The sequence below is a fragment of the Arachis stenosperma genome, chromosome 4 (genome assembly GCF_014773155.1).
Source record: "Arachis stenosperma cultivar V10309 chromosome 4, arast.V10309.gnm1.PFL2, whole genome shotgun sequence".
In the NCBI taxonomy this organism is placed as follows: Eukaryota; Viridiplantae; Streptophyta; class Magnoliopsida; order Fabales; family Fabaceae; genus Arachis; species Arachis stenosperma.
Window position 1 is genome coordinate 122,807,584 of NC_080380.1, and position 72,089 is coordinate 122,879,672.

General features: G+C 36.1%; 2 protein-coding genes across 2 annotated transcripts; both read left to right on the plus strand.

Annotated features, from left to right (window-relative positions):
- The first annotated feature begins 8,258 nt into the window (after positions 1-8,258).
- On the plus strand, positions 8,259-11,625 carry LOC130975420 (glutathione S-transferase DHAR3, chloroplastic-like). The gene is made up of 4 exons (XM_057900220.1): positions 8,259-8,335; positions 10,304-10,447; positions 10,694-10,811; positions 11,545-11,625. Exons 1-4 carry the CDS (start codon positions 8,259-8,261, stop codon positions 11,623-11,625), a joined length of 420 nt encoding a protein of 139 aa, XP_057756203.1.
- Positions 11,626-27,198: 15,573 nt separating this feature from the next.
- Positions 27,199-30,281, plus strand: LOC130976253 (receptor-like protein 7). The gene has a single exon (XM_057901067.1). It carries the CDS (start codon positions 27,212-27,214, stop codon positions 30,146-30,148), a length of 2,937 nt encoding a protein of 978 aa, XP_057757050.1. The 5' UTR covers positions 27,199-27,211; the 3' UTR covers positions 30,149-30,281.
- Positions 30,282-72,089: the final 41,808 nt, after the last annotated feature.

The window sequence follows — 72,089 nt, forward strand, 5'->3', positions numbered from 1 at the left end:
CTTGAGATACCTCAAGTTTGGCGCCACACACTCACTCTCTAAGGAAAGCATGCTGGCTTGCTCAAGCCAAACTTGAGAAACCTCAAGTTTGGCGCCAAGCAAGTAGAATTGAAGAATGCTTCACATATCACTCCAAGCCAAACTTGAGACTACTCAAGTTTGGCACCAACAAGGACAATCCAAGGAATGCATCACGGGATACTCCAAGCCAAACTTAAGACTACTCAAGTTTGGCGCCAACCTCTGAGAACATTGTGGTCTCCATTCATCAAATTCAAGCTGCACGAAGGATTTAAATAATTTTGATTTAAACTTATTTTATTTTTAAATAGGAAAAGATATTATTTAGTTTTAGGAAATATATTTTACATTCATTAGGATTAGATATAAAAGGGAAAAGAATCAGCCATTCGGGCTCTTCTCCTCTCTCCTACCTCATTCCACAATTTCTCCTAAACTTCTAATTATCTGGACTTAACGGGATACGTGATATATAATCCTCTTATATTTGGGAAATTAGGGTTTCTGTGGCATATAAACTAGAATTGAACTTCACCCTCTAATTGGAATCAAGTGACCAAGGAATTGGCACTTGATGAAGGTTAGAGGAGACAAAAAAGGTCTAAGGAATTAGGGTTTAGTCACATATAGTTTGCCATAAATTAAATCTTGCATGATTAAAATAGTTAGTAAGAAAAATCAATCCGGAAAATAGATAACTCTGAAGCCTTAACTGTTTCTCCATATATTATTTACAACTTGTTTACTGCTTGCTTTATGATATTCTGAAATTACTGTTAATACTTTTGAACTCTCTAAACATCATTTTATATTTGTCTGACTAAGCTAATCACTCAATCATTGTTGCTTGATCCATCAATCCTCGTGGGATTGACCCTCATTCACTTGCGGTACTACTTGGTACAACCCGGTGCACTTGCCGGTTAGTTTGTGGGTTATAAATTTCGCACCAGCGACCAACCTCAGTAACAAAAATCAGAAGCTTCTTAGATTTGGCAGGATATTATCAGAGGTTTATCAAAGGTTGTTCACAAATTGCGTTGCCTTTGACTAAGCCAACCAGAAAGGATATACCGTTTATCTGGACGTCAGAATGCGAGGAGAGTTTTCAAGCATTGAAGTAAAAACTGACTACAGTACCTGTGCTTGTGTTACATGAGCCTAATGAGTTTTTAGAGGTATATTGTGATGCGTCATTGAAAGGTTTAGAGTGTGTGCTGATGCAGTACTGCATTGTCGTGACATATGCTTCCGATAGTTGAGATTGCACGAGGTAAACTATCCAACTCACGACCCAAAACTCAGTACGGTTGTGTTTGCTCTAAAAGTCTGGAGACCTTATCTTTATGGGGTTAAATTCTAAGTTTTCTCTGATCACAAGAGTTTGAGATATCGCTTTGATAAGAAAGAATTGAATATACGCCAGAGAAGGTGGATGGAGTTGCTGAAGAACTATGATTTCGAATTGACTTACCATCTAGAAAAAGACAATGTCGTGGTAGACGCTTTAAGTCAGAAATAGTTATATGTTGCGTGGATGATGATTAAAGAAGAAAGATTGCCGAAGCAGTTTGAAGACTAGAACTTGGGCGTCAGAGAAGTAGTAGGTAATTTGTGTTTCAATTAGTTGCACGTCTCTAGTGATTTTAAGGCTGAGATTCAGAAGGCTCCAATTGAATGATCAATATATACGGAAAATACTGCAAACAATTGAAAAAAAGAAACCAAGAGAAGTCACACAAGATAGAGAAGGAGTGTGGAGATATAAAGGCAGGATCTGTATACCAAATGTGAAAGATCTGAGGCAAGATGTGTTAACAGAAGCTCACTAGAGTAAGTTTTCGATCCATCAAGGAAGTACCAAGATATACTATGATCTGAGAGCAATGTTCTGGTGGCCGGGAATGAAGAACAATGTAGCATTGCACGTTTCTAAGTGTTTAATTTGTCAGAAGGTAAAAATTGAGCACTAGAGACCATCCGGGACCCTACAACCTTTGGAAATTCTGCAATGGAAGTGAAAAAGTATCGGAATGGATTTCGTGTCAGGATTGCTAAGAACTCGTGCAGGGTTTGATGCAGTTTTGGTTATTGTGGATTGATTGACAAAGTCAGCTTACTTCTTGCCCGTCAGGATGAATCATACTTTGGAGGAGTTAGCACGCTTATATATTAAGAAGATTGTAAGGCTGCATGGTTTGCCTACCACCATAATCTCTGACAAAGATCCTCATTTCACCTCGAGATTTTGGGGAGCATTCCAGAGAGCATTCGAAACCCAATTGAGCTTAAGCACAGCGTACCATCCTCAAACCGATGGCCAATCGGAGAGGATGATACAAACCCTAGAAGATATGTTGAGGGCTTGTGTAACACCCTATCATACAGAGTCTTATACTTAAGTCATAAAATATAGGTGACAAGGTATTATGACCTCTACAAGTAAAATTATATATATATATATATATATATAGATGGAAAAGGTCTTATCTAGGAGCTTTTGAAGAAAAGTTATTAAACAAAATACAAGTAGAACAATGCAACACTCATGATCGGATAAAAGTAGAAAGGTGGATAAGATTGAACAGAAAAGATAATATAAATATATAAGATCAGAGTTCCAAAAATGCAGTTAACAAGCTTTAGACTTGGCCTGCGAAGTAAAGACCGATCAGAGTATACATATACATATATATACATCCCAAAGTAACCCAAAATAGAAAACTGACAACATGCTTTTCCGAGTCAACCTCTAAGAGGGACAAACATAAAATACAAGGTGGAGAATATATATATATATATATATATATATATATATATATATATATATATATATAATACAACCATGAATCCCAAGAGTTCTTTGCTTTCTCAAAGTCTCCAGAATATATAGCATGGTGCTTCTCAACCTGCATTTGAAAAATAACAACACGTATGGAATGAGAACCGGAGGTTCTCAGCATGGTAGCAGTGCTCACATAACTAATATATAATATCCCGAAAAAGTCGAAGGTGATCCTAGAACTTCTGACAACAAATTCAAACTTAAAACTATTCTTTACAACCATAAATAAGCCATAAACAAAGTGGGGTAGTTAAGGGTTCAAAATTCTAACTCAACCTAACTTGATCCTTTAGCCTTTCACCTTCTTCCATTCCTCCAAAACTCCATAGCACAGATAACTAAAATACAGACAAAGTAAGCACAAGAATAATACAATTACAACAGGTAGCAAATTTAGCAAGTAGGCATAATAATCACATAGACAAGTCCAATTAATGCAAAATCAAACAAGACACAAATGCATATGATGCATGTCTGTCCTACAGCTGATGATATCATCTGTCGGTTATATAGCCAACCCGACACGTCTTGGTAGCTAACCATGGACAGAAACACCATTGCAGAGCAAGTGGATTTGAGCTACAACTCCCTTGCTACTACCCACTTAACCCAAAGCCAGTGGAATAACCACTACTGTGACTACTACCCCGGCAGGTGTTTAAAAGCTCAATCAGGAGCAAGCGAAATAATCCATTACTATTGCTACTACCCAGGTGTCACAATCACTGACCTAGAGCAAGCGGGACGAACCACAATCCTTGCTATTACCCAGGTATCTCAAACATGCATTCATTCATAATCAATCATCATTATTATCAAATCTCAAACATTGACTCAGAGCAAGCAGAACAAACTACAATCATTGCTATTACCCAGGTTTCTCGTTCAAAAATTCATTATCATGTCAATTCTTTCATAATCATTCAAAATTCCATAATTAAACTCAGTTTTCGTAATTCTCCTTCCTCATTTCATACCCAGAGCAAGTGAACAATGCCACCCCAGGGGTCTCATATCACAATTCATTACTCCAAACCTTTCTTTATCAACAAGTTATCTTCTTCACAGTTCCAATCATATTTCACTATCCAAAAATCCACCTACCAGACTTTAAACAAATGTTAAAAGGGTTTTGAAAGCTAGAGGAATACTTTAAAAATCAACATTTTATGTTTTGAAAGTAGAGGTCGCGTACGTATCACTATGCTCGCGTACACATCATTGAAAAATTTGGCCATCCTGCGTACGTGTCACTCAGCCGCATACGCAAAGGCACTGGACAGAGATCACCATCCGCATATAAAGGGGTCCGCGTATGTGGGCTTAGCAGCAGAAGCAAAAAGTTGCTAAGTCCAAAATTTCTGTTTTGCACACCGAACTTTGAACGCGCATAACTTTTTTTATTTTAAAACATTTTTTCTCCGTTTTTCAAACGGTATAAACCTCTCAGACCAAATTTTCTTTCAAGACAAGTTTGATAAAATTCGGAGGTCCAGAGACCAAGTTATGCTTCGAAAAAGTTGGTCAAAAATAATAGTTTTCATTAAAATTTACAAACCTCAACTTTCAAAACATACTAATTTCAAACCTATTAAAAACCGACCCAAACCTTACCAAATTAGCATCAAACATTCCCAACTCATAATTCCAACCTCCTCATTCATCCCATCATCTACCAATTCTCCACTTTCATCGATCTCAACTCAATATCTCAAATTCAAACAATTTTCAATATACATCATCAATTATTTATATCAATTACAATATCAACTTTACCACCAATATAGTACCAACAACAACTTCAAATTCATTAACCATTATACATATACCAAATTACACACACATCATCCATACAAGTCTCTATCACAACCTCCAAAACTATTAACCACACACATAATAATCAATATCAACCAACCACAACATCACAATTCAATTCCTATCTTAAGGCCGCTAGCCTATGTTTTCATGATACATTATATTTTAGATATGAGAAACCAAAATCATACCTTGACCAGTTCCTTCTCCGCTTGGAACACCACAAATTATCACTGTTCCGCAAATGCTCACAGCCCCAAATAGTGCGCCAAATAGAATTACCTCAACCCAAATTCAGCTTACTGACACCACCAATTACTTCAAACTTCCAACAACTAATCTAACAATATACAGTGTCATCATAATTTAACATAGGGTTTACTAAATTGAAGATTCACCAAGGGTTAAGAGCTCCTTACCTTACACATGAACTATTAGAACAACACCCAATTATTTTTCGCAAGCTAATTCGATCCTAAATCATCAAAACATCATAACTCTCAATTTCAACATTCATGAATTTCGAAACTGAAGAGGGAAAATCTGGGTGAGAAAAATTGAATTTCTTACTAAATTGGTTAGTGGACTTTGTAGAGAATTCTAGGACGAACGTGTGACCACTGACATCTCGTCAATCAGAGTTCCGGATAAAAAATTACGTTGGATTGAATATTGAAATTCAAATTGGAACCCTCCCTTCTCACCTCTCTTCCATTTCAGCGTGAATCACATATGGGGAGGGTTTATGGCTGAATTGCTTAGCTTTAGGTTTATATATATTGGGCTATTTGGCCCGTTTTGGACCCAGTCCAACCAATTCGATTTGTTCGGCCCAATCTTGGGCCAAATTCTTTAAAATTAGTGTCAAAATTCTTATTTTAATTTTTCTATCTCATTAAACTATAAAATTCTATTTTCTAATTTGTTAGAATAATAATTAATTTATTTGCTAATTATTTACTAATTTTACGTGCTTTACAGCTTGCGTGTCGAAACAACCGGCAAGCTAGGATCAGTATATGCCACTAGTGGAGTTTGCATACAACAACAGCTATCATTCAAGCATTGGGAAGGCTCCGTATGAGATTTTGTATGGAAAGAAGTGCCAATCTCTACTGTGTTGGTATGAACCTAGAGAATCAAGTTTATTGGGGCCTGATTTAGTAACTGAAACTACCAAACATATTAAGAAAATCTGAAATAAAATGCTTACTCCTCAAAGCCGACAGAAAAGTTATGCCGATCAGAGACAGAAACCTTTAGAATTTGATGAGGAAGATCATGTATTCCTAAAGGTTACTCCAACAACAAGAATAGGTAGAGCGATCAAAGCAAAAAAATTGAATCATCGTTACATCACTCTGTTTCAGATTCTGAAGAGAATTGGACCGGTGGCATATCGGATAGCTCTACCACCACATCTTTCGAACTTGCATGACGTATTTCACATCTCGCAGTTTCGGAAGTACATTTTTTATGCCAGCCACATTCTAGAACCAAAATCAGTTCAATTGAAAGAGGATTTGATGCTTCAAGTGACTCTGGTCAAAATTGATGATACCAATATTAAGAAACTGCATAAAAAAGAGTTTTCATTAGTTAAAGTTTCTTGGAGTCGGTTTGGAATTGAAAAACACACTTGAAAACTTGAATCCGAAATGAGAAAGGACTATTCACACCGCTTTTCGAGTAACTAAATTTGAATTTTAAGGGCAAAATTCTTATTTAGCTGGGTAGGATGTAAACCCCGTATAATTAATAAATAATTAGCTAATAAATTAACTATTAATCAAATAAATTAGGAAATTAAATAATTTTATTAATCCATAGAGGTAAAAATATTAAAAATTATGAATTTCAACACTAATTTTAAAGGTTTTAGCCCAAAAACAGGCTAACGAACCGAGCCGGATGGACCGGACCTAAGACCTACCATAAAAAAGTAAGAGCTCAGCTCTTCTTTCTCAAACTTAGAGGGAATCACGCTGAAACACAAAGGGAGGGAAGAACAAGAGAAATCAGACCCTAGTCTCAAATTCAATCTCCCATATCTTTCAATTTGGAGCTCCAATCGTCACACTGTTTGTGGCCACGCAACTACCGTATCGAACTCTATAAAACCCACTAAACAAAGTGGTATGTACCTTACTATTTCTTACTGAGCCTTCCCCCTTACAATTTCAAAAATTTAGGTTTTTTATTTTGAGAAATTATGTAATTTTAGTATTTTAGGATTGAATTAATTTTAAAAACTTACTAGATCTTGTCCCAAACGACTATGGGTCAGGTGAAAAACCACTAACACTTATAAATCATTGATAATTATGAATTCTATGTTAATTTTAAGTGATATTATTTGATATTAGATTAAATTATATGTATATTTTTATAACATTTACTAGTTTATCAAACATATTTATTATATATTTTGAAAAAAATGCAAAAAATATAGTTAAAGTCAAATTTTACATTCTCTCCCGCCGTGACTATCAATAATTTAATACGAAGGTGAAAGAATGTGACCAACACTTCAATATACATAGCCAACACACAAAAAAGAGTCATTTTTCCTGCTATAGGAAATTTCAATTAAAAAAATTTAAACAACCCCAAAATTCTACGTTCATATTCTACTTATGAAAATAACTTGGTCGAAAAGTCATCCATCCAAGCATGTGATTTTCCATTTCTCACTTGTTTTAAAGAGACCAGTTTGTTCCTATATGAAGCAAGGATATTTCATTGAATTATTGTGTTCATATATTAGATATATTTTGAATGTTATTTATTCGATATTTATCTCTTTTGTGTTTTAATAAAAATAAAAAATATATATTTTTAAACAATTTTATTGGATAATTAGCAAAAAGTTCAATCAATTTCGGTCCATTTTTATTGACCTAAATTCCAAGGTCCACTGAAACAAAAAAAAAAAACAAAATTTTACTCTATTATTTATCCTTTTAATCTTAATTTAAAAAAAAAACACCACAACTGTCTCACTCTTACTCTGCATGTCGTCACCTGCGTTGTCAGCCTCCGCCCCAGACCACATCCGCACCGCCGTCGCCTCCTCCAGTGTTGATGTGAACAAGCCCATTGCGTCATGTTGCTTTCGTTGCGGTGACGCCGTCCACCACGGTCAAGAAGTCACACCAAGTTGTATGTCTCTTCCGCTGTGCTACACAACCTTCCCATCCGTCGCCACCCCAATTATCACGCCGCGCCGTTTGCCTCTTCTGTTGCGTTGCATCGCGTCTCAACCGTCTCCGCCGTGAAGTCGTGATGCCGCGTCTCTTCCTACTCCTCCTTCATCATGTCTTGCCTCCTCCTCCTCTTCTGTCGAGTCACGTCCCATCCCTCAAAGGTTAGTGGATGTTTTTCTTCGATTTTCTGGATGTTTCATCTCTCTTTCGGGATTTAGAAACTTAGTAGACGGCTTCATATGAGATTAGATATTTCTTTTATTTGAGATTGAGTTGATGTTTCTTTTATTTAAAAGTGAATGTTTCTTTTATAAAGATTGAATGTTTTTAATCCCTATATCGACGACGTGAATGGCGTTCTACGAGGCACAATGCGGTGGCAGCAAGGCGGTAGTCTGCGCAACGAGAACATTCTGTTTGGCAAGAATGGTGGCACATTGCAGCGGCAGTGAAGCAGCGGTTTGCGTGAGGGAGAAGGCCGGCACGATGAGAGGAAAGGTTTGACAACACTGTATTTAGAGAGCGGTTAATTTACTAAATTCATATTATTCAAAAATGTTATTAATGTCAATTGATCATAATCTAATTTTAAAAAATAATTTAAAATTAATAAATATTAAATAAAATTAGTTAAAATTAGCTGATTTAGGTGTTGGTCTCTTATATTTTTTTTAAATATATTATACTCAAATATTATCACAAATCGAGATGTTTAATCTTAGTCTTGACTTATATGAAACCAAAAATTTTTTTAAATGTTTTATGCAATAAAAAATTAAAAAAATTAATTTACATTTTAAATATAAATAAAATATCAAAATAATTATAATTTATTAAAAATATATTTTATATTTTATATATATGATATTTCTGTCATGAAAACTAAAATTAGTGTCTATACATGTTTATCTCTATATTTCATAAGTTCCAACTCAAAATGCACCATCAGGCACTAAAGCCTTGTTAATAATGTTATATATCGATGTAAGTTAATTCTTATGCTTTTACCAGTAATTTTAGACAAACAATTTTTTTACGTCATTAAGTTCAGTCAAATTATGATACATATTCTTTTTTTTTCGTTCATTATCTTTTTTTTTTTCTTTTTTCTCTTACGTCTCGTTCTTTTTATTTTTTTCATTTGATTTTTATTTTTTTATTTTTCTCCATCATTATCATTATTATCATCATCATTATTTTTTTTATATATTTTCTTTTATTCTTGTTTTTCTTTTTTATTTGTTTATTTGTTTGTGTATTTTTTAAAATTTTATACAGGAGAAAAATAAAAAAATAACAAAAAAAAATGAAAAAAGAAGAAGAACGATATCAAAATCTTTTACATAAAACACAAAACTTATCACATACAGAATTTAAATTGGTCTTCATGCCATGTTGCAAAACAGTTTTTTTTTTTAGAATTTAAGAGTGTGCAATTCAAATTTAAAATAAATTTATTTATATAAAACTAAAATCTTCCGATCTATTTTAGAATAAAATATAATAAAATACAAAAAAATATGTTGGAAGAAAAAAAAAGATTTATTAAGAAAAATTTCGGTGTCACAGTTAAAAAAATTTGGTATTATTTTTAAAAAATTTTGGTGTTATTTTTTTGTATTCTTATTAAAAAATTATAATGTTAAAATTCAAAAATTTTTTGTGTCAAGTTTAAAAAGTTCGATATTATTTTTCTGATAAATTTTGTACAATTCAAAATTTTTTTTTTCTTCATCATTATTGTTATCATCTTCTTATTTTTCTTCTTTATGTTTTCATGTTGTGTCAACCTTTTATAATTTTTTTTGTTTTTAGCTTTTTAAAAAAATAAAATAAATAAAAAATAGAAAATGTTGCAATAACACTAGTAAGATCGAGGAGGAAGAGAAAAAGAAAAAGAAATAAAAAAATCACGCCGTAATAATAATAATAATAATAATAATAATAATAATAATAATAATAATAATTATTATTATTATAATAATAATAATAATAATAATAATAATAATAATAATAATAATAATAATAATAATAGAAAAACGACAAATAAGAGAAAACATAAAAAAAAAAGAAGACAAATAAATTTGTAATTGGGTGTCACTCAGATAAAGACGTCTAAAACGTCTTTTTTTAAAGATATTTTTTAGCAATTAAAATTTAAAACATATAATTGATTAAATTGTGTGTTATTTTTGTCAAAATTAATCCAGATAAATTAATTTGATCGAAAAAATAGTAAATCAAATTTTGAACGATTTAAATTAATATTATTTTTTATAAAAAATAAATACAATACCCTTATTATAAAAAATGACTAAAATATTCCTATTTTTTTAAGTTCTTCCATTGTACAAGAGTTATTAGTTTGTTGTTGTTGTTCTTGTTCCTTTTCTTATTGTTTGTGTTACTGGTTTAGGTTCCTTAAAATTAATGCTGAGGGTAAAGTTCCTGTAATAAAGTTTGATGAGAAGTGGGTTTCTGATTCGGATATCATCACACAAATTCTAGAAGAGAAGTATCCTATCCCACAATTGGTAACTCCACGCGAAAAAGCTACAGTGTATGCATCTATCTTCTAGATTTCCTGATCATTACTAGATATTTTTGTGCTATTATTATGTTTTTCTTGTGCTTGATTTACTTGGTTTGGAATATTTAGAGAGAAAAATGAAGCATAGTTGCTGCAAATTAGACAAGCCTAGCAACATTCGTTTTCTCCTCTGTCAGTTTTTTATTCTTAAATATTAAGATGAATATATTAGATGTCCTCCAATTAACTAATACATGCATGAAGTTTTGTATGTAGTGGGTTGAAGATCTTTTCTACATTTATTGGATTTCTCAAGAGCAAAGATCCCAATGATGGAACAGAGCAAGCATTGCTAAGTGAACTAAGCACTTTCAACGATTACTTTAATAAAAATGTACGACTTATTTTTGCTTTTCTCTTTCTTCTATTGTTTGCATTCTTTATTGGTCAGTAATTTGTTGATAAAGTCATAAACATATTTACCATCTTCTATGGTTCTCCTTGATGAACCAACGTTTGATCTTTGTGCCATTTTAGTGTATATTTCATGAAGTTATTATGAAAGCTCACATACCCATTCAAGATATGCCAAAATCTATTTTTATCTTTATTCTTGTAGATATTCGCTGTAAAATGTACCACTGATATTTTTACTCCCTTTGCTTAAGACATCAGGGATTTGAATTGAGTTGATTGTTGAATTGGAAGCAAGTAGTCCAGAACTTATTCCTGAACTAGGAATCTGTTGCTTTAATCAATCCTGGGAGGTAGAGACATAAGCTAGAATCTCTCAATTCTTTCTCGTGCTCGAGAGTAAACATTAATTTCATTTCCAGCACATTACTTAGACAAACATAGAGAAACAAGTTGTTTGACTAATCTAAGGGCCCTTTGTAGGCTTGTACTCCCATACAAGTCATTTAGGTTATCTGAGAGTGATTATGGAGAACTCAATTCATAATATTTATATAGCACCCTTTGTCATTAATGTGACATCTTGTGTGCTACTAATTCACCATGCTTAACTAACAATTACTTTGGTATAATTTAAAGTCTGTAAATTAAAACTTGTGCAGGAAATTTCTTATATTTTCATTTAACGGACGATTCTTGCAATTTTTATATAGGGTCCTTTTGTCAATAGAAAAGACATATCTGTAGCTGACTTATCTCTTGGACCAAAATTTTATCATTTGGAGATTGCATAAAATTAATAAATTTGTATATGCTTTATTATCTTTTAAGAGAAATTTATGTATAAATATTTTTGAATTTAATGAAATATTTTATTTTGTAGTAATTAATTTTAGTATATTTATATTATGTACAATAATAATAATTGTTGGTAAAAATAATTTGAAATTTTTGAAAAAAGATAAGTTGTTATTTCTAAAAGAGTGAGTATAATTAAAAGGGTATTAAGATTTTAGCAGCAATAGTAATAGCAACTAAAAGTGAATAATATTCTAATTCTAGGATTATTTTTAGTAGCCATATAAATTGCCGGTAAAATAATTTTTGGCGGCAATAGTAATGGTCACTGGAAGTGAATAACATTCCAATTTTAGAATCTTTTTTGGTAGCCATATAAATTGTCAAGAAAATGACCACCAAAAGTTATATATTTTTTGCGGTAATTAAAATGGTCTTTACCGGTAAATGTTATAATTGCCGCTAAAACCTTTTAGCGATAGAGCTTAACACAGCTAATGTCTAATTACCGGCAAATGTAATAGCGGCTATTTTTACTGCTGCTAAAAGTAATTTTTCTAGTAGTGAACCTCCATGACCGTGAGGCTTTTGACTCCAATTTTTTACGATCTGTAACTCTAATAAAAAAATCTAATTCGATAAATTTGTTCGTATCCCCCTCCTCTACATGTTGGCATTATTTTTGTCCGATAAAAATTGACGATGACTGGTGGACGAAATTGTGATCCATATTCTTTTGTATTTGTATGAAATCATTATTATGGCACCAGTTGAATTCACAAGTCCGTTCAACTAACCAGCAAGTGTACTGGGTCGTCCAAGTAATAAACCTTACGCGAGTAAGGGTCGATCCCACAGAGATTGTTGGTATGAAGCAAGCTATGGTCATCTTGTAAATCTCAGTTAGGCAGGATAAAATTATGGAATTTAGAAAATCAAATATAAAAAGAAAATAAAAGGGATAGAAATACTTATGTAAATTAATAGTGGGAATTTCAGATAGGCATATGGAGATGCTGTGCTCCTCTTGAAACTCTACTTCACTACTTGCTCTCCCTTCAATCCTTCTTACTCCTTTCCATGGCAAGCTGTATGTAGGGCATCACCGTTGTCAGTGGCTACATCCCATCCTCTCAGTGAAAACGTTCCTATGCTCTGTCACAGCACGGCTAATCATCTGTCGGTTCTCAATCAGGTTGGAATAGAATCCATTGATTCTTTTGCGCTTGTCATCACGCCCAGCCTTCAGGAGTTTGAAGCTCGTCACAGTCATTCAATCCCAGAATCCTACTCGGAATACCACAGACAAGGTTTAGACTTTCCGGATCCTCATGAATGCCGCCATCTATCTAGCTTATACCACGAAGATTCTGTTGGGGAATCTAAGAGATATGCGCCCGGCCTAAGGTAGAACGGAAGTGGTTGTCAGTCACGCGCGTTCATAGGTGAGAATGATGATGAGTGTCACGGATCATCACATTCATCAAAGTTGAGTGTAACGTATATCTTGGAATAAGAATAAAAGAGAATTGAATAGAAAATAATAGTAATTGTATTGAAACTTGAGGTACAACAGAGCTCCACACCCTTAATCTATGGTGTGCAGAAACTCCACCGTTAAAAATACATAAGTGAAAGGTTCAGGCATGGCCGAATGGCCAGCCCCCAAAGAGATCAAAAGACCGAATGGTCAAGAGATGTCAAATACATTAGTTAAATGTTCTATTTATAATAAACTAGCTCCTAGGGTTTACATGAGTAAGTAATTGATGCATAAATCCACCTCCGGGGCCCACTTGGTGTATGTTTGGGCTGAGCTTGATCTATCCACGAGCTGAGGCTTCTCTTGGAGTTGAACTCTGAGTTATGACGTGTTTTGGGCGTTCAACTCCGGATCATGACGTTTTTCTGGCGTTTAACTCCAGACAGCAGCATGTACTTGGCGTTCAACGCCAAGTTACGTCGTCAATTTCCGAATAAAGTATGGACTATTATATATTGCTGAAAAGCCCTGGATGTCTACTTTCCAACGCCGTTGAGAGCGCGCCATTTGGAGTTCTGTAGCTCCAGAAAATCCATTTTGAGTGCAGGGAGGTCAGATTCCAACAGCATCAGCAGTCCTTTTGTCAGCCTTTTTCAGAGTTTTGCTCAAATCCCTCAATTTCAGCCAGAAATTACCTGAAATCACAGAAAAACACACAAACTCATAGTAAAGTCCAGAAATGTGAATTTAACATAAAAACTAATGAAAACATCCCTAAAAGTAGCTTGAACTTACTAAAAACTACCTAAAAACAATGCCAAAAAGCGTATAAATTATCCGCTCATCACAACACTAAACTTAAATTGTTGCTTGTCCCCAAGCAACTGAAAATCAAATAGGATAAAAAGAAGAGAATATACTATAAATTTCAGAATATCAATGAATATTAATTATAATTAGATGAGCGGGACTTGTAGCTTTTTGCTTCTGAATAGTTTTGGCATCTTACTTTTTCCTTTGAAGTTTTGAATGATTGGCTTCTCTAGGAACTTAGAATTTCGGATAGTGTTATTGATTCTCCTAGTTAAGTATGTTGATTCTTGAACACAACTACTTATGAGTCTTGGCCGTGGCCCTAATCACTTTGTTTTCCAGTATTACCACCGGATACATAAATGCCACAGACACATAACTGGGTGAACCTTTTCAGATTGTGACTTAGCTTTGCTAAAGTCCCCAGTTAGTGGTGTCCAGAGCTCTTAAGCACACTCTTTTGCTTTGGATCACGACTTTAACCACTCAGTCTCAAGCTTTTCACTTGGACCTTCATGACACAAGCACATGGTTAGGGACAGCTTGATTTAGCCGCTTAGGCCTGGATTTTATTTCCTTAGGCCCACCTATCCATTGATGCTCAAAGCCTTGGATCCTTTTTACCCTTGCCTTTTGGTTTTAAGGGCTATTGGCTTTTTCTATTGCTCCTTCTTTTTTTTTTCGCAAGCTTTCTTTTTTTTTTTGCTGCTTTTTCTTGCTCCAAGAATCAATTTCATGATTTTTCAGATCCCCAATAACATTTCTCTTTGTTCATCATTCTTTCAAGAGCCAACAATTTTAACATTCATAAACAACAAGATCAAAAGACATATGCACTGTTCAAGCATACATTCAGAAAACAAAAAGTGTTGTCACCACATCAATATAATTAAATTAAATTCAAGGATAAATTCGAAATTCATGTACTTCTTGTTCTTTTGAATTAAAACATTTTTCTTTTAAGAGAGGTGAAGGATTAATGGAATTTATTCATAGCTTTAAGACATAGTTACTACATACTAATGATCATGAAATAAAGACACAAAACATAGATAAACACAACATTAAAAACCGAAAAGCAGAAAGAAATAAGAACAAGGAATGAATCTACCTGAGTGAGGGTGGCGCCTTCTTGAAGGTCCAATGGTGCTCTTTTGAGCTCTTCTATGTCTCTTCCTTGCTTCTGTTGAATGATTCCTAGTAATTTTGGTGTTTCTATCCTTAGTTGCTTCCAATATTTGTGTGAAGGACAACTTATCCCCTGAGGTATCTCAGGGATCTCTTGATTTGCAGCCACATGTTCTACCACTGAGCTATGACGGCTTTATATGAGTCTTTCCATCTCCCATGACTCAGAGGTGGAAGCTTTTGTCTTCCCCCCCTTTTTTTTTGGATGTCTTTGGCCTTAGGTGCCATTAATGGTTATGGAAAAGCAAAAAGCTATGTTTTTACCACACCAAACTTAGAAAATTGCTCGCCCTCGAGCAAGAGAAGAAAGAAAAGATGAAGAAGAAGAAGAAGATATGGAGGAGATGGAGGCATGTGTGTAGTCGGCTATATGGGTGGGTTTGGGTGGGAAAGAGTTTTAAATTTTGAGGGTGGGTGGGGTTTATGGAGAAGAGTGGATAGAAGTGAGTGGTGAATGAAAAACAGAAGGGATGACCATGAATGGAGAGAGAGAGGGCGAGGTAGGTGGATCCTGTGAGGTCCACAGATCCTGAGGTGTCAAGGAATTCCATCCCTGCACCAAATAGGCATGTAAAATGCCTTTGCACACCATTCTGGCGTTTAAACGCCCATTGGTACACATTCTGGGCGTTCAACGCCCATGTAAAGCATGTTTCTGGCGTTGAACGCCAGTTTCATGCTTGTTACTGGCGTTCAGCGCCAGCTTTTCTTCTCCAGGCCCATTCCTGGCGTTCAGCGCCAGAATGTTGCTTGTTTCTGGCGTTCAGCGCCCGAATGATGCTCTGTTCTGGCGTTGAACGCCGGTCAGATGCACCTTACTGGCGTTGAACACCAGCCTGTGCGTCCTCCAGGGTGCGAATTTTTTCTTCTGCTGTTTTTGATTCTGTTTTTAATTTTTATGATTTTTTCGTGACTCCTCATGATCATGTACCTAATAAAACACAAAATAGCAATAAAATATAATAAAATAAAAATTAGATAAAATTGGGTTGCCTCCCAACAAGCGCTTCTTTAATGTCAATAGCTTGACAGTGGCTCTCATGGAGCCACAAGGTGATCAGGTCAATGTTGTATAGTTGTCCACACCAAACTTAGAGTTTGGATATGGGATCTTAACACCAAACTTAGAGTTTGGTTGTGGCCTCCCAATACCAAACTTAAAGTTTGACTGTGGGGGCTCTTCTTGACTCTGAGCTGAGAGAAGCGCTTCATGCTTACTCTCTTTTGTCATAGAGGGATGGCCATGTGCCTTAAACACAAGGTAGTCCCCATTCAATTGAAGGACTAATTCACCTCTATTGACATCTATCACAGCTCCTGCTGTGGCTAGGAAAGGTCTTCCAAGGATGATGCATTCATCATCTTCCTTCCTAGTGTCTAAGATTATGAAATCAGCAGGGATGTAAAGGCCTTCAACCTTTACTAGCACGTCCTCTACTAACCCATAAGCTTATCTCAATGACTTGTCTGCCAATTGCAATGATAACAAGGCAGGTTGTACCTCAATGATCCCCAGCTTCTCCATTACAGAGAGTTGCATAAGATTTATCCCTGACCCCAGATCACACAGAGCTTTTGCAAAGTTCATGGTGCCTATGGTGCAAGGTATTAAGAACTTGCCAGGATCTTGTTTCTTTTGAGGTAGAGTTTTCTGAATCCAAGTATCTAGTTCACTAATGAGCAAGGGAGGTTCACTTTCCCAAGTTTCATTACCAAACAACTTGGCATTCAGCTTCATGATAGCTCCTAAGTATTGAGCAACTTGCTCTCCAGTCACATCTTCATCCTCTTCAGAGGAAGAATAGTCTTCAGAGCTCATGAATGGCAGAAGGAGATTTAATGGAATCTCTATGGTCTCTATATGAGCCTCAGATTCCTTTGGATCCTTAATAGGCAACTCCTTCTTGCTTGAGGGACGTCCCAGGAGGTCTTCCTCACTAGGATTTTCGTCCTCCTCCTCCCTTGTGCATTCGGCCATGTTGATCACATCAATGGCCTTGCACTCTCCTTTTGGATTCTCTTCTGTATTACTTGGGAGAATACTGGGAGGGGTTTCAATGACTTTCTTACTTAGCTGGCCCACTTGTGCCTCCAAATTTCTAATGGAGGATCTTGTTTCATTCATGAAACTGAAAGTGGCCTTTGACAGATCAAAGACTATGTTGGCTAAATTAGAAGTGTTTTGTTCAGAATTCTCTGTCTGTTGCTGAGAAGATGATGGATATGGCTTGCTATTGCCCAGCCTATTGCGTCCACCATTGTTAAAGCCTTGTTGAGGCTTTTGTTGATCCTTCCAGGAGAAATTTGGATGATTTCTCCATGATGAGTTATAGGTGTTTCCATAAGGTTCACCCATGTAATTAACCTCTGCCATGGCAGGGTTCTCAGGATCATAAGCTTCTTCAGAAGCTGCCTCTCTAGTACTGTTGGATGCATGTTGCCATCCATTCAGATTTTGAGAGATCATGTTGACCTGTTGAGTCAACACTTTGTTCTGAGCCAATATGGCATTCAGAGCATCAATTTCAAGAACTCCTTTCTTTTGGGGTATCCCATTATTAACGGAATTCCTCTCAGACGTGTACATGAACTGGTTGTTCGCAACCATGTCAATGAGTTCTTGAGCCTCTTCGGGCGTTTTCTTCAGGTGAATAGATCCACCTGCAGAATGGTCCAATGACATTTTCGAAAATTCAGAGAAGCCATAATAGAATATATCTAATATGGTCCATTCTGAAAACATGTCAGATGGACATCTTTTGGTCAGCTGCTTGTATCTTTCCCAAGCTTCATAGAGGGATTCACCATCTTTTTATTTAAAGGTTTGAACATCCACTCTCAGCTTGCTCAGCTTTTGAGGAGGAAAGAATTTATCCAAGAAAGCTGTGACCAGCTTATCCCAGGAGTCCAGGCTATCCTTAGGTTGTGAATCCAACCATATTCTAGCTCTGTCTCTTACAGCAAAAGGGAAAAGCATGAGTCTGTAGACTTCAGGATCAACTCCATTCGTCTTTACAGTCTCACAGATCTGCAAGAACTCAGTTAAAAACTGATAGGAATCTTCAGATGGAAGTCCATAAAACTTGCAGTTTTGTTGCATTAAGGCAACTAGTTGAGGCTTAAGCTCAAAGTTGTTGGCTCCAATGGCAGGAATGGAGATGCTTCTTCCATCAAATTTGGACGTTGGCTTTGTGAAGTCACCAAGCATTCTCCTTGCATTATTATTATTTTCGGCTGCCATCTCCTTCTCTTGTTCTAATGTTTCTGAAAGGTTACCTTTAGAATAATTTAATTTAGCTTCTCTTAATTTTCTCTTAAGAGTCCTTTCAGGTTCTGGATCAATTTCAACAAGAGTGCCTTTATCCTTGTTCCTGCTCATATGAAAGAGAAGAAAACAAGAAAAGAAGGGGAATCCTCTATGTCACAGTATAGAGATTCCTTTATGTTAGTAGAAGAAGAAATGAGAAGAAGAATGAAGAAGGAGATTCGGATTTTTGGATGAAGAGAGGTGAAGAGAAGTGTTAGTAATTAAATAATTAAATAGAAGAAGAAAAGAGAAGTGAAATTTCAAAAATAATTTTGAAAAGAGGTTAGTAATTTTCGAAAATTAGAAATAAAATGTAATTAAAATAATTAGTTAATTAAAAAGAATTTTTGAAAAAGGGGTGAGATATTTTTGAAAATTAGAGAGGGAAAAGTAGTTAGATGTTTTGAAAGAGATAAGAAACAAACAAAAAGTTAGTTAATTGATTGAAAAAGATTTTAAAATCAAATTTGAAAAAGATAAGAAGATAAGAAGTTAGATAAGATATTTTGAAATCAAATTTTGAAAAAGATAAAAATTTTTGAAAAAGATATAGTAAAAGATAAAAAGATTTAATTCAAAAATTTTGAAATTATTTACTTCACTAACAAGAAACTACAAGATAAGATTCTAGAACTTTAAAGATTGAACCTTTCTTAACAAGAAAGTAACAAACTTCAAATTTTTGAACCAATCACATTAATTATTAGTGAATTTTCGAAAATATGATATAAAGATAAGGAAAAGATTTTGAAAATAATTTGAAAAAGATTTTTGATATTTTTTCGAAAAATAAAAAAAATGAAAAAGATATGATTTTGAAAAAGATTTTGAAAAGATAAGATTTTTAAAATTTGAAATTTTGACTTGACTTGTAAGAAACAACTAATTTTAAAAATTTTTGACCAAGTCAACCCAAAATTTCGAAAATTTGGAGGGAAATAAGGAAAAGATATTTTTTTGATTTTTGAATTTTTAAAGATGAGAGAGAAAAACAACAAAAATACTCAATGCATGAAATTTTTAGATCAAAACAATGAATGCATGCAAGAATGCTATGAGTGTCAAGATGAACACCAAGAACACTTTGAAGATCATGATGAACATCAAGAACATAATTTGAAAAATTTTTTGATGCAAAGAAAACATGCAAGACACCAAACTTAGAAATCTTTAATGCATGGACTCTAACAAACAAAAAATGCATATGAAAAACAACAAACAACACAAAACAAGAAAACATCAAGATCAAACAAGAGGACTTATCAAGAACAACTTGAAGATCATGAAGAACACTATGAATGCATGGGATTTTCGAAAAATGCAAGAAAAATTTTTAAAGCATGCAATTGACACCAAACTTAAAAATTGACTCAAGACTCAAACAAGAAACACAAAATATTTTTGGTTTTTATGATTTTATGATTTTTTTTTTGTATTTTTATTATTTTTTTTTTCGAAAATAAGGTTAGGAAAAACGAAAAAGAAAAGAAAAATTTTTGAAAAAGATTTTTGAAAAGAAAATTACCTAATCTGAGCAACAAGATGAACCGTCAGTTGTCCATACTCGAACAATCCCCGGCAACGGCGCCAAAAACTTGGTGGACGAAATTGTGATCCATATTCTTTTGTATTTGTATGAAATCATTATTATGGCACCAGTTGAATTCACAACTCCGTCCAACTAACCAGCAAGTGTACTGGGTCGTCCAAGTAATAAACCTTACGCGAGTAAGGGTCGATCCCACAGAGATTGTTGGTATGAAGCAAGCTATGGTCATCTTGTAAATCTCAGTTAGGCAGGATAAAATTATGGAATTTAGAAAATCAAATATAAAAAGAAAATAAAAGGGATAGAAATACTTATGTAAATTAATAGTGGGAATTTCAGATAGGCATATGGAGATGCTGTGCTCCTCTTGAAACTCTACTTCACTACTCGCTCTCCCTTCAATCCTTCTTACTCCTTTCCATGGCAAGCTGTATGTAGGGCATCACCGTTGTCAGTGGCTACATCCCATCCTCTCAGTGAAAACGTTCCTATGCTCTGTCACAGCACGGCTAATCATCTGTCGGTTCTCAATCAGGTTGGAATAGAATCCATTGATTCTTTTGCGCTTGTCATCACGCCCAGCCTTCAGGAGTTTGAAGCTCGTCACAGTCATTCAATCCCAGAATCCTACTCGGAATACCACAGATAAGGTTTAGACTTTCCGGATCCTCATGAATGCCGCCATCTATCTAGCTTATACTACGAAGATTCTGTTGGGGAATCTAAGAGATATGCGCCCGGCCTAAGGTAGAACAGAAGTGGTTGTCAGTCACGCGCGTTCATAGGTGAGAATGATGATGAGTGTCACGGATCATCACATTCATCAAAGTTGAGTGTAACGTATATCTTGGAATAAGAATAAAAGAGAATTGAATAGAAAGTAATAGTAATTGTATTGAAACTTGAGGTACAGCAGAGCTCCACACCCTTAATCTATGGTGTGCAGAAACTCCACCGTTGAAAATACATAAGTGAAAGGTTCAGACATGGCCGAATGGCCAGCCCCCAAAGAGATCAAAAGACCGAATGGTCAAGAGATGTCAAATACATTAGTTAAATGTTCTATCTATAATAAACTAGCTCCTAGGGTTTACATGAGTAAGTAATTGATGCATAAATCCACTTCCGGGGCCCACTTGGTGTATGTTTGGGCTGAGCTTGATCTATCCACGAGCTGAGGCTTCTCTTGGAGTTGAACTCTGAGTTATGACGTGTTTTGGGCGTTCAACTCCGGATCATGACGTTTTTCTGGCGTTTAACTCCAGACAGCAGCATGTACTTAGCGTTCAACGCCAAGTTACGTCGTTAATTTCCGAATAAAGTATGGACTATTATATATTTCTGAAAAGCCCTGGATGTCTACTTTCCAACGCCGTTGAGAGCGCGCCATTTGGAGTTCTGTAGCTCCAGAAAATCCATTTTGAGTGCAGGGAGGTCAGATTCCAACAGCATCAGCAGTCCTTTTGTCAGCCTTTTTCAGAGTTTTGCTCAAATCTCTCAATTTCAGCCAGAAATTACCTGAAATCACAGAAAAATACACAAACTCATAGTAAAGTCCAGAAATGTGAATTTAACATAAAAACTAATGAAAACATCCCTAAAAGTAGCTTGAACTTACTAAAAACTACCTAAAAACAATGCCAAAAAGCGTATAAATTATCCGCTCATCAATGACGTATCTTTTCTTCCCCTCCTTGAGTTTGAACAATTGGAATTCTTGGAGACAGACGATTTCTGATGTTTTCCTCATCAGCAATTTGGTTAGAAAATTTCTCCAAATTTTCGTTGATTTTGATTCCGCATGGAGGTAGGGGTTTCGTTTTAAAATTAACAGTTTTTAATTTAAGAATGCCTAAAAATTTATTGAGTAATTACAAATAATTTATACGTATTTTATATGCCTAATTGATGAGAATTGGTTGTGTTGTGATTGTGAATGTTGATGAATTTGGTATTGCTTGTTAAATTGAAATATGAATTGAGATTGAATTAAGATTGTGATTGATGCTAGAATTTATGGTTGTGGAAGTGACTGATAATTGATTCTGGTGATGGTATGACGGTGATTAGGTGTGATGAAAGGTTGGTACACACACACACACACACATTAAGAAATGATCTTGTATTGAAAATTCGATTTACAAACTTATTTTGAGAAATGACTCTATATTCGAAAAAGATTTGGTTTACATATTTACTCATTGAGAAAAGGGTTTTTGTATGAAGAATTAGATTTATTGGAAGTGATCTTTGAGAATTGAAAATAGTTTGGTAGGGACTCTTGAAGGGTAGCAAAGTTCGAACTTTAAAAGAAATGCTGTAGAAATTTTTATAAAACTCTGAGACTTGTTCTAAAGCGCTATTTAAAAAGAAAATTTAATTTAAGAATCGCATTAATTGATTTTGATCTGTTAAAAAAAGATTCTGTTTTAAGTTAGGAATTGAGTTCGGTTTATTAAGAAAGTGCCTTTTATCTTGATTGAAAGTTATAGAAGTTTGGGTATTTAGAAATTAAATATTTTGATGTTGAGATTAAAAATATACTTATGAGGTGACGTGGAGGTAAGAGTGATTGATTATTTGATGATGCAGATGTATATGTAATTAAGCGGTGATATGGAGGTACGTTTAATAATATAGGCGATGCAGAGGTGTGTGTATGTAATTAGTGATGTGGAGGCATAATAAAGAAGAAGAAATGAGAAGCCGTGTATGAAAGAGATAACTAAAACGGATAATGAATCATGAAAAGTGCTAATGCAGAAGTGCCTGCCTGACTGATAGCCTAAGATTGCTAATGCGGGAATATCCGCCTAACTGATAGCATAATGTATGTTAAATGTGTTTCATGCCAAATTGCTAATGCGAAAGTATCCGCCTAACGGATAGCCTAAAGTTGCTAATGCGGGAATGTTAGCCTAACTGATAGCTTGTTTCTACTGTGATGCCAAGATATTCTAACTGATATACCCATGATGATAATTGTGCCTGATTGACACGGTAAAGAAGCCATATTCGGGGTTCGCCTCGAGTAACGTCGAGTTGCGGGTAGACAACCGACGCATGAACTCATGGCCTAATTAGGATAGACATGCATCATATTGTTTGCACACTTACATTTAATTATGGTTGCTTATTCAATTTTCTTGCGATTGTATTATTTGCCTTGGTGACTTACTTGTGTGCTTAATTGGATATTTTATTGATGTTACAAATTTAGTAATGTATTAATGAATGCTGCTTGTGATTGATGAACTGTTAGTATGATAGAGACTTTGTTTAAGTAGTGTGATTTAAAGAAAGGACTTTAAATAGTTTTAAGTAAGACCTAGGAAGAGATTTAACGATTTAAAAGAGAAAACTGTTTTTGGGACGCGAAATAACTATTTGTATTTTATTTTATATCCTTACGGCATTCACTTACCCTACTGAGAACATGCGAGGACGACGTTCTCACTCCCCTACAGATTTTTCTTTCAGCAACAGGTTCAAGAATCCTTGGTGCAGAGCCACGACTGAACATCAGAGCTTTATGTACATACGTATCCGTATCTTCTGTATTTGGTGTAGTCTTGGGTTTTCCTCTCACCATTTATTGTCCTTGAATTTTAGAAGGGCAGGGCTAGTATTTAAGAATCTTAGAATAAGTTTATGTATATATTGCTATATGAATAAACATATTTTGTGATTAAGAGGTTTAAGGTAAAAACTTTTCGTTTTTTTAATTAAAATTTCAACTCGTATTCGCGAAGGCTCAATATTAAATCAAGATAGTATAAAATAAAAAGGTTTAGAGGTAAGTAACGCCTAAACTTTTAGTACGATTATAAGGTGCAAACAGTTAGGGTGTTACAAATATTGTGAAGAATGACTCAAAAACATAATTAAAAATGAAATTTTTGCTAATTATTTTTTAATTATATTGTAAAAAAAAATTGTTGAAAAATTTGACACAAATTATATTATTAATAAATTTTATGATACGAAGAATTGACCACTTCGTTAGTAAAAAGTACACACATATTTTTTACACTTTAAAATATATTTTCTGTTGGTATATTTTAATACATCTTACATTATATAATTTTTAGTATAATTTTTTAATATTATATATGTTATTGGCCCCATAATAATATTTCTGGATCCGTTCCTGCCAGCAGATTTTGTGATTTGTAGCCATCAATTAGCTATTATTAATATTTTTAATGATGTGAGATTGCATCTAATAATGTAAGATTATTCACTTTTCTTTTGTTAGTTAAGTGGTAGCCAAATTTTAATAAAAATATTGGCTTCTTAGACTTTCTCATAAAGAAAAATAACAAATCCTAAATTTTAGTCGGTGACAAATCTAAAAAATTTAGATACTGGGATAAAAATTAAAATATATATAATATAATAAAAACTTTTATAATAAAAATATTATATATTTATAAAAACTAGTTATTAAATTATTCATTAATTATTATGTATTTATGTATAAATATATATGTTGTTTAACTCATTTTTAATGTGTATTTTATATGTCAATATGTATTTTATACGAAATTTTGTTACTTAAATAAATTTAAAAAAGAACAATGCTAGTGGTCATCAACTTTAGTATTTTGTAATCATCAATTGACCATCAATAGTATTTTTAATGGTGTGAGATTACATCCAATGATGAGAAATTACTCATTTTTTTTAATGATTAAGTGCTGGTCAAAAAACACAAAAATTATTGGTCCCTAAATTTTTTCTTTAAAAAAATTCAAAATTACCAGATTTTCCTAAGTGCTTTGAATGTAAATTATCTCGAAACAATTTACTCGCAATGAATTACACTAAAAAACCTGCCATGATTTATGTAGAAAATTTAATACACAAAGTCTTAGAATGATTTAGAATTTGGATCTTCTAAAGTTTGAATTTTATTTTAGAGAGTAAAGTGTGATCTTCTACTCTTGAATAGTTTCTTTTTCATATTTATTTTTTGTCCTATCTATGAAATAAATGGTGAGAGATTACACTTTACTCTCTTTAAAGTGAAATTCAAACTTTAAAAAATCAAAATCCAATGATTTATATAAAAACTTAAAGGCACAATGCATTCTTAAGAGTTATGTTTCATAGAGAGCCACCATTATAGCAGTGACAAAATTTTTTGAGATAAAAAAATAAAAAAATCAGTGAATCTATATATTTTTAATTATTTTATTTATATATATTTTTTATGGAATTTTTTGTTATTTTTTAATTTTCTATCATTTTTTATTTATACAATAGTAAACAAATTACATATTAATTCAAAAACATATAATAAAAATTATACAAGCCAAATAAAAAATAACAAAAAATTTATAAAATATATAGACTTTATTAAATTTTCTTCCTCATTTGTACTGTCTTCTTTTTCAATTTTTTTTGTCTTAAAAAATTTTGTTGCTGTTATAATTTTAGCTCTGTGAAATGTAACTCTTAAGAATACATTATGCTTTTGATTTTTCACATAAATCATCCTAAAATTTTGTGTATTTGATTTTTTACATAAATTGTGACAAGCTTTTGAGTATTATTCATTGTGGATAAATCGTCTCTATATATAATTACCTACTGTATTTTATATTAAAAATACGTAAATGTATTTAGTCTGAAATAATTTATATTTATTTGATGAAACACAATATGTTAGGATGATTTACATATTTTTAGATTACAAAATTGAGATATAATTATTCCATTCTGTGATATTTAACATCTAAATTTAAAGTATAAAGCCATGAAACAATTTATAAATAATAAGAAGATAGAATTTACGTAGTAAAAATTGATTTAGAGAATCTGATCATTTTATTTTTTTTTAATTTATTTAAGTAAAAAAAGAAAACCCTATAATTTGGGAAATTAGCCTCCCCGCGTGAGATAAACGGCGTAGTCAAAAAATTTCTTTTATTTTTTTTGTTGTCTAGTTTCTTTTATTTGATATATAATATGTCTCGTCCTTAGATAAATGGAATATTATACCAATTGATAAAATCAGGGTATCCCATCACTTGGAAACTTCATCTTTAATTAGATAAGAATTAAACTCCCACTAGTCCACTACTACCGTGGATAAACTAGTCAAAGTACTTGCTAATAATTTAGATTATTACTCTGAAAATTGTACAGGGAACATATTATTCAGAAATACGTTACTTCAAATAAAAAAGAAAGTTAAAAACAGACCGAGAAAGTCTGATATATAATGTGAAATTAGCCTTTTCACGTGAGATAAACGGCATAATCAAACCAATTTTTATCATTTGAAAATTAGATTTAGCTAACATGTCTAGTAAAAATACATATTAAAATTATTATTACTAAAAATTTTTGAATTTTTATTTTAATAAATATACAATAAATATTTTAAAAATAAAAAATTTATTTATTTTATTGATTTTTATAGTTTTATCAAATTTTTAATTAAATTTTTATATATTTTTTAATTGAGTTCTTATACATTTTTTTGATTGAGTTTTTATACTGCTTTTAATTTTATAATTAGGTCTTTTTATTGTAAAAAATATTAAAATTAATTGAATATTTTTTTTGCAAATTAAAAATATTTATAATTAAAAATCTATCTAGATTTTTGACCGCATGTATTTTGGGAGAAATATTATTTTAATTTTAACGCTTTTTATATGAAAAGTATCTAATTACAAGATTAAAAATAGTGTAAAGACCCAATTAAAAAAATATATACAAATCTAATTAAAAATTTGATAAAACTATAAAAATTAACAGAATAATTAACCAAAATTAAATTTTGTCTATTTTTTTAAAAAAAACTTTTTTAATTAATAGTTTAAATTTGTGTCTGAGTACACATGTTAGTTAACTCCTTGAAAATTTCTTTTATTTAATATAAAATATGCTAGTCTTGAGGTTAATGGATTATTATACCAATCGCTTGGAAACTTGATCTTTAATTAGATAATAATTAGTCTGAGTGTCTCACTACTACGGTGATAAACATGTAATTCTCTTTTAATGACATCTTGTTATGTTATTAACTCTCGCTGTATATAGATGAGCTGATTTATTCAAACTATTTCAAAAACTTTTTAATGACATATAACTAAGAACTAAAAATTTGTACTAAAATTAAATCCTTAAATATTGAGTCGTTGGTAACCGTTGTCCCTATAAAATTCGCGCGGTGTTTGCTGAACTTTTCATCTAAACATATGCGTTGACTTAAAACACAATAACGCAATGGAGCTTCTGTGGCATCTTGCTTTGTCGCTGCACTTCCTTCTCTTTTTTCATCACTCACTCTTTTCATCATTCTTACTTACAAACTGCTTACCTTCGAATCATTTAACCACTAATGAGTGTCATGAAGACGAAAGCAACGCCTTATTGAAGTTTAAGGAAAGTTTTGTGATCAGCAAGTCCGCTTCTCAAAATCCATTCAGTTATCCTAAAACTGCTTCTTGGATTCCAACTACAGATTGCTGCTCATCATGGCATGGCGTCGAATGCGACGAGCTCACAGGTCATGTGACTGGCGTTGATCTTAGTAGCAGCCAGCTTTATGGTTCCATGGACGGCAATAGCACCATTTTCTCACTTGCTCATCTTCAAAGCCTTGATCTTTCTGACAACAACTTCAATCACTCTCAAATTCCAGCCAGGACAGGTGAGCTTTCACAGCTAAGGCATCTGAATCTTTCTCAAACCACATTCTCTGGCGAAGTCCCTCATGAGTTTTCACAGCTGCCCAACTTGTTGTCTCTTGATCTGCGCAGCTATATTGGTGTGGATAATCCCCATGATCCAATCAACCATTTAAGACTCAAGACAACCACACTAAGATCCTTAATTCAAAACTCAACTAGACTCAAAGAACTCCATCTCTCTTTTGTGACTATATCGTCATTTGTACCAAATATACTCACAAATCTTACACATCTGGAGCAACTATCCCTTTCTTATTGTGAACTATATGGTGAATTTCCAATTGGGGTGTTCCATCTTCCAAAATTAAGAGTTTTGAATTTAGAGTACAACAATAACCTCACTGGTATGTTGCCTGATTTTCACTCAAGTTCACTCATCAGCTTATTGAATCTCAGAGGAACAAGTTTCCATGGTTCTTTACCAGCATCCATTGGAAATCTTAATTCCTTGTATTGGTTCTCAATTTCAGAATGCAGATTTTATGGTTCTATTCCTTCTTCAATAGGGAACCTCACTCAGCTTGAGTATTTTATGCTTGGATACAATAAAATAAGCGGTGAAATTCCATATTCTATAGGAAACTTAACCAATTTAGCAAACTTGAGTCTTGTTGAAAATAATCTTTCTGGTGAAATCCCTTATTCTCTCTTTGGCCTAGAGAACCTTGAAACTCTTGTTCTAGGGAATAATTTGTTGAAGGGACAAGTAGAGCTTGAGATGTTTCTAAAGCTGAAAGTTCTAACTTATCTTGATATATCATACAATAATTTGGTTTTGATCACTAGGAAAGGTTCTTCCAACAATCTAACGCTTCCTCCGATTCAAGCGATGGATTTGGATTTTTGCAACCTAACCGGTGAAATCCCATCATGGATGATGAACCTAACTGCTTTATTTTACTTGAGTCTTAGGCAAAATAACCTTCAAGGTGAAATCCCTCTCTCTCTCTTCAGACTAGAGAATCTTGAATCTCTGTCTTTAAGCAATAATTTTTTAGAAGGACGGATAGATCTTAACATGTTTCTAAATCTCAAAAACCTTAACTTTCTTACTTTAGCACATAACAAACTGACTCTGGTCAGTGGAAAAATTTCCTTCAATAATGCAACCCTTCCTCCATTAGATGTACTAGATTTGGTTTCATGCAATCTAGAAGAGTTTCCAGTTCTTATTCAAGAGCTGGATGCACTATCTTATCTAGACATGTCGTATAATGATGTTAAGTCTATACCTAATTGGGTGTGGGAAAAAAGAAGTCTTGAAAGTTTGTCTGTTTCCCATGGTTCATTAACAGGAGAAATATCCACATCCATATGCAATCTAAAATCACTTGTGTATCTTGATTTGTCCTACAACAACTTAAGTAGCGAGGTTCCTTCATGCATAGGAAACTTTAGCCAATCTCTTCAAGCTTTAATGCTACAAGGAAACAAATTGGTTGGTCGTATTCCTCAAACGTATGCAGTTGGAAGTGCCCTTAAGATTGTGGATTTAAGTGAAAATAATTTACAGGGTCAGTTACCAAGAGCTTTGGTAAATTGTAAAATGCTAGAGTATCTTAATGTGGGTCATAACCAAATTAATGATTCATTTCCCTTTTGGTTGAGCACTCTTACTGAGTTGAAAGTTATCTCTTTGCGCCGTAACGAATTTTATGGACCTATCATGTGCCCAAAGCCATGCACATTTTCTAAGCTTCACATCCTTGATTTTTCTCACAACAATTTCTCTGGAACTTTGCCTCTTGAAATGATCAAGAGTTGGAAATCCATGATGTTGTCTAATGTAAGTCAATTGGCATATGAGGACAATAATATACATTTCAGTGGAAAATCTTGGTTTATTTACATTGATTATGCTTTCACAATGTCTAACAAAGGGATTGTGATGAATTATGATGCACTTCAACAACTCTACTACATGGTAGCCATTGATCTTTCAAGTAACAGAATTTCTGGAATAATTCCGGATGTCCTGGGCGAGTTGAAAAGTCTTGTCTTGCTCAACTTGTCCAATAACATGCTTTCTGGAAACATTCCTTCTTCTTTGCAAAAGCTTTCAAACCTTGAAGCATTGGACTTTTCTCTCAACAACTTGTCGGGAAACATTCCACAGCAATTAACAGAACTCACCTTTTTAGAGTTCTTTGATGTGTCGTACAATAATCTTTCAGGTCCAATACCAGAAAATGGACAATTTTCCACCTTCCAAGAAAGTTCGTTTGAGGGAAATCAAGAATTGTGTGGGATTCAATTGTTGATGAATAAATGTGAAAATCATGGTATGGGTTCACCGCCTCAGTCTGATGGAGATCAAGATTCAGGATCTTTGGTTCAATTTGATTGGAAAATAATTCTTATTGGATATGGTGGAGGACTAGTTGCTGGAATATCTCTGGGAAATGTTTTTTGTCCGAATATCCTTGCATGGTTATGGAGGAACTTTATGGGAAGAAATCTTGTCTTTTGATTAGATAGGTGTGTGCGCTCTAGCATTTTTCATTTGTCCTTAGTTTCTTTTAGAGTTCCTTTTATCTTTTTCCTTTTCTTTTTCTTCTTTTTTATTTTTTATTTTTTTTTGGATTATTGTAAGAGTGATGAATGATGAGTTGTGTAGAATGTAAACTATTTTAAAATAAAGTGACAATGATGATAATTGCCAAGCATATGTTATGCATTTTGATTATATTTGGATTTAATCTTCATAGATGGTTAGTAAAAAGATTATACTCTTTATGCATTATTTAAATAATAAGAGATATATTTTTTAATTTTGTCATATTAAACAATAAAGACTCGAAAAGGATTATTTTGGATCTATGTGAACCGTTATAAGTGGTTCATCTTGAAATTTAGTAAAGTTCCTGATCGTTTTTGGAGGCTTCTAGTGAGATCTGTTTAGGGGAAGTGGTGTTTGTCAATAAATTTATACTATTTAATTTACCAAAAAAAAATTTATACAATTTAATTCTCATAGCTCGATTTGGATAGTGACTAAAGCTTAAGGGAATGTCCTCTAAAAGGCCTAACAGTCAAATAATTTTCATTAACTTTCTTCAAATCATATTATATCAAACTCACAAATGTCTAATATTACTAACATATCCAATTATAGATGTCGTCATATTATATTAGACAAATGAATGTTTTGAATGGATTTTACTTTTTATTTTTCAACCGAGGTGGCAAGGTGGGTTGGCTCTTTTTACTTTATTTATGTCTGTTTATTCTGTCAAATAGATATAGATTTATTTAGTTATTCTATAATATTTTTTCTATTAGAATATTACGTTTTTTGTTGAATCATTTTGATAACGAGAATATTACAACGATTTCTATATATAACTAAATAAGTAGAAGTTTTTATCAAAAAATTATATTGATTTTTCTTTGAAAAATTGAAAATATATTTCTTTTATATGTACAAATATACATCTTTTATTTATCTCAATAAAATTAATAATTACTACAATCCAACAGTTACATTTATTGTCATGAATAAAATACATCAAGTACATTTTTATATGCATATTAAATATACATATAACAAATAATTTCTATTTTTCTGTACAAAATTTATAATAATAATAATAATAAAGACGAGAGAAAACAATAACTAAATACAAATTCATTGTAAAAATATAGAAATAAACATCCAATGCTCAATAGAATCTTTAAATCCTTCCTCGTCTGTTTTCTGAAAATATTAGATGTAGGAGGTGAGAACCTAACCCGACGGTCCTCCGTAGGAGAAGGGAATACCACAAATTTAATAGAAATAAATGCATCTGGTCAACACACATCTCAAAAAAGTTTATCTTTAAAAAAAGCTTCTGTTCTTTACTTATTTGTTTTGAAATCATTTTCACTTAGTTATATAACATTTTATATCCAAAAGTCTTTTAGTCATATTGTAACACCCTAATATTCAAATCCTTATGCTCGAGTCATAAGTCAATGATATTACGGTGGTATGACTCTCAGGTGGATTTTTAATATATAAATATAGGTAAATTCGAAAGGAGTATTAATCGAGAAGCCTGAAAAGAGTAGAAATAAAATTACGAAGACGTATCACTCACGTTTCGACAACAAAAAGATAAACCGTGAAGGCGAAAGTGATACACGGACAAGGCATAAAGGAGATTAAGAGATAGATAATAGATAGATATATATAACATAAGTAAATAGCCACTAGTCGCGACCCGCGAAGTTTAGGCCGGCTAGGGTACAGTATGAAAGTAGTTGACAACAGTATATCCTAATCTCTCCCAAAGGAAACATAAGAGCCTCTATAGGCAAGTTCCAAGAGAGTTCAATACATAATATAATCTTTTCAAAACAAAGGTGGAGAGATTCTAAGCAAAACACAAAGTAGAGAAAATAAATATCTTCGCCGTCTCTCAGACAAACCACAGCTCACTTCTGAGCACCTGGACCTGTATCTGAAAAACAAAAGATATATACGGAATGAGAACCCCGGGCCCATGGGTTCCTAGTACGGTAAAAGTGCCAAATAAATACAATGCACTGCAATAAAAACTCACTAAGCATCCTAAACTTCTTCACCAAATATCCAGCCTAGATTCTCACTAATCCATGAATAGGCAACTGTCGTAAGGGGATACTAAATCTAGTTCATGTTATACATGTTTCCCAACTCGCTGACTCTTCCACGAATCAGACTCAGAATCATAAGCAAAACCATCACCAGTTGTTCTACCTCAGCAATTTTGTATCAATACATCATACCCTCACCTGGAGCTAGTGAAACTACATCACTGCGTCTTCCCAGGGAGCTCAAATTATCTCATTCAATGATCATCATCATCATGCAATCGTATCATCAAATCATCTTATCAAGAACAGCCCCCAACATCCACCGACACTAGTATGAGGGGCCTCTCAGTTGTACAAACACAAGCAATACAGGCAAGTAATACACAAATAAGGTACAAGTAGAACAAGTAGCACATAATCAGGTAACATAGCATATATGATATAGAAATCCAAACAAATAGGCAAACCCAAACAATTCAAACATATGCAAATGATGTATGCCTGTCCTATGGCTGATGATATCATCTGTCGGTTATATAGCCAACCCGACATGTCCTGGTAACTAACCATTGGACAGAAACACCTCTTGCGGAGCAAGTAGGTTTGAGCTACAACCCCCTTGCTACTACCCGCTCAACCCAGAGCCAGTGGAATAACCACTACTGCGGCTACTACCCAGGCGGGTGTTTAAAAGCTCAACCTGGAGCGAGTGGATTCACCACTACTGCCGCTACTACCCAAGCATCACAATCTCTGACCTGGAGCAAGTGGGACGAACCACAACCCTTGCTACTGCCCAGGATCTCAAAACATATATTCGTTCAGTTTAAAAGCAATCATCATTGTTATCAAATCTCAAACATTAACCTGGAGCAAGTGGGACGAACCACAACCCTTACTACTACCCAGGTATCACAAATACATTCATTCAAAACTCCATAATTAAACTCGTTTATCATAAACATCCTTTTCCATCTCATACCCGGAGCAAGTGGACAACGCCACTGCCTACTACCCGGGGTTACACATCACATTTCAATATTTTCCATTATTATCCATTTAACACATTCATTCATTAATCATATATGCATTTATACTCAGCCATAATCAATAATGGCTTTGCCGTAACCCGGCAATAACTCAGCCATCCGACTCATGGTTCAATCAAGAACCAGCCATTTATCAATAAATATAGCCCTTCAGCTCATGGCATACACGGTACTTCTACCGTCATCCTCCATATCTCATATAATCATCTTTGATCATCATTGATCACAACTTCTCTCATTGCTTCATTCGCAAGTTACCACATCCCCTAGCTCCTTTCTCTTTGCTAGGCATATCATAATGATTTAATACATAAGGGGTGAGATCGGAGGCTTAGAAGTATAAGATTTAGTTTTTAAAACTCAAAAATCAACTTTGGGATGAAAACAAGGCCACGCGTATGCGTACTCCACGCGCATGCGTGGATGGCCACAAAGGTCATCGACGCGTATGCGTCATACACGCGGACGCGCGGATTGAAACACAGCCAGACGATGCGTAAGCGTCAGCCACGCGTACGCGTGGGTGCATTTGTGCCCCAAGCACAAAACTGGCACAACTCTGGCACAACTCTCGGGAAAATGGCTGGGCATTGGGTGTAGCGCATCGACGCGCACGCGCACACCACGCGCACGCATGGATGGTGCCTTCTTGAAAAATGACGCGTACGCGTGATAAGCGGATAATTTATACGCTTTTTGGCATTGTTTTTAGGTAGTTTTTAGTAAGTTCAAGCTACTTTTAGGGATGTTTTCATTAGTTTTTATGATAAATTCACATTTCTGGACTTTACTATGAGTTTGTGTGTTTTTCTGTGATTTCAGGTAAATTCTGGCTGAAATTGAGGGACTTGAGCAAAACTCTGAAAAAGGCTGACAAAAGGACTGCTGATGCTGTTGGAATCTGACCTCCCTGCACTCAAAATGGATTTTCTGGAGCTACAAAACTCCAATTGGCGCGCTCTCAATGGCGTTGGAAAGTAGATATCCAGAGCTTTCCAGCAATATATAATAGTCCATACTTTATTCGGAGATTGACGACGTAACTTGGCGTTGAACGCCAAGTACATGCTGCTGTCTGGAGTTAAACGCCAGAAAAACGTCATGATCCGGAGTTGAACGCCCAAAACACGTCATAACTTGGAGTTCAACTCCAAGAGAAGCCTCAGCTCATGGATAGATCAATCTCAGCCTAAACATACACCAAGTGGGCCCCGGAAGTGGATTTATGCATCAATTACTTACTCATGTAAACCCTAGGAGCTAGTTTATTATAAATAGAACATTTAACTAATGTATTTGACATCTTTGGTCTCAGTTTTGTTTTATTCCTCATCTTAAGAGGCTATTGATCACACTCAGGGGGCTGGCCATTCGGCCATGCCTGAACCTTTCACTTATGTATTTTCAACGGTGGAGTTTCTGCACACCATAGATTAAGGGTGTGGAGCTCTGCTGTACCTCAAGTTTCAATACAATTACTATTACTTTCTATTCAATTCTCTTTTATTCTTATTCCAAGATATACGTTACACTCAACTTTGATGAATGTGATGATCCGTGACACTCATCATCATTCTCACCTATGAACGCGCGTGACTGACAACCACTTCCGTTCTACCTTAGGCCGGGCGCATATCTCTTAGATTCCCCAACAGAATCTTCGTGGTATAAGCTAGATAAATGGCGGCATTCATGAGGATCCGAAAAGTCTAAACCTTGTCTGTGGTATTCCGAGTAGGATTCTGGGATTGAATGACTGTGACGAGCTTCAAACTCCTGAAGGCTGGGCGTGATGACAAGCGCAAAAGAATCAATGGATTCTATTCCAACCTGATTGAGAACCGACAAATGATTAGCCGTGATATGACAGAGCATAGGAACGTTTTCACTGAGAGGATGGGATGTAGCCACTGACAACGGTGATGCCTGACAAACCCCAATTTGACGGTTTATCTTGTATTGAATTTAGGGGATTTTATCACCTTTTACCCACATTTATTCATTGAAATAGCATGGTTTTGTATATTCTCCTTTAATTGTGCTTAAGAGTGAAAACATGCTTTTTAGGTCTTAAAATAAATAAATTTAATTCACCTTGGTTCCATTAGATGCCTTGATATGTTTGTTAAGTGATTTAAGGTTTAGGAGGCAAAGATTGGATCAAGGGAATGAAGAAAGAAGCATGAAAAGTTGGAGAACTCATGAAGAAATGAAAGAACCGAAAAGCTGTCAAGCCGATCTCTTCGCACTTAAACGACCATAACTTGAGCTACAGAGGTTCAAATGATGCGGTTCCAGTTGGGTTAGAAAGCTAACATCTGGGGCTTCAAAACGATATAAGATTTGCCATAGTTGCTACAAGTATGGTGGCGCGCACGCGCATAGTATGCGCACGCGCCGTTGCTGCCACCTAGTCCACTTGAAGCAAAACGTGGCCAGCGATTTTAGAAGCCTTGTGGGTCCAATCCAACTCATTTCTGATGCTATTTAACCCAAAGAGTGAAGAGAGAAACATATGTTAGTTACCAATTAGTTTTAGTTTAGTTCTAGAAGTTAGTTTCTAGAGAGAGAAGCTCTCACTTCTCTCTAGAATTAGGATTAGGATTAGGATTAGTTCTTAGATCTAGGTTTTAATCTTTGCTTTCTTCTACTTCTACATTTCAATTCTTTGTTGTTAGATTCATCTCCTTCTACTCTTTTGTTGTAATTTCCTTTTATGTTGTTCTTGTGTTTTGTTGTAGATCTACTTTTGTTTCTTCTACTCTCTTTCAATTCAATCAAGGTAATTCATAATAATTGTGTTCATTTGATTTGTTGTTGTTTAATTCCTTGCAATTGAGTAGTGTAGATTTACTTTTCTTGCAATTTTACTATGCTTTCCTTTTATGCCTTCCAAGCGTTTGATGAAATGCTTGGTTGGATTTTAGAGTAGAATTTTATACTCTTGGCTTGGAAAGGTAACTTAGGACCTCTTGAGTTACTAATGTCCAAGTGATTGATGATTGGGAGCCATTGACTCTAGTTCTCACTAATTGAATTAGTGGAGAGTTAGGACTTATGGACTAGGATTGATATAGCTCATTTGACTTTCCTTTACTACTAGTTAGAGGATGACTTAATGAGATTAATCCTTGCCAATTCTCATATTGTGGTTAGTGATTAGGATAGAGATCCTTGACCACCAACCCTTGCCAAGACCTTTTTAGGCCTTAGTTTACTTTCTTGCCATTTATCTTTCATGCTTCATATTAAAACCCCAAAATAACTCAAACCAATAACAAGACACTTTATTGTAATTCCTAGGGAGAACGACCTGAGGTTTGAATACTTCGGTTATTAATTTTAGGAGTTTGTTACTTGTGACAAACAATCTTTTGTATGAAAGGATTATTGTTGGTTTAGAAACTATACTTGCAACGAGACTTCAATAGTGAAATTCTATACCATCAAAAATCCAATCATCAAAATGGCGCCGTTGCCGGGGAATTGCAATGGTGTTGTGTTATTGGTTATTGTATATATGTGAATATTGTAAATAGCTTGAATTTTTTTGGATTGCTTGCTAGTTTAGGACTTTGTTTCATTATTTCTTAGTAGTTTTTGTTTTTATCTTCTCTTTTGACTATGAACTCTCACTTTGGCTATGAGTGTGATTACAACTATGTTGTAGGTGATGAGAACTTCAATGAGAATGTGTATCAAGGATGGGACAATCAAAGGTGGGAGGAGCCATATGCATATGATCAATCTTCTTGGCAACAACCTCCACCAATGAACTATGAAGAAGAGCCATTCCATGATGCATACCAATCAAATGGCTATAGTGAATCTCCCTGTGAATTTCAAGAACCACCACCATATGCCTATGATTCATATCCTCAACATGAGCCTCAACCACACTCACAAGCCTATTTTCACCAACCACCTTCATATGACCCTAATCCATATCCATCCTACCAACAACCATATGAGCCATATGAACCACACATAGAGCTACCACCACCCCAACATCAACATTTTCAAGAGCCACCCCCTCCATATTATTACCAAGATGAACCACCTCCAATATACAAAAATTTTCAACCACAAGATGAATACTACTTTCCACCACAACCTCCCATGGAAGAATACTCATATCCATTGATCCAAGAGCCACATGATCCTAATCACATTATCCAAGAGGAACAAGAGTCAAGGGATCATCTCAAGGAAGCATTGGATCAACTTCAAGCAACCATGGAGTGTGTTGTGCAACAAGTGGAAAGAGTGGAAAATATTGAACCACCACAACTCTACCAAGAAGAACCACCTTCCTATTATGAACCCTTCTCCCAAAATGATGAACCCTTCCACCCACCCCAATCTCTAATGGATGAAACTCTTGGTGTTCTTGTTCAAGGCCAAGAAGAGATGAAAAGGGATGTGCAAAATTTTATGGCCGCCTTGGATGCGGTAACAAATCAATTAGCCTCCCAATGCTTGAACACTCAAGGAACTCCCATGGTTACATGTGGAGAATCAAATGAAGAACATAGCATGAAGGAGAGATTGGAAACTCCGGTAGAAAATGAAGGAAGTTGCTTTGTATTGGAACAATTGGAGGAAGCTTTAATTGTTGAAGACAAGGAAGAAGTGGTAGAAGACTTAGGAGATGCAGAGCCTCCATGGGAACATAGAGTTGAAGAAAACCCCTCCAAGATTATTGAAATTGATGCTAAGGATGAAAGTGCACACCTTCCAAGGCATCTTCCATATGAAGACTTGGATGGGATAGAGAAAGAATTGAGTTCCCTTGGTGATGAAGATCAAGCATCAAGTCTTAGTGGTAAAGAATCCTTTGAGCATGAAGAACCTTCTCCAGTTGGATTTGAAAGCGTTGAGGAGGTAAATTTTTCTCATCCTCCCTATTATGATTTGAGTAAAGGAAAAGGTTTAGATAAAATTATTGAACAAAGGATTGAGATTAAGAGATCTTGTGAAGAGGTGGAAGTCCCTAGAAATAGAAGAACGAGGGTTGGCTATGCTCTGTCAAGATCTTTGGAAGCATCTTTGCCTAGGTTGCCGTCTACACCCTCATTTGAGTGGGTGAAATTCATTCTATTAGCTTTATTACCCCACTTGAATATGGTTTTCTTGAAACGGATGGCCAACTTAGGAAAGTTTGCGGGATGAAGCGTAAGCGGAAAAGGTTTTGTGGTGGGCGTTGCAAATCAAGGCTCATTATGGTCGATGCATCAAACATGAGATATAAAGGATGGAGTAGTGCTCAAATAGATGGGTCTAGAAGGATTGTTGGGCACTTCATAGAGAATTCACCTTACTCACCACCCGGTTGGACTAATAATGATGATCAACCTCAAGACGGGTGTGAAAACAAAGTGTGGGACCCCGGATCACAAGAAGAGGATCAACTTTGGGAGCCCCAAGCTTGTGAAGAACTCCATCAACACTTGGCTCAATCCGTGAGAAATCTTGGGGCACAATGGAGAACCAAGCATTGGTGGGAGTTCCAAGATGAATACAAGCACAAGCCACCTTGATAAGAAGCTCCCCATAAGTCCAACTTAAGGACAATAAATAAAAGTGCTAGGTGGGAGACACCCCACCATGGTAAACTCTTTCCATACTCTTTTAGTTTGTTAATAAGTGAATTGAGTTGCCATTATAGGTAGATTCTCATTTTCATTTTTATCTTTTGTAAATATTGGTAGAATTAGTTTAATTTCTTGTTTTTATTGTTTTATTGAGTTTAGTTAGTAGTATAGTATGTTGAATAAGGTTCTAGGGCGTTTTGGTAGCTGTTTGGAGGATTGAAAGGCTTGGATTGGTGTAAGAACTTAGAAAAATATTTTTTGAAAAACAGAACACCATCCACGCGTGCACGCACCTAACGCGTACGCGCACCTGAGCAATTTTTGACCACCCACGCAGACGCGCACTGTACGCGTACGCGTGGATGCAAAAATTCTACCCCAGCCAAAAACCCGAGAGTTAGGCCTGCGCTGTCCGAACATTGGGCCTAAGGCACCAGTCTATGCACGCGTGCGCGCACTTGGCGCGTACGCGCACATGACCTTAAATTCGCAATGCACGCGCACGCACACTGTGCGCGCGCGCGTCGATTGCACAATCTGCACCCCCGGTACTTTTACCCGAGAGTTGTGCCAGACTTGGGCCAACACTATGCCTTCGGCCTAACTCGACGCACGCGTGCGCGCACTTGGCGCGTACGCGCCCTTCGACCAAAATACCCATCGACGCATAAACGTGCATGACGCGCACGCGTCGGTAAAAAAAAAAAGTAACTTAGGACCTCTTGAGTTACTAATGTCCAAGTAATTGATGATTGGGATCCATTGACTCTAGTTCTCACTAATTGAATTAGTGGAGAGTTAGGACTTATGGACTAGGATTGATATAGCTCATTTGACTTTCCTTTACTACTAGTTAGAGGATGATTTAATGAGATTAATCCTTGCCAATTCTCATATTGTGGTTAGTGATTAGGATGGAGATCCTTGACCACCAACCCTTGCCAAGACCTTTTTAGGCTTTAGTTTACTTTCTTGCCATTTATCTTTCATGCTTCTTATTAAAACCCCAAAATAACTCACAACCAATAACAAGACACTTTTTTGTAATTCCTAGGGAGAACGACCCGAGGTTCCAATACTTCAGTTTATAAATTTAGGGGTTTGTTTTAGTGACAAACAACTTTTTGTATGAAAGGATTATTGCTTGGTTTAGAAACTATACTTCGACGAGATTTTATTTGAGAAATTCTAAACCGTCAAAAATCCAATCATCAATGCCCTACATACAGCTTGCCATGGAAAGGAGTAAGAAGGATTGAAGGGAGAGCGAGTAGTGAAGTAGAGTTTCAAGAGGAGCACAGCATCTCCATATGCCTATCTGAAATTCCCACTATTAATTTACATAAGTATTTCTATCCCTTTTATTTTCTTTTTATATTTGATTTTCTAAATTCCATAATTTTATCCTGCCTAACTGAGATTTACAAGATGACCATAGCTTGCTTCATACCAACAATCTCTGTGGGATCGACCCTTACTCGCGTAAGGTTTATTACTTGGACGACCCAGTACACTTGCTGGTTAGTTGAACGGAGTTGCGAATTCAACTGGTGCCATAATAATGATTTCATACAAATACAAAAGAATATGGATCACAATTTCGTCCACCAAGTTTTTGGCGCCGTTGCCGGGGATTGTTCGAGTATGGACAACTGACGGTTCATCTTGTTGCTCAGATTAGGTAATTTTCTTTTCAAAAATATTTTTCAAAAATTTTTCTTTTTATTTTTCGTTTTTCAAAACTATATTTTCGAAAAAAAATTAATAAAAATCCAAAAAAATTAGAAAATCATAAAAATAAAAAAATATTTTGTGTTTCTTGTTTGAGTTTTGAGTCAATTTTTAAGTTTGGTGTCAATTGCATGCTTTAAAAATTTTTCTTGCATTTTTCGAAAATTTCATGCATTCATAGTGTTCTTCATGATCTTCAAGTTGTTCTTGGTAAGTCTTCTTGTTTGATCTTGATGATTTTTTGTTTTGTGTCTTTTCATGTTTATCATATGCATTCTTGAATTCTTAGTGCGTAAGCATTAAAGAATTCTAAGTTTGGTGTCTTGCATGTTTTCTTTGCATTAAAAATTTTTCAAAATTATGTTCTTGATGTTCATCATGATCTTCAAAGTGTTCTTGGTGTTCATCTTGACATTCATAGCATTCTTGCATGCATTCATTGTTTTGATCTAAAAATTTCATGCATTGAGTATTTTTGTTGTTTTTCTCTCTCATCATTAAAAATTCAAAAATCAAAAAATATCTTTTCCTTATTTCCCTCCAAATTTTCGAAATTTTGGGTTGACTTGGTCAAAAATTTTCAAAATTTGTTGTTTCTTACAAGTCAAGTCAAAATTTCAATTTTAAAAATCTTATCTTTTCAAAATCTTTTTCAAAAATCATATCTTTTCCATTTTTTTTTCTTATTTTCGAAAATTTAAAAAAAAAATATTTTCAAAATCTTTTTCTTATCTTTATATCATATTTTCGCAAATTAGCTAACAATTAATGTGATTGGTTCAAAAATTTGAAGTTTGTTACTTTCTTGTTAAGAAAGGTTCAATCTTTAAATTCTAGAATCCTATCTTGTAGTTTCTTGTTAGTGAAGTAAATAATTTCAAAATTTTTGAATTAAATCTTTTTATCTTTTACTATATCTTTTTCAAAAATTTTTATCTTTTTCAAAATTTGATTTCAAAATATCTTATCTAACTTCTTATCTTCTTATCTTTTTCAAAATTGATTTTAAAATCTTTTTCAATCAACTAACTAACTTTTTGTTTGTTTCTTATCTCTTTCAAAACCACCTAACTACTTTTCCCTCTCTAATTTTCGAAAATATCTCACCCCTTTTTCAAAAATTCTTTTTAATTAACTAATTATTTTAATTACATTTTATTTCTAATTTTCGAAAATTACTAACCTCTTTTTCAAAATTATTTTCGAAATTTCACTTCTTTTTTCTTCTTCTATTTAATTATTTAATTACTAACACTTCTCTTCACCTCTCTTCATCTAAAAATCCGAATCTCCTTTTTCATTCTTCTTCTCCTTTCTTCTTCTACTAACATAAAGGAATCTCTATACTGTGACATAGAGGATTCCCCTTCTTTTCTTGTTTTCTTCTCTTTCATATGAGCAGGAACAAGGATAAAGGCACTCTTGTTGAAATTGATCCAGAACCTGAAAGGACTCTTAAGAGAAAATTAAGAGAAGCTAAATTAAATTATTCTAAAGGTAACCTTTCAGAAACATTAGAACAAGAGAAGGAGATGGCAGCCGAAAATAATAATAATGCAAGGAGAATGCTTGGTGACTTCACAAAGTCAACGTCCAAATTTTATGGAAGAAGCATCTCCATTCCTGCCATTGGAGCCAACAACTTTGAGCTTAAGCCTCAACTAGTTGCCTTAATGTAACAAAACTGCAAGTTTTATGGACTTCCATCTGAAGATCCCTATCAGTTTTTAACTGAGTTCTTGCAGATCTGTGAGACTGTAAAGACGAATGGAGTTGATCCTGAAGTCTACAGACTCATGCTTTTCCCTTTTGCTGTAAGAGACAGAGCTAGAATATGGTTGGATTCACAACCTAAGGATAGCCTGGACTCTTGGGATAAGCTGGTCACAGCTTTCTTGGATAAATTCTTTCCTCCTCAAAAGCTGAGCAAGCTGAGAGTGGATGTTCAAACCTTCAAACAAAAAGATGGTGAATCCCTCTATGAAGCTTGGGAAAGATAAAAGCAGCTGACCAAAAGATGTCCATCTGACATGTTTTCAGAATGGACCATATTAGATATATTCTATTATGGCCTCTCTGAATTTTCAAAAATGTCATTGGACCATTCTGCAGGTGGATCTATTCACCTGAAGAAAACGCCCGAAGAGGCTCAAGAACTCATTGACATGGTTGCGAACAACCAGTTCATGTACACTTCTGAGAGGAATTCCGTTAATAATGGGATACCCCAAAAGAAAGGAGTTCTTGAAATTGATGCTCTGAATGCCATATTGGCTCAGAACAAAGTGTTGACTCAACAGGTCAACATGATCTCTCAAAATCTGAATGGATGGCAACATGCATCCAACAGTACTAGAGAGGCAGCTTCTGAAGAAGCTTATGATCCTGAGAACCCTGCCATGGCAGAGGTTAATTACATGGGTGAACCTTATGGAAACACCTATAACTCATCATGGAGAAATCATCCAAATTTCTCCTGGAAGGATCAACAAAAGCCTCAACAAGGCTTTAACAATGGTGGACGCAATAGGCTGGGCAATAGCAAGCCATATCCATCATCTTCTCAGCAACAGACAGAGAATTCTGAACAAAACACTTCTAATTTAGCCAACATAGTCTCTGATTTGTCAAAGGCCACTTTCAGTTTCATGAATGAAACAAGATCCTCCATTAGAAATTTGGAGGCACAAGTGGGCCAGCTGAGTAAGAAAGTCATTGAAACCCCTCCCAGTATTCTCCCAAGTAATACAGAAGAGAATCCAAAAGGGGAGTGCAAGGCCATTGATGTGATCAACATGGCCGAATGCACAAGGGAGGAGGAGGACGAAAATCCTAGTGAGGAAGACCTCCTAGGACGTCCCTCAAGCAAGAAGGAGTTGCCTATTAAGGATCCAAAGGAATCTGAGGCTCATATAGAGACCATAGAGATTCCATTAAATCTCCTTCTGCCATTCATGAGCTCTGAAGACTATTCTTCCTCTGAAGAGGATGAAGATGTGACTGGAGAGCAAGTTGCTCAATACTTAGGAGCTATCATGAAGCTGAATGCCAAGTTGTTTGGTAATGAAACTTGGGAAAGTGAACCTCCCTTGCTCATTAGTGAACTAGATACTTGGATTCAGAAAACTCTACCTCAAAAGAAACAAGATCCTGGCAAGTTCTTAATACCTTGCACCATAGGCACCATGAACTTTGCAAAAGCTCTGTATGATCTGGGGTCAGGGATAAATCTTATGCCACTCTCTGTAATGGAGAAGCTGGGGATCATTGAGGTACAACCTGCCTTGTTATCATTGCAATTGGCAGACAAGTCATTGAGACAAGCTTATGGGTTAGTAGAGGACGTGCTAGTAAAGGTTGAAGGCCTTTACATCCCTGCTGATTTCATAATCTTAGACACTAGGAAAGAAGATGATGAATGCATCATCCTTGGAAGACCTTTCCTAGCCACAGCAGGAGCTGTGATAGATGTCAATAGAGGTGAATTAGTCCTTCAATTGAATGGGGACTACCTTGTGTTTAAGGCACATGGCCATCCCTCTGTGACAAAAGAGAGTAAGCATGAAGAGCTTCTCTCAGCTAGAGTCAAGAAGAGCCCCCACAGTCAAACTTTAAGTTTGGTATTGGGAGGCCACAACCAAACTCTAAGTTTGGTGTTAAGATCCCATATCCAAACTCTAAGTTTGGTGTGGACAACTATACAACATTGACCTGATCACCTTGTGGCTCCATGAGAGCCACTGTCAAGCTATTGACATTAAAGAAGCGCTTGTTGGGAGGCAACCCAATTTTATCTAATTTTTATTTTATTATATTTTATTGCTATTTTGTGTTTTATTAGGTACATGATCATGAAGAGTCACGAAAAAATCATAAAAATTAAAAACAGAATCAAAAACAGCAGAAGAAAAAATTTGCACCCTGGAGGACGTACAGGCTGGCGTTCAACGCCAGTAAGGTGCATCTGGCCGGCGTTCAATGCCAGAACAGAGCATCATTCTGGCGCTGAACGCCAGAAACAAGCAACATTCTGGCGCTGAACGCCAGGAATGTGCCTGGAGAAGAAAAGCTGGCGCTGAACGCCAATAACAAGCATGAAACTGGCGTTCAACGCCAGAAACATGCTTTACATGGGCGTTGAACGCCCAGAATGTGCACCAATGGGCGTTTAAACGCCAGAATGGTGTGCAAAGGCATTTTACATGCCTATTTGGTACAGGGATGGAATTCCTTGACACCTCAGGATCTGTGGACCTCACAGGATCCACCTACCTCGCCCTCTCTCTCTCCATTCATGGTCATCCCTTCTGTTTTTCATTCACCACTCACTTCTATCCACTCTTCTCCATAAACCCCACCCACCCTCAAAATTTAAAACTCTTCCCACCCAAACCCACCCATATAGCCGACTACACACATGCCTCCATCTCCTCCATATCTTCTTCTTCTTCTTCATCTTTTCTTTCTTCTCTTGCTCGAGGGCGAGCAATTTTCTAAGTTTGGTGTGGTAAAAGCATAGCTTTTTGCTTTTCCATAACCATTAATGGCACCTAAGGCTAGAGACATCCAAAAAAAAAAGGGGGAAGACAAAAGCTTCCACCTCTGAGTCATGGGAGATGGAAAGACTCATATAAAGCCGTCATAGCTCAGTGGTAGAACATGTGGCTGCAAATTAAGAGATCCCTGAGATACCTCAGGGGATAAGTTGTCCTCCACACAAATATTGGAAGCAACTAAGGGTAGAAACACCAAAATTACTAGGAATCATTCAACAGAAGCAAGGAAGAGACATAGAGGAGCTCAAAAGAGCACCATTGGACCTTCAAGAAGGCGCCACCCTCACTCAGGTGGATTCATTCCTTGTTCTTATTTCTTTCTGCTTTTCGGTTTTTAATGTTGTGTTTATCTATGTTTTGTGTCTTTATTTCATGATCTTTAGTATGTAGTAACTATGTCTTAAAGCTATGAATAAATTCCATTAATCCTTCACCTCTCTTAAAAGAAAAATGTTTTAATTCAAAAGAACAAGAAGTACATGAATTTCGAATTTATCCTTGAATTTAATTTAATTATATTGATGTGGTGACAACACTTTTTGTTTTCTGAATGTATGCTTGAACAGTGCATATGTCTTTTGATCTTGTTGTTTATGAATGTTAAAATTGTTGGCTCTTGAAAGAATGATGAACAAAGAGAAATGTTATTGGGGATCTGAAAAATCATGAAATTGATTCTTGAAGCAAGAAAAAGCAGAAAAAAAAAGAAAGCTTGCAAAAAAAAAAAGAAGGAGCAGTAGAAAAAGCCAATAGCCCTTAAAACCAAAAGGCAAGGGTAAAAAGGATCCAAGGCTTTGAGCATCAATGGATAGGAGGGCCTAAGGAAATAAAATCCAGGCCTAAGCGGCTAAATCAAGCTGTCCCTAACCATGTGCTTGTGTCATGAAGGTCCAAGTGAAAAGCTTGAGACTGAGTGGTTAAAGTCGTGATCCAAAGCAAAAGAGTGTGCTTAAGAGCTCTGGACACCACTAACTGGGGACTTTAGCAAAGCTAAGTCACAATCTGGAAATGTTCACCCAGTTATGTGTCTGTGGCATTTATGTATCCGGTGGTAATACTGGAAAACAAAGTGCTTAGGGCCACGGCCAAGACTCATAAGTAGCTGTGTTCAAGAATCAACATACTTAACTAGGAGAATCAATAACACTATCCGAAATTCTAAGTTCCTAGAGAAGCCAATCATTCTAAACTTCAAAGAAAAAAGTGAGATGCCAAAACTGTTCAGAAGCAAAAAGCTACAAGTCCCGCTCATCTAATTATAATTAATATTTATTGATATTTTGGAATTTATAGTATATTCTCTTCTTTTTATCCTAATTGATTTTCAGTTGCTTGGGGACAAGCAACAATTTAAGTTTGGTGTTGTGATGAGCGGATAATTTATACGCTTTTTGGCATTGTTTTTAGGTAGTTTTTAGTAAGTTCAAGCTACTTTTAGGGATATTTTCATTAGTTTTTATGATAAATTCACATTTCTGGACTTTACTATGAGTTTGTGTGTTTTTCTGTGATTTCAGGTAAATTCTGGCTGAAATTGAGGTACTTGAGCAAAACTCTGAAAAAGGCTGACAAAAGGACTGCTGATGCTGTTGGAATCTGACCTCCCTGCACTTAAAATGGATTTTCTGGAGCTACAGAACTCCAATTGGCGCTCTCTCAATGGCGTTAGAAAGTAGACATCCAGAGCTTTCTAGCAATATATAATAGTCCATACTTTATTCGGAGATTGACGACGTAACTTGGCGTTGAACGCCAAGTACATGCTGCTGTCTGGAGTTAAACGCCAGAAAAACGTCATGATCCGGAGTTGAACGCCCAAAACACGTCATAACTTGGAGTTCAACTCCAAGAGAAGTCTCAGCTCATGGATAGATCAAGCTCAGCCCAAACATACACCAAGTGGGCCCCGGAAGTGGATTTATGCATCAATTACTTACTCATGTAAACCCTAGGAGCTAGTTTATTATAAATAGAACATTTAACTAATGTATTTGACATCTTTGATCTCAGTTTTGTTTTATTCCTCATCTTAAGAGGCTATTGATCACACTCAGGGGGCTGGCCATTCGGCCATGCCTGAACCTTTCACTTATGTATTTTCAACGGTGGAGTTTCTGCACACCATAGATTAAGGGTGTGGAGCTCTGCTGTACCTCAAGTTTCAATACAATTACTATTACTTTCTATTCAATTCTCTTTTATTCTTATTCCAAGATATACGTTACACTCAACTTTGATGAATGTGATGATCCGTGACACTCATCATCATTCTCACCTATGAACTCGCGTGACTGACAACCACTTCCGTTCTACCTTAGGCCGGGCGCATATCTCTTAGATTTCCCAACAGAATCTTCGTGGTATAAGCTAGATAGATGGCGGCATTCATGAGGATCCGGAAAGTCTAAACCTTGTCTGTGGTATTCCGAGTAGGATTCTGGGATTGAATGACTGTGACGAGCTTCAAACTCCTGAAGGCTGGGCGTGATGACAAGTGCAAAAGAATCAATGGATTCTATTCCAACCTGATTGAGAACCGACAGATGATTAGCCGTGCTGTGACAGAGCATAGGAACATTTTCACTGAGAGGATGGGATGTAGCCACTGACAATGGTGATGCCCTACATACAGCTTGCCATGGAAAGGAGTAAGAAGGATTGAAGGGAGAACGAGTAGTGAAGTAGAGTTTCAAGAGGAGCACAGCATCTCCATATGCCTATCTGAAATTCCCACTATTAATTTACATAAGTATTTCTATCCCTTTTATTTTCTTTTTATATTTGATTTTCTAAATTCCATAATTTTATCCTGCCTAACTGAGATTTACAAGATGACCATAGCTTGCTTCATACCAACAATCTCTGTGGGATCGACCCTTACTCGCGTAAGGTTTATTACTTGGACGACCCAGTACACTTGCTGGTTAGTTGAACGGAGTTGTGATTTCAACTGGTGCCATAATAATGATTTCATACAAATACAAAAGAATATGGATCACAATTTCGTCCACCAACGCGCCAAGTGCGTCTACGCGTGGAGGGTCATTCTGCTAAAAATTTTCTAAGTTAAAAGCTGCAGAATTCACAGATTCAACCCGCAATCTTCCGACGGACATAACTTTCTCATTTTAAATCGTTTTTCGCCTGTTCTTTGAACGGCATGGACATCCCGGATCCAATTTCACTTCTAAACAAGTTTGGCACAAAACGGGGATCCAGAGTCCAAGTTATGTCCTATCAAAGTATGCCCAAAAACCATGTTTTCATACAAAATCACAAGGTGCCCTTTTCAAAACAAGCCATTTTCAACCCTTTTTAAAATCAACCAAAACATGCTAGTTTCAACCCTTTTTGAAATCAATCAAAATATACCAAAATCAACATCAAACCTCCTCAACCCATACATTAACACTTTACCACGATTCACAAAACCGCCATATAACCATCTTTACCCATTTCAAACAAATGTCTAAATTACAAACACATCAACATGTCATACATCCTTCCTCATCCCAATTTCCAGCAATACTATTTCCAATCAACCAATATTATACATAATCAATGTCATACTCACTATCACGTGGTTTCACCCATAAATCAACCTTAATCATTCCTCAAGCATATATCACAACATACATATCTCTCATGCATTATCATACCATCAAGACATCAATAATCATAATCACATATATGACCAGATAATATTTCTCAACCAAAACCAAACATACCTCATCTACATAATTTCACCCAAAATTACCAAATTCCACAATTCAACTCCTCAAACCTTATTATTCAATAACCAACCCAATCATTCACATATTCATTATCTGAAATTCATCCAATCACTTGTGTCATCATACAATGCACACATCAACTTACCTTCCTTACCTCTTTCCGGCCTCCGGCCCAAAATTTACGGCCTCCGGCCCAATTTCACAATTTAAATGTATAAACCACAAATCAATACTCATTACCCAATACATCAATTCTCAATACACCAAGCATACAAGGCCACACAATTCTCAACCCAATCATTAATTCGCATTACATACCAACTATGCATATTAGCACCAACCATTTACACAATTCAAACTTAATCCTAGGGAAATCTAGCCTAGGAATTCTCATCACACCACACGGTACTTAAATGAAACTTAAACCATACCTCTTGTAGCCAAACTAATTGAGCCTCTTCTATGGAAGTCTCCACCAACCCTTAGCTCAAAGCCTCACCAAAGCTCCACAAGCAACACCAACCTCCCAATTGTGCATCAAAATCACCAAATACACTAACATAACCAATTTCACATACATACATCAACCTAAGGCTCATAAAAATGACAAATCACAAGGGTTTGAGCACTTCTTACCTCAGTCCATATGAAGTAAGGATAGAACCCACTTAGAATCCATGTTGGAGTATCCCTAAACACCCAAAATCATAAGATTTCAACACTAACTATCAAAAAATGTGTAATAGTGAGAAATTTCGAAAATTGAGCAGAGATGAATGTAATACTCACCACAAAACTTAGATAAAATTGTAGAGAATGAGAAGAGTGACGCGTGGCCGCAAACGGCTCGTCAATCGGAGCTCCGTAGCTCAAGTTATGGTGGTTTGAAGATAAAAGAGAGTTAGGTTTTCTCTCTTCTCTTCTCTCTTCTCAATTCAGCGCCCAACACCCCTTCTTTAGGTCAAAATGAGCTGAAATGCTCATAACTAATGTTTATATATGTTGGGTCTTGGGCCCACTTAGGTCCAGTTCACTTATTTTTGTCCGTTGGCCCAATTTTGGACCAAAACCTTTAAGATTAGCGCTTTAAATCGCACTTCAAATATTTCTACCTCCCCTAATTATAATTCCTCATTTCTTAATCTTATTTACTCATAATCAATTTTCTCAGCTGCAGTACCAGACAGGTCTCAGCCGATACTACCGGTCAAAATTCCACTGCGCGCTTTTACGCTGAAAACTATGTCTTCCGACTCGGAAAAATTCACTGAATCCAAATATCATATTTAAATCATCAAATTCCAATTGCCAAATCTTCCAACCATATTTGCTCCTACTTAACTTATTATTCAATTAATTTTAGTTAGACCGGGTATTAAACATATATGCTTTGGGAAAAATCAAAGTAAATCTTTAGATCTTTTCTTTAGGAATTAAAGTCATGCCTAAGGACTTTCTATCCAACAAACTACCATCACTCATTCTTATCCATCCGACACATAAACCAGAGTCTAAGGACAATTTATAGTCAATCTGTCTCAACCGCCATCACCTCCTTACGTCAGCAAACACAATCAAATCAAACAATTCAAACACATAAAAGCAAACACATATAAAACACATAACAAACAGCACATAATCAGGTAAATCACATAAACACAACATAACAATAAAATGCACACCCAAACAAATCAAACAAATGCACATGATGCATGCCTGTCCTACTGACCATGTGCTCATATGTCAGTTATACTACCAAAACCGACACATCCGGTAACTAACCTAGATATAATCTCTCTATCGTGCATGGGGAGGAACATCCCAAGCTTATCACAAGCTGGACTTAGAGGGGGAGTGCCATGTCACCTTCTTATTGGAGGTTGTGCTATTTGAGATATAGTGCCCTCCACACTCTCGGAATATAGTGTCAACCATACTTTTGGGATATAGTATCACCACACTTCACATTCAAAGAAAGACTGTGATGTAATAATAGGAAATTCTCAACCTAACTCGTTCACACCACAATTAGAAATTGAATCGAAAAGAATCGTCAACCTTCTATTCAGTCCCCCGATGTAATAAAAGAGGGAATCTTTAACTCCACTTGTCTACCATAACACAAGAGAGTGAATCTTCAACCTCAACTTGTCTATCCGTGAGCGGAACAAAGCCATCGTTCTCACCATTGGTGGGACAAACCACCATTCTCACAATATCAATAACGCAAGGGATAAACCCACGTCATTGTCAATCAATAATCACATTAACCAAAACCATCATAAACAAATTCAATATAATCCTCATTACCCAAAATCATCGTCTTAATCATAAACATATTTCATAATCATGCAAGCGGGACAAAATCTCCGTCCTTGCCAACCAATAATCATCATCAAATTCATCATTAATCATAATCGCTAGCATAAATCTCAATCATAATTTTCATCATAAACCTCATAAATTCTCACTTTTGTCATAAGCCTCAAGTCAATTCTCATTTATCATTAATGATCTCACAACAACATAATCTTCATCATAATCATCAACTTAACTCCACTTTCTACTCCACACACTTTAATATTCACCGGGTTGGGCTTAGGCTGTAAGACCCAGAATTTTAAAAAAAATCTTATTAAGAACTAATTTTGATTTATTTATTCACTACTACATACTTGACTTTTATTAACATTTAAAAAATGTTACCAAATCATATTAAAATGTTACCTATGTATATTAGTAACATTTTAACAAATGTTAAATATACTCTATGTTACTAAAGAGTTTTACTAACATTTTTTTAAAGATTTAATAACATTTATTAAAAATATTACAAAAGATATTATATAATAATATTATGAGAAATGTTACAATAGACCATTCATGATGACACTTTAAAAAATGTTACAATTGATATTTTTTGTAACACTTAAAAAATGTTACCATAGATAATTTTTTTAACACTTAGAAAAATGTTACCATAGATATTTTTTGTAACATTTAAAAAAATGTTACCATAAATAATTTTTGTAACACTTACAAAATATTACCATAGATATTTTTTGTAACATTTAAAGAAATGTTACCATAGATATTTTTTGTAACACTTAAAAAAATATTACTATAAATATTTCTCTTAACACTTATAAAATGTTACAATAGATCTTTAGTAATATTTTTTTAGTTCTATTATACTATTTTTTATTTTATATTATACACAATATAAATATACTAAAATTAATTACTACAACATGAAATATTTCATTAAATACACAAATTCACAAAATAAAATTTTTATATAGCCTCTTTAATCAATAATTATTGTACAAGTTTGTCTCTCTCATTAAATTCACAAATTCACAAATTCATCTCAATATTACAAGCACACCATTTTCTTCTTTTCTGATCTTTTCTTATGCTGGTCATGCTTCATTTTCTCTAATTTCAACTCAAGAACCTCTTGAGTAAGAGAAGAACAAAAAGTCTACAAAAAGATAATTATTTTAAGGCACCAATACCAATATTTCTACCAATATTCATTAAGTACTTTAATTTCAGAAATTATTTTATTAAAGATAATTAAAGTAAATTTTGATTAATTGAGTTTAAAATAATTTAAAGTTTTATCTGATTTTATAATTATCAAATGATTTTATATATTTAAATTATAAAGTTTAATAATTATAAAATAACAAGAATTTTATATGATTTAGTTTAAATAATTGAGATTTTAGAATTTAATAGTTTAATTTTTATAAATAAAAAAATTAATTATATTATCTCTAATTTTAAAATAAAATACTTGGTTGGAAGCCAATTAGCAAATTGATCATTAAATAATATTTTTAAAATAATTTTAAGAAATTAAATTAAATTTTTAATCAATACTATGTATCCTAGTTTTATTAAAATTACCTAAACTACCCAAATCCTAACCCTAATTATACAATACACTCACCCTTGCCCCCTAAACCTAACTGCCATTCTCCTTCTTTTTTCTTTCTTCCTTAACACACTAAACATACACACACACACGCACATCAAAAAAAGAGAAGAGAGGGAGTGCCCGATATAAGAACTGTGACTAATTAACCGTCTAATTAAATAATTAATATTGCCCAAAATAGGATCCAAAAATTTAGAATGAGAATTTGGGGATTTAAATATTATTTTTGGACTCAGTATATTTTTCTGAGTCAGAACCGGCAGCCAAACTAGTCGAACCGAGAAAAACCACAAACTGGCAGTCGAACCGGTCGAACCGGTTTAAGTCTGCCCGGTACTGTGTGAGAAAAAGTAAAAACAGTAGAAAATCTTAGAAAAATAATTAAAGTAAAAAACTGAGTATTAATTTTAAAGGTTTGGCTCAAAGTTGGGCCAAACGGGCTAAAAACTCTAACGGATTGGACCGGGTCCAAGTTGGGCCCAAGCCCAACAAATATAAGTTCAATTAATGAACCCTTTCACTCTCATAAATACAACACACACCAGTTGCATTGAGAGGAGAGGGAGAAGAGAGAAGAATCACTATTCATCATCATCTTCTCAAGCTCATAACTTGAGCTACGGAGCTCCGATCGCTGCACCGTTTGCGGCCACGCGATCCTTGCAAAGAGCTCTACAAAACCCACCCAAGAAACTGGAAAGGAAATCACAAAATCGCTCTCATTTATTCCTTTCAAAATTTCGAAATTTTAGGGCTATATGTTGAGTGAAATTTTGTGATTTTGGGTGTTTAGGTACACTCTAGCCTTTGATTCCTATTAGGTTTTGCTTTCAAAATTGTTGGGTAAGATGAGTTGTTCTTGAACTCTTGTGAAATTATAATTATGATGAATCCTAGGTTGAATAGTTATAATTTGTGTGTATATAGCATGATTATTGTGAGTTTGGAAGCCTTTGGATTTGAGTTGATGCTTGTTGGAGTTGATTGGTGGCTTAGATTATGGTTGGAAGCTTGATTTTGCAGTCAATTTGAGTTTTGATACATATTGGAAATCGGCCAAGGTATGGTTTCGGTTTCCTCTATATAATATATAATATTTCTGGACACTTAAACTAGTGACACATAGGATATGTTTGAAATTGAAATAGTTGTTGAATTGTTGAATGATGAATTATGATGAATTGATGATTTTTGAATATGTTGATGAATTATGAGGTTGAAATTGATAAAGATGGTGTGAGAGATTTAGATTGAGATGAAATGAGATTGATTATGATGCTTGGTATTGATAGATTTATAATTGATGAATGTGTTGGTGGAGGATTGATTATAGTGTTGTATATTTGATGTTTGAGGTTGAGAATAATGAAATGTGACGGAAAATTGGGTATGAATGGTAGATTTTGATCCAAAGGGTGAACTATGAGGTAAATTGGAGTTTGGTATGGTTTTGGTTTAGTTTTGGTTGTGGAATTGGAAAATTTAGAATATGTGAACTTTTGGTAAAACTGAAACTTTGATGAACTTCAATGGATCATATCTTGAGCTAACGTGCTTAAAATTCCATGCATTTTATATCAAATAAAAGAAGATTGAACAAGCTTTAAAATGGTTTAAATTTTGTGGAAATCTGAATTCAGTAGAAAAAGATATGATTGTTGAAAGTTTGGTGTTAAATATATGAATTCTGCAATGTTGCAGAATTTTGTGATTTCTGGTTTGTGTGCACACGCACAGCCTTGTGGGCACACACATTCCGTGGAATTTTAACCCTGTGCGCACGCACACACGGGGACATGGCTAGTGATGGGAGCGCTAGCACGCCCTGTGCGCGCACATAACCAACGAAGTTCTGCAAGCTGTGCGCACGCACACGTTGGAATGTGCATTCTTTTGAGGGCATTCGCACGCCTTGTGTGAGCGAACAGAATTGTAAATTTTTTCACTTGTGCGTACACACACATTTTGAAAATTTCCTTGGGTGTGCGTGGTGCACGAAATTGCAATCACACTTTTGCAATCCCGCACAACTAACCAGCAAGTGCACTGGGTCGTCCAAGTAATACCTTACTTGAGTAAGGGTCGATCCCACGGAGATTGTCGGATTGAAGCAAGCTATGGTTATCTTGTAACTCTTAGTCAGGATATCAAAAATTATCAGGATTGATTGTAAAAAGCAAAAGAACATGAAACAGGTACTTGAATTGCAGTGATGGAGAATAGGTTGAGGTTTTGGAGATGCTCTGTCTTCTGAACCTCTGCTTTCCTACTGTCTTCTTCTTCAAACACGCAAGGCTCCTTCCATGGCAAGCTGTATGTAGGGTTTCATTGTTGTCAATGGCTACCTCCCATCCTCTCAGTGAAAATGTTCAACGCACCCTGTCACGACACGGCTATTCAGCTGTCGGTTCTCGATCATATCGGAATAGAATCCAGTGATTCTTTTGCATCTGTCACTAACGCCCCACAATCGCGAGTTTGAAGCTCGTCACAGTTATTTAATCATTGAATCCTACTCAGAATACCACAGACAAGGTTTAGACCTTCCGGATTCTCTTGAATGCCGCCATCAATTCTAGCTTATACCACGAAGATTCTGATTAAGGAATCCAAGAGATATCTACTCAATCTAAGGTAGAACGGAGGTGGTTGTCAGGCACGCGTTCATAGTTGAGAATATGATGAGTGTCACGGATCATCACATTCATCCGGGTTAAGAACAAGTGATATCTTAGAACGGAAGCAAGCATGATTGAATGAGAAACAGTAGTAATTGCATTAATCCATCAAGACACAGCAGAGCTCCTCACCCCCAACCATGGGGTTTAGAGACTCATGCTGTAGAAGATACAATGAGAAACGTGTAAAGTGTCATAAGGTAGAGATACAATGTCAAAAGATCCTATTAATAGTGAACTAGTAACCTAGGGTTTACAGAAATGAGTAAATGACGGAAAAATCCACTTCCGGGCCCACTTGATGTGTGCTTGGGCTGAGCATTGAAGCATTTTCGTGTGAAGACTCTTCTTGGAGTTAAACGCCAGCTTTTGTGCCAGTTTGGGCGTTTAACTCCAATTTTTATGCCAGTTCTAGCGTTAAACGCCGGGAATTCTGAAGCTAATTTGCAACATCGGTTTGGGCCATCAAGTCTCAGGCAAAGTATGGACTATTATACATTTCTGGAAAGCCCAGGATGTCTACTTTCCAACGCCGTTGAGAGCGCGCCAATTAGGCTTCTGTAGCTCCAGAAAATCCACTTCGAGTGCAGAGAGATCAGAATCCAACAGCATCTGCAGTCCTTTTCAGCCTCTGAATCAGATTTTTGCTCAGGACCCTCGATTTCAGCCAGAAAATATCTGAAATCATAGAAAAATACACAAACTCATAGTAAAGTCCAGAAAAGTGAATTTTAACTAAAAACTAATAAGAATATAATAAAAACTAACTAAAATATACTAAAAACATACTAAAAACAATGCCAAAAAAAGTACAAATTATCCGCTCATCACAACACCAAACTTAAATTGTTGCTTGTTCCCAAGCAACTGAAAATCAAATAAGATAAAAAGAAGAGAATATGCAATGAATTCCAAAAACATCTATGAAGATCAGTATTAATTAGATGAGCGGGACTTTTAGCTTTTTGCCTCTGAACAGTTTTGGCATCTCACTCTATCCTTTGAAATTCAGAATGATTGGCTTCTATAGGAACTCAGAATCCAGATAGTGTTATTGATTCTCCTAGTTAAGTATGATGATTCTTGAACACAGCTACTTTATGAGTCTTGGCCGTGGCCCAAAGCACTCTGTCTTCCAGTATTACCACCGGATACATACATGCCACAGACACATAATTGGGTGAACCTTTTCAGATTGTGACTTAGCTTTGCTAGAGTCCCCAATTAGAGGTGTCCAGGGTTCTTAAGCACACTCTTTTTGCCTTGGATCACAACTTTATTTCTTTCTTTTTCTTTCTTTTTTTTTCTTTCTCCCTTTTTATTCGTTTTTTTTTCTCTTTTTCTCTTTTTTTTTTTCGCTTCCATTTTTTTTCTTTTTTTTTTGTATTCACTGCTTTTTCTTGCTTCAAGAATCATTTTTATGATTTTTCAGATCCTCAGTAACATGTCTCCTTTTTCATCATTCTTTCAAGAGCCAACCAATCATGAACAACAAATTCAAAAGACATATGCACTGTTTAAGCATACATTCAGAAAACAAAAGTATTGCCACCACATCAAAATAATTAATCTGTTATAAAATTCAAAATTCATGCAATTCTTCTCTTTTTCAATTAAGAACATTTTTCATTTAAGAAAGGTGATGGATTCATAGGACATTCATAACTTTAAGGCATAGACACTAAGACACTAATGATCACAAGACACAAACATGGATAAACATAAGCATGAAATTCGAAAAACAAGAAAATAAAGAACAAGAAAATTAAAGAACGGGTCCACCTTAGTGATGGCGGCTTGTTCTTCCTCTTGAAGATCTTATGGAGTGCTTGAGCTCCTCAATGTCTCTTCCTTGCTTTTGTTGCTCCTCTCTCATGATTCTATGATCTTCTTTAATTTCATGGAGGAGGATGGAATGTTCTTGGTGCTCCACCCTTAGTTGTCCCATGTTGGAACTCAATTCTCCTAGGGAGGTGTTGATTTGCTCCCAATAGTTTTGTGGAGGAAAGTGCATCCCTTGAGATGAATCTCTCCATCTCCCATGGCTCTGAGGTGGAAGCTTTTGCCTTCCCTTTCCTCTTTCTAGAGGTTTCTCCGGCCTTAGGTGCCAAAAATGGTTATGGAGAAACAAAAAGCAACGCTTTTACCACACCAAACTTAGAAGGTTTTCTCGTCCTCGAGCAAAAGTAGAAAGAAGAGAGAGAGTGGTGGGGTAGGTGGGGATCCTGTGGGGTCCACAGATCCTGAGGTGTCAAGGATAATTCATCCCTGCACCAAGTGGCGAGCAAAAATGCTCCTACTGCCAATCCTGGCGTTAAACGCCGGGCTGGTGCCCATTTCTGGCGTTTAACGCCAGCTTGGTGCCCATTCCTGGCGTTTAACGCCAGTCTGGTGCCCCTTTCTGGCGTTAAACGCCCATTTGCTGCCCTTACTGGCGTTTAGACGCCAGCAAGGTTTTCCTCCAGGGTGAGCTGTTTTTCTTTCTATTTTTTCATTCTGTTTCTGCTATTTTAATTGATTTTGTGACCTTCCATGATCATCAACCTATAGAAAACATAAAATCACAAAGGAAAATAATAAATATAACATTGGGTTGCCTCCCAACAAGCGCTTCTTTAATGTCAGTAGCTTGACAGTGGGCTCTCATGGAGCCTCACAGATGTTCAGAGCAATGTTGGAACCTCTCCAACACCAAACTTAGAGTTTGGTTGTGATCTCCCAATACCAAACTTAGAGTTTGACTGTGGGGGCTCTATTTGACTCTGTTTTGAGAGAAGCTCTTCATGCTTCCTCTCCATGGTTACAGAAGGAGAACCTTGAGTCTTATAGTTTGCACTGTCTGCAAGCCACGGAGCTTCCTGAATAGCAAATAATTGCTCATCCGGAAAGGCTTCAGAGATCTCAGTAGGAGGGAGAGATGCTCCTGCTACTGGTTCTATCCGGGACAGGTGATCAGCTACTTGATTCTCTGTCCCTTTTCTGTCTCTTATTTCTATATCAAACTCCTGCAGAAGCAACACCCATCTTATGAGCCTGGGTTTTGAATCCTGCTTTGTGAGTAGATATTTAAGAGCAGCATGGTCAGTGTACACAATCACTTTTGATCCTACTAATAAGATCTGAACTTGTCAAGGGCATAAACCACTGCAAGTAATTCCTTTTCTGTGGTTGTGTAGTTCTTCTGTGCATCATTTAGAATACGGCTGCCGTAATAAATGACGTGCATAAGCTTACCATTCCTTTGTCCCAAAACTGTACCAATGGCATGGTCACTGGCATCACACATTAGTTCAAATGGTAATGTCCAGTTTGGTGCAGAGATGACTGGTGCTGTGAACAACTTAGCTTTCAGAGTCTCAAACGCCTGCAGACACTCATTATCAAAGATAAATGGAGTGTCGGCAGCTAGCAGATTACTCAGAGGTTTGGCAATTTTTGAAAAATCCTTTATAAACCTTCTGTAGAATCCTGCATGCCCCAGAAAGCTTCTGATTGCCTTAACATTGGCAGGTGGTGGTAATTTTTCAATTACCTCCACCTTAGCTTGATCCACCTCTATTCCTTTGTTCGAAATTTTATGCCCAAGGACAATTCCTTCAGTCACCATGAAGTGACATTTTTCCCAGTTTAAAACTAGGTTGGTCTCTTGGCATCTTTTCAGAACAAGTGCTAGATGGTTAAGGCAGGAGCTGAATGAGTCTCCAAATACTGAAAAGTCATCCATGAAGACTTCCAGAAATTTCTCTACCATATCTGAGAAGATAGAGAGCATGCACCTTTGAAAGGTTGCAGGTGCATTGCACAGACCAAAAGGCATCCTTCTGTAGGCAAATACTCCAGAAGGACATGTAAATGCTGTTTTCTCTTGGTCCTGAGGATCTACTGCAATTTGGTTGTAACCTGAATAGCCATCCAAAAAGCAGTAATATTCATGACCTGCCAGTCTCTCTAGCATCTGGTCTATGAATGGTAAAGGAAAATGATCCTTCCTGGTGGCTGTGTTGAGCCTTCTGTAGTCAATACACATACGCCACCCTGTAACTGTTCTTGTAGGAACCAGTTCATTCTTTTCATTATGAACCACTGTTATGCCTCCCTTCTTGGGGACAACGTGGACAGGACTCACCCAGGGGCTATCAGAAATAGGATAAATAATCCCAGCCTCTAGTAACTTAGTGACCTCTTTCTGCACCACCTCCTTCATGGCTGGATTTAGCCGCCTTTGTAGTTGAACCACTGGCTTAGCATCATCCTCCAATAGGATCTTGTGCATGCATCTTGTTGGGCTAATGCCCTTAAGATCACTTATGGACCACCCAAGAGCTGTCTTGTGTGTTCTTAGCACTTGAATTAGTGCTTTCTCTTCCTGTGGATTTAAAGCAGAGCTTATGATCATTGGAAAAATGTCACCTTCTCCCAGAAATACATATTTCAGGGATGGTGGTAGTGGCTTGAGCTTCGGTTTAGGAGGCTTATCTTCTTTTTGAGGAATTTTCAGAATTTCTTTTATTTCCTTTAGTTCCTCCAGATCAGGCTGAACATCTTTAAAGATGTCCTATAGCTCTGATTCAAGACTTTCAGTCATATTGACCTCCTCTACCAAAGAGTCAATAATATCAGTGCTCATGCAGTCATTTGATGTGTCTGGATGCTGCATAGCTTTGACAACATTCAACTTGAACTCATCCTCATTGACTCTCAGGGTTACTTCCCCTTTTTGTACATCAATGAGAGTTCGTCCAGTTGCTAGGAAAGGTCTTCCTAGAATGAGAGTTGCACTCTTGTGCTCCTCCATTTCCAGCACTACAAAGTCAGTTGGAAAGGCGAATGGCCCAACCTTGACAATCATGTCCTCAATTATGCCTGATGGATATTTAATGGAGCCATCAGCAAGTTGGAGGCATATCCGGGTTGGTTTGACTTCTTCAGTCAACCCAAGCTTTCTGATAGTGGATGCAGGTATTAGATTGATGCTTGCTCCAAGGTCACACAGGGCTGTCTTGGTGCAAGCACCTTCTAATGTGCATGGTATCATAAAGCTTCCTGGATCTTGAAGCTTTTCTGGTAAGCTTTTCAGAATGACTGCACTGCATTCTTCAGTGAGAAATACTTTTTCAGTTTCTCTCCAATCCTTCTTATGACTTAAGATCTCTTTCATGAACTTAGCATAAGAAGGTATTTGCTCAAGTGCCTCTGCAAACGGAATCTTTATTTCAAGAGTCCTTAGGTAGTCTGCAAAGCGGGCAAATTGCTTATCCTGCTCCGCTTGGCGGAGTTTCTGAAGATAAGGCATCTTGGCTTTATATTCTTCAACCTTAGTTGCTGCAGGTTTATTCCTTACAGAAGTGGTTGGAGAAGCCTTTTTAGAGGGGTTACTATCAGCACTCTCAGGTGTCTGATTCCCCATTGGCGTTTGAACGCCATGATTGGGTGGAAAATGGGCGTTTAACGCCAACTTTTCCCCCTTTTCTGGCATTTGAACGCCAGAACTGGGTAGGGAATGGGCGTTTAACGCCAGCTTTCCCCCTTTTTCTAGCGTTTGAACGCTAAGAGTATTCCTCTCTGGGCTCTTACTGTCCTCAGAGGGATTTTGGATAGTGGTTTGGCTATCCTCTGTCAATTGTTCCTTTATTAGCTTTTTGCTACTTTGAGCAGTGTTATTCAATGTCTTCCCACTCCTCAGTTGAACTGCTGGGCATTCTTCTATTATCTGTTTAGATAGCTGCTGTTTTGCCTGATTCAACTGTGATTCTATGTTCTTGTTAGCAATTTTAGTTTCTTGGAGCATCTCTTTAAATTCTACTAACTGTTTTGTCATCAGGTGTAATTGCTAATTAAGCTCAATCATCTGTTCTTGAGGATTAGGATCAGTGGCTACTGCCATAACTTCTTCTTTTGTGGAGAACTCATTGCTAGAGTACAAATATTGATTTCTAGCAACAGTATCTATAAGCTCTTGAGCCTCTTCAATCGTCTTCCTCATATGTATAGATCCACCAGCTGAGTGGTCTAGAGACATCTGAGCTTTTTCTGTAAGCCCATAGTAGAAGATGTTTAACTGTACCCACTCTGAAAACATTTCAGAGGGGCATTTTCTTAGCATACCTCTATACCTCTCCCAGGCATTATAAAGGGGTTCATTATCCTCTTGTTTAAAGCCTTGTATGTCAAGCCTTAGCTGTGTCATCCTTTTTGGAGGGTAAAATTGATTCAGGAATTTGTCTGATAATTGTTTCCATGTCTTTATGCTTGCTGTAGGTTGGTTATTCAACCACCTCTTAGCTTGATCTTTTATAGCAAATGGAAACAGTAATAATCTGTAGACATCCTGATCCACCTCTTTATCACGTACTGTGTCACAAGTTGTAAGAATTGTGCCAGAAACTCAGTAGGTTCTTCTTATGGAAGATCGGAATACTGACAATTTTGCTGCACAATGATAATGAGTTGAGGATTTAGCTCAAAGCTGCTTGCTTTAATGGGAGGTATACAGATGCTACTCCCATATGCAGCTGTAATGGGGTTAGCATATGACCCCAGAGTCCTTCTGGACTGTTCAATTCCACTTAGGTCCATGATGGAGAAAGGGAATATGATATGAATTCACAAGTAAAGTAAATTTTTTTTATTAAAGGTGACCGAAAAAAAAATAAATGGAAAATAAATAAAATTTCAAAAACTGAAAGAAAATAAGATCAAAGAAAATTGAAAACTAAATCAATTAGTTAATTAAAAAGATTTTAGAATTAGCAATTAAAAAGATATGATTGAAAATATGATTGCAATTAAAAAGATTTGATTTTTGAAAAAGATTTGAGAAGATCAATTTTTGAGATTAGAATTTTGACTTGACTAAAAAAAAGATATGATTTAAAAAATCTTTGACTAAATTAATGCAAAATTTCGAAAATTATGAGTAAACTAAGGAAAGGATATTTTTTATTTTTAAATTTTAATGAGGAAAGAGAAAAACAACAAAAAGACACTAAACTTAAAAATTTTAGATAAAAACAAAGAGAACAAACAAGAAAACTTTGAATATCAAGATGAACACCAAGAACACTTTGAAGGTCAAGATGAACACCAAGAACAAATTTTTGAAAAATTTTTAAGTGAATAAAAGCACAAAAGACACCAAACCTAAAATTTTTAGAAAATCAAACACAAATTTTCGAAAACTTAAAGGAAAACACAAGGAAGACACCAGACTTAAAATATGAAACTAAAGTCAAATAAAAGACTCTAAACCAACAAAAATAAAACAGTCCTAATCTAAGCAATAAGATAAATCGTCAGTTGTCCAAACTCGAACAATCCCCGGCAACGGCGCCAAAAACTTGGTGCACGAAATTGCAATCACACTTTTGCAATCCCGCACAACTAACCAGCAAGTGTACTGGGTTGTCCAAGTAATACCTTACGTGAGTAAGGGTCGATCCCACGGAGATTGTCGGCTTGAAGCAAGCTATGGTTATTGGTGCACGAAATTGTGATCACTACAACTTCGCACAACTAACCAGCAAGTGCACTGGGTCGTCCAAGTAATACCTTACGTGAGTAAGGGTCGATCCCACGGAGATTGGTGGTATGAAGCAAGCTATGGTCACCTTGTAAATCTCAGTCAGGCAGACTCAAATGAGTATAGATGATGAACGAAAATAACATAAAGATAAAGATAGAGATACTTATGTATATCATTGGTGTAAGAGCTTCAGACAAGCATATGAAGATGCCTTCCCTTCCGTCTCTCTGCTTTCCTACTGTCTTCATCCAATCCTTCTTACTCCTTTCCATGGCAAGCTCGTGTAGGGTTTCACTGTTGTCAGCAGCTACCTCCCATCCTCTCAGTGAAAGCGATTGCATATGTCCTGTCACGGCATAGCGGAATTCAGCTGTCGGTTCTCGGTCAGGCCGGAATAATATCCATCGATACTTTTGCGTCTGTCACTAACGCCCTAGCCTGCTAGGAGTTTGAAGCACGTCACAGTCATTCAGTCATTGAATCCTACTCAGAATACCACAGACAAGGTTTAGACCTTCCGGATTCTCTTGAATGCCGCCATCAGGTCCTGCCTATACCACGAGGATTCCGGTTAAAGAATCCAAGAGATATTCACTAAGCCTCAGATGCTTGTAGAACAAGAATGGTTGTCAGTCACCTTGTTCATAGGTGAGAATGATGATGAGTGTCACGGATCATCACATTCATCAAGTTGAAGAACAAGTGATATCTTGGACAAAGAACAAGCGGAATTGAATAGAAGAACAATAGTAATTGCATTAATACTCGAGGTACAGCAGAGCTCCACACCTTAATCTATGGTGTGTAGAAACTCCACCGTTGAAAATACATAAGAACAAAAGTGATCATTGGTTTCGGCCCCAAAGAGGGAACCAGAAGAACCAAGATCTGATCTAAGAACTAGATGTCCAAAGATGATAAATACAATAGTAAAAGGTCCTATATATAGAGAACTAGTAGCCTAGGGTGTACAGAGATGAGTAAATGACATAAAAATCCACTTCCGGGCTCACTTGGTGTGTGCTTGGGCTGAGCAATGAAGCATTTTCGTGTAGAGACTCTTCTTGGAGTTAAACGCCAGCTTTTATGCCAGTTTGGGCGTTTAACTCCCAATTAGGTGCCAGTTCCGGCGTTTAACGCTGGAATTTCTGTAGGTGACTTTGAACGCCGGTTTGGGCCATCAAATCTTGGGCAAAGTATAGACTATTATATATTGCTGAAAAGCCCAGGATGTCTACCTTCCAACACCGTTGAGAGCGCGCCAATTGGGCTTCTGTAGCTCCAGAAAATCCACTTCGAGTGCAGGGAGGTCAGAATCCAACAGCATCTGCAGTCCTTTTGAGTCTCTGGATCAGATTTTTGCTCAGATCCCTCAATTTCAGCCAGAAAATACCTGAAATCACAGAAAAACACACAAACTCATAGTAAAGTCCAGAAAAGTGAATTTTAACTAAAAACTAATAAAAATATACTAAGAACTCAACTAAAACTACCAAAAACATACTAAAAACAATGCCAAAAAGCGTACAAATTATCCGCTCATCACAACACCAAACTTAAATTGTTGCTTGTCCCCAAGCAACTGAAAATCAAATAAGATAAAAAGAAGAGAATATACTATAGACTCCAAATTATCAATGAAACTTAGCTCCAAATTAGATGAGCGGGACTAGTAGCTTTTTGCCTCCGAACAGTTTTGGCATCTCACTTTATCCTTTGAAATTCAGAATGATTGGCTTCTTTAGGAACTCCGAATCCAGATAGTGTTATTGATTCTCCTAGTTAAGTATGATGATTCTTGAACACAGCTACTTATTGAGTCTTGGCCGTGGCCCAAAGCACTCTGTTTTCCAGTATTACCACCGGATACATACATGCCACAGACACATAATTGGGTGAACCTTTTCAGATTGTGACTCAGCTTTGCTAAAGTCCCCAATTAGAGGTGTCCAGGGTTCTTAAGCACACTCTTATTGCCTTGGATCACAACTTTATTTCTTTCTTTTTCTTTCTTTTTCTCTTTCTCCCCTTTTTTTTTTCGTTTTTCTCCTTCTTTTTCTCTTTTTTTTTGTATTCACTGCTTTTTCTTGCTTCAAGAATCATTTTTATGATTTTTCAGATCCTCAGTAACATGTCTCCTTTTTCATCATTCTTTCAAGAGCCAACAATTTTAACATTCATGAACCACAAATTCAAAAGACATATGCACTGTTTAAGCATACATTCAGAAAACAACAAGTATTGTCACCACATCAAACTAATTAAGCTAGTTTTAAAGATGAATTTGAAATCCTGTACTTCTTGTTCTTTTGTGATAAAAACAGTTTTCATTTAAGAAAGGTGATGGATTCATATTCATAGCTTTAAGGCATAAACACTAAGACACTAATGATCATAAGACACAAACATGGATAAACATAAAGCACTAAAATTCGAAAAATAGAAAAATAAAGAACAAGGAGATTAAAGAACGGGTCCACCTTAGTGATAGCGGCTCTTTCTTTCTCTTGAAGATCCTATGGAGTGCTTGAGCTCCTCAATGTCTCTTCCTTGTCTTTGTTGCTCCTCTCTCATGATCCTTTGATCTTCTCTAATTTCATGGAGGAGAATGGAGTGTTCTTGGTGCTCCACCCTTAGTTGTCCCATGTTGGAACTTAATTTTCCTAGGGAGGTGTTAATTTGCTCCCAGTAGTCTTGTGGAGGAAAGTGCATCCCTTGAGGTATCTCAGGGATTTCTTGATGAGAGGGGTCTCTTGTTTGCTCCATCTTCTTCTTAGTGATGGGCTTGAGGTCAGGCCTTCTCAGTTGAACCGGCTTTGGATGCCATAAATGGTTATGGAAAAACAAAAAGCAAAGCTTTTACCACACCAAACTTAAAAGGTTTGCTCGTCCTCGAGCAAAAGAAGAAAGAAGAGAGTAGAAGAAGAAGAGATGGAGGAGATGGAGGTGGTGAAGAGGTATTGAGGTGAATGGTGAATGGGTGAAGAAGAAGAGAGAGTGGTAGGGTTGGTGGGGATCCTGTGGGGTCCACAGATCCTTAGGTGTCAAGGAAAAGTCATCCCTGCACCAAATGGCATCAAAATCCACGTTTTGAGCCATTTCTGGCGTTAAACGCCGGGCTGGTGCCCATTCCTGGCGTTTAACGCCAGGTTCTAGCCCTTTTCTGGCGTTTAACGCCAGTCTGGTGCCCCTTTCTGGCGTTAAACGCCCAGAATGGTGCCAGACTGGGCGTTAAACGCCCAACTGCTAGGCTTACTGGCGTTTGAACGCCAGCAGCATCTTCCTCCGGGGTGTGCTGTTTTTCTTCCTGTTTTTCATTCTGTTTTTGCTTTTTCAATGGATTTTGTGACTTCTTATGATCATCAACCTACAAAAAACATAAAATAACAAAGGGAAATAGATAAAATATAATCATTGGGTTGCCTCCCAACAAACGCTTCTTTAATGTCAGTAGCTTGACAGAGGGCTCTCATGGAGCCTCACAGATACTCAGAGCAATGTGGGAACCTCCCAACACCAAACTTAGAGTTTGAATGTGGGGGTTCAACACCAAACTTAGAGTTTGGTTGTGGCCTCCCAACACCAAACTTAGAGTTTGACTGTGGGGGCTCTGTTTGTCTCTGATTTGAGGGAAGCTCTTCAGGCTTCATCTCCATGGTGACAGAGGGATATCCTTGAGCCTTAAACACAAAGGATTCTTCATTCACTTGAATGATCATTTCACCTCTATCAACATCAATCACAGCCTTTGCTGTGGCTAGAAAGGGTCTGCCAAGGATGATGGATTCATCCATGCACTTCCCAGTCTCTAGGACTATGAAATCAGTAGGGATGTAATGGTCTTCAACTTTTACCAAAACATTCTCTACACGTCCATGAGCTTGTTTTCTTGAGTTGTCTGCCATCTCTAATGAGATTCTTGCAGCTTGTACCTCAAAGATCCCTAATTTCTCCATTACAGAGAGGGGCATGAGGTTTACACTTGACCCTAAGTCACACAAGGCCTTCTTGAAGGTCATGGTGCCTATGGTACAAGGTATAGAAAACTTCCCAGGATCCTGCCTCTTTTGAGGCAGTTTCTGTCTAGACAAGTCATCCAGTTCTTTGGTGAGCAAAGGTGGTTCATCCTCCCAAGTCTCATTTCCAAATAACTTGTCATTTAGCTTCATGATTGCTCCAAGGTATTTAGCAACTTGCTCTTCAGTGATATACTCATCCTCTTCAGAGGAAGAATACTCATCAGAGCTCATGAATGGCAGAAGTAAGTCCAATGGAATCTCTATGGTCTCATCTTGAGCCTCAGATTCCCATGGTTCCGCATTGAGGAACTCAGAGGAGATTGGTGCACGCCCATTGAGGTCTTCCTTAGTGGCGTCCACCTCCTCTCTTTCCTCTCCATATTCGGCCATGGTTATGGCTTTGCACTCTCCTTTTTGATTTTCTTCTGTATTACTTGGGAGAGTACTAGGAGGGAGTTCAGTAATTTTCTTGCTCAGCTGTCCCACTTGTCCTTCCAAATTTCTGATGGAGGACCTTGTTTCATTCATGAAACTTTGAGTGGTTTTGATTAGATCAGAGACCATTGTTGCTAAGTCAGAAGTACTCTGCTTAGAACTCTCTGTCTGTTGCTGAGAAGATGATGGAAAAGGCTTGCCATTGCTAAACCTGTTTCTTCCACCATTATTGTTATTGAAACCTTGTTGAGGTCTCTCTTGATTCTTCCATGAGAAATTTTGGTGATTTCTCCATGAAGAATTATAGGTGTTTCCATAGGGTTCTCCTAGGTAATTCACCTCTTCCATTGAAGGGTTCTCAGGATCATAAGCTTCTTCCTCAGATGAAGCATCCTTAGTACTGTTTGGTGCATTTTGCATTCCAGACAGACTTTGAGAAATCAAATTGACTTGTTGAGTCAATATTTTGTTCTGAGCCAGTATGGCATTCAGAGTGTCAATCTCAAGAACTCCTTTCTTCTGACTAGTCCCATTGTTCACAGGATTCCTTTCAGAAGTGTACATGAATTGGTTATTTGCAACCATTTCAATCAGTTCCTGAGCTTCTGTAGGCGTCTTCTTCAAATGAAGAGATCCTCCAGCAGAGCTATCCAAAGACATCTTGGATAGTTCAGAGAGACCATCATAGAAAATACCTATGATGCTCCATTCAGAAAGCATGTCAGAAGGACACTTTCTGATTAATTGTTTGTATCTTTCCCAAGCTCCATAGAGGGATTCTCCATCCTTCTGTCTGAAGGTTTGGACTTCCACTCTAAGCTTACTCAATTTTTGAGGTGGAAAGAACTTTGCCAAGAAGGCATTGACTAGCTTTTCCCATGAGTCCAGGCTTTCTTTAGGCTGTGAATCCAACCATGTTCTAGCTCTGTCTCTTACAGCAAAAGGGAATAGCATCAGTCTATAGACCTCAGGGTCTACCCCATTAGTCTTGACTGTGTCACAGATTTGCAAGAACTCAGCTAAAAACTGATGAGGATCTTCCATTGGAAGTCCATGGAACTTGCAATTCTGTTGCATTAGAGAACTAATTGAGGCTTAAGCTCAAAGTTGTTTGCTCCAATGGCAGGGATAGAGATGCTTCTCCCATAGAAGTTGGGAGTAGGTGCAGTAAAGTCACCCAGCACCTTCCTTGCATTGTTGGCATTGTTGTTGTTTTCGGCTGCCATGTGTTCTTCTTCTTTGAAGAATTCGGTCAGGTCCTCTAAAGAGAGTTGTGTTTTGGCTTCTCTTAGCTTTCTCTTCAAGGTCCTTTCAGGTTCAGGGTCAGCTTCAACAAGAATGCCTTTGTCTTTGTTCCTGCTCATATGAAAGAGAAGAGAACAAGAAAATATGGAATCCTCTATGTCACAGTATAGAGATTCCTTGAGGTGTCAGAGGAAAAGAAAAATGGAAGACAGAGGTAGAAAATTCGAACTTATCAAAGAAGATGGAGTTCAAATTTTGCATTAAAGAATAGTGTTAGTCCATGAATAGAAGGATGTGAGAAGAAGGGAAGTAATTTTCGAAAATTTAAGTAAAAGATTTTGAAAACATTTTGAAAAACACTTAATTGATTTTCAAAAATAAGAGTGAAAAAGAAATCAAGTGATTTTTGAAAAAGATTTTGAATTTAGAAATTAAAAAGATTTGATTGAAAACTTATTTTGAAAAAAAGATGTGGTTAAGAAGATATGATTGGTTTTAAAAAGATGTAATTGAAAAGATATGATTTGAAAACAATTTTAAAAGATATGATTTGAAAACAATTTGAAAAGATATGATTAAAAATTAATGACTTGCCTAACAAGAAAAGATATGATTCAAACATAAAACCTTCCTCAATAGGAAAGGCAAAAAATGTTCAATCAAATCATTAATTGTTAGTAAGTATCTTTGAAAAAGGAAAGAAATTGATTTTGAAAACATTTGATTGATAAGATTTGATTTGAAAAAGATTTGGTTTTGAAAAACTTTGAAAACTTGAAAAAAAAATTGATTTGAAAACAAAATCTTCCCCTAGCACCATCCTAGCGTTAAACGCCCAGAATGGTATCCATTCTGGCGTTTAACGCCCAAAATGCACCCTTTTTGGGCGTTAAACGCCCAACCAGGTACCCTGGCTGGCGTTTAAACGCCAGTCTGCCTTCTTCACTGGGCATTTTTGAATGCCCAGCTTTTTCTGTGTAATTCCTCTGCAGTATGTTCTGAATCTTCAATTCCTTGTATTATTGACTTGAAGAGACACAAATTAAAAATATTTTTGGATTTTTAATAATCAAAATGCAACAAGAATCAAATAACAATGCATGCAAGACACCAAACTTAGCAGTTTGTATACTACTGACACTATATGAGACACATAAACACTCAAGTCAAAAGAATTCAAAGATCAGAGTAAGAAGTCATCAAGAATTACTTGAAGATCCTTAAGACACATGAATGAATGCATGTTATTGACACCAAACTTAAGATGAGACACTAGACTCAAGCAAGAAACATAAAATATTTTTGGTTTTTATGATTTTGTAAATTTTTTGTGTTTTTCGAAAATTAAGTGGAAAAGGAAAATAAAGGTATCAAAATTCTTAATGAGAATTCCAGGAATCATGCAATGTTAGTCTAAAGCTTTAGTCTAAAGGAATTAGACATGGCCGGCTAAGCTTCAGCAGGACATTGCATTCAAGAGCTAAATTGATGATGATCAATCAGCTTTGGTGATGATAAGAACATCACCTTGAAACACTAGAATTCATTCTTAAGAACTCTGAAGAAAAATAAATGCCTAATCTAAGCAACAAGATGAACCGTCAGTTGTCCATACACAAGAACAATCCCCGGCAACGGCGCCAAAAACTTGGTGCACGAAATTGTGATCACTACAACTTCGCACAACTAACCAGCAAGTGCACTGGGTCGTCCAAGTAATACCTTACGTGAGTAAGGGTCGATCCCACGGAGATTGGTGGTATGAAGCAAGCTATGGTCACCTTGTAAATCTCAGTCAGGCAGACTCAAATGAGTATAGATGATGAACGAAAATAACATAAAAATAAAGATAGAGATACTTATGTATGTCATTGGTGTAAGAGCTTCAGACAAGCATATGAAGATGCCTTCCCTTCCGTCTCTCTGCTTTCCTACTGTCTTCATCCAATCCTTCTTACTCCTTTCCATGGCAAGCTCGTGTAGGGTTTCACTGTTGTCAGCAGCTACCTCCCATCCTCTCAGTGAAAGCGATTGCATATGTCCTGTCACGGCATAGCGGAATTCAGCTGTCGGTTCTCGGTCAGGCCGGAATAATATCCATCGATACTTTTGCGTCTGTCACTAACGCCCTAGCCTGCTAGGAGTTTGAAGCACGTCACAGTCATTCAGTCATTGAATCCTACTCAGAATACCACAGACAAGGTTTAGACCTTCCGGATTCTCTTGAATGCCGCCATCAGGTCCTGCCTATACCACGAGGATTCCGGTTAAAGAATCCAAGAGATATTCACTAAGCCTCAGATGCTTGTAGAACAAGAATGGTTGTCAGTCACCTTGTTCATAGGTGAGAATGATGATGAGTGTCACGGATCATCACATTCATCAAGTTGAAGAACAAGTGATATCTTGGACAAAGAACAAGCGGAATTGAATAGAAGAACAATAGTAATTGCATTAATACTCGAGGTACAGCAGAGCTCCACACCTTAATCTATGGTGTGTAGAAACTCCACCGTTGAAAATACATAAGAACAAAAGTGATCATTGGTTTCGGCCCCAAAGAGGGAACCAGAAGAACCAAGATCTGATCTAAGAACTAGATGTCCAAAGATGATAAATACAATAGTAAAAGGTCCTATATATAGAGAACTAGTAGCCTAGGGTGTACAGAGATGAGTAAATGACATAAAAATCCACTTCCGGGCCCACTTGGTGTGTGTTTGGGCTGAGCAATGAAGCATTTTCGTGTAGAGACTCTTCTTGGAGTTAAACGCCAGCTTTTATGCCAGTTTGGGCGTTTAACTCCCAATTAGGTGCCAGTTCCGGCGTTTAACGCTGGAATTTCTATAGGTGACTTTGAATGCCGGTTTGGGCCATCAAATCTTGGGCAAAGTATGGACTATTATATATTGCTGGAAAGCCCAGGATGTCTACTTTCCAACACCGTTGAGAGCGCGCCAATTGGGCTTCTGTAGCTCCAGAAAATCCACTTCGAGTGCAGGGAGGTCAGAATCCAACAGCATCTGCAGTCCTTTTGAGTCTCTGGATCAGATTTTTGCTCAGATCCCTCAATTTCAGCCAGAAAATACCTGAAATCACAGAAAAACACACAAACTCATAGTAAAGTCCAGAAAAGTGAATTTTAACTAAAAACTAATAAAAATATACTAAGAACTCAACTAAAACTACCAAAAATATACTAAAAATAATGCCAAAAAGCGTACAAATTATCCGCTCATCAGTTATCTTGTAACTCTTAGTCAGGATATCAAAAATTATCAGGATTGATTGTAAAAAGCAAAAGAACATGAAACAGGTACTTGAATTGCAGTGATGGAGAAT

Coding starts and splice junctions, on each gene's coding strand:
- LOC130975420 (XM_057900220.1), top strand. CDS start 8,259: ATGCGGTGGCAGCAAGGCGGTAGTCTGCGCAACGAGAACATTCTGTTT. Junction 8,336..10,303: donor GGTGGCACATTGCAGCGGCA/GTGAAGCAGCGG, acceptor TTACTGGTTTAG/GTTCCTTAAAATTAATGCTG. Junction 10,812..11,544: donor ACGATTACTTTAATAAAAAT/GTACGACTTATT, acceptor ATTTTTATATAG/GGTCCTTTTGTCAATAGAAA.
- LOC130976253 (XM_057901067.1), top strand. CDS start 27,212: ATGGAGCTTCTGTGGCATCTTGCTTTGTCGCTGCACTTCCTTCTCTTT.